The sequence below is a fragment of the Rutilus rutilus genome (genome assembly GCF_951802725.1).
Source record: "Rutilus rutilus genome assembly, chromosome: 14".
NCBI lineage: Eukaryota > Metazoa > Chordata > Actinopteri > Cypriniformes > Leuciscidae > Rutilus > Rutilus rutilus.
In genome coordinates, this window is record NC_140219.1 from 21,063,095 (window position 1) to 21,133,568 (window position 70,474).

General features: G+C 36.6%; 6 protein-coding genes across 9 annotated transcripts; 2 read left to right on the plus strand and 4 right to left on the minus strand.

Annotated features, from left to right (window-relative positions):
• Positions 1-16,788: 16,788 nt before the first annotated feature.
• On the minus strand, positions 16,789-19,073 carry LOC311304019 (zona pellucida sperm-binding protein 3-like). 2 transcript variants are annotated; one of them, XM_084430822.1, is made up of 8 exons: positions 18,404-19,073; positions 18,203-18,324; positions 18,013-18,116; positions 17,765-17,942; positions 17,575-17,692; positions 17,425-17,507; positions 17,269-17,357; positions 16,789-17,200 (listed from the first exon to the last, which is right to left on the minus strand). In XM_084430822.1, the coding sequence occupies exons 1-8, from the start codon at positions 18,965-18,967 to the stop codon at positions 17,133-17,135; spliced, it is 1,326 nt and encodes a 441-aa protein (XP_084286948.1). In that variant the 5' UTR covers positions 18,968-19,073; the 3' UTR covers positions 16,789-17,132. The 2 variants fall into 2 exon arrangements, with proteins under 2 accessions (XP_084286948.1, XP_084286949.1); XM_084430823.1 differs by having other exon boundaries at positions 17,083-17,200; positions 17,765-17,879.
• Positions 19,074-23,615: 4,542 nt separating this feature from the next.
• Positions 23,616-26,397, minus strand: psmd10 (proteasome 26S subunit, non-ATPase 10). Its single transcript, XM_084429923.1, has 5 exons — positions 26,177-26,397; positions 25,960-26,058; positions 25,593-25,739; positions 24,314-24,480; positions 23,616-24,205 (listed from the first exon to the last, which is right to left on the minus strand). The coding sequence occupies exons 1-5, from the start codon at positions 26,288-26,290 to the stop codon at positions 24,052-24,054; spliced, it is 681 nt and encodes a 226-aa protein (XP_084286049.1). The 5' UTR covers positions 26,291-26,397; the 3' UTR covers positions 23,616-24,051.
• A 579-nt stretch (positions 26,398-26,976) lies between these two features.
• Positions 26,977-28,612, plus strand: nxt2 (nuclear transport factor 2-like export factor 2). The gene is made up of 4 exons (XM_084429924.1): positions 26,977-27,405; positions 27,773-27,859; positions 27,957-28,101; positions 28,224-28,612. Exons 1-4 carry the CDS (start codon positions 27,385-27,387, stop codon positions 28,406-28,408), a joined length of 438 nt encoding a protein of 145 aa, XP_084286050.1. The 5' UTR covers positions 26,977-27,384; the 3' UTR covers positions 28,409-28,612.
• acsl4a (acyl-CoA synthetase long chain family member 4a) lies at positions 28,540-44,655 on the minus strand. Its single transcript, XM_084429921.1, has 15 exons — positions 44,532-44,655; positions 39,184-39,657; positions 37,865-38,042; positions 37,600-37,709; positions 36,784-36,922; positions 36,450-36,600; positions 35,872-35,995; positions 35,678-35,749; positions 35,453-35,592; positions 35,190-35,359; positions 32,957-33,031; positions 31,500-31,691; positions 31,293-31,407; positions 31,009-31,166; positions 28,540-30,249 (listed from the first exon to the last, which is right to left on the minus strand). The coding sequence occupies exons 2-15, from the start codon at positions 39,520-39,522 to the stop codon at positions 30,092-30,094; spliced, it is 2,121 nt and encodes a 706-aa protein (XP_084286047.1). The 5' UTR covers positions 39,523-39,657; positions 44,532-44,655; the 3' UTR covers positions 28,540-30,091.
• A 665-nt stretch (positions 44,656-45,320) lies between these two features.
• On the minus strand, positions 45,321-52,275 carry pin4 (protein (peptidylprolyl cis/trans isomerase) NIMA-interacting, 4 (parvulin)). Of its 3 annotated transcripts, none has more exons than XM_084430533.1 (4): positions 51,627-52,275; positions 51,168-51,238; positions 46,097-46,216; positions 45,321-45,645 (listed from the first exon to the last, which is right to left on the minus strand). In XM_084430533.1, the coding sequence occupies exons 1-4, from the start codon at positions 51,661-51,663 to the stop codon at positions 45,487-45,489; spliced, it is 387 nt and encodes a 128-aa protein (XP_084286659.1). In that variant the 5' UTR covers positions 51,664-52,275; the 3' UTR covers positions 45,321-45,486. The 3 variants fall into 3 exon arrangements, with proteins under 3 accessions (XP_084286659.1, XP_084286657.1, XP_084286658.1); XM_084430531.1 differs by having other exon boundaries at positions 51,902-52,153; XM_084430532.1 differs by having other exon boundaries at positions 51,182-51,267; positions 51,627-51,788.
• An 832-nt stretch (positions 52,276-53,107) lies between these two features.
• nek12 (NIMA-related kinase 12) lies at positions 53,108-57,029 on the plus strand. Its single transcript, XM_084430529.1, has 3 exons — positions 53,108-54,350; positions 54,511-54,711; positions 56,693-57,029. Exons 1-3 carry the CDS (start codon positions 53,234-53,236, stop codon positions 56,848-56,850), a joined length of 1,476 nt encoding a protein of 491 aa, XP_084286655.1. The 5' UTR covers positions 53,108-53,233; the 3' UTR covers positions 56,851-57,029.
• The last annotated feature ends 13,445 nt before the right edge of the window (positions 57,030-70,474 follow it).

Here is a 70,474-nt window from a genome sequence, read left to right on the forward strand (position 1 = left end):
CAAACTTAAAATAGTTCAAACTCAGTTACCCTGGCAACTTATGCTGGGAAACTAGCCTGGTCCAGGGCAGGCTAACTGTCAGGCTAAGCCTCAGCTGTTACACAGATCCTCTAACACTGACCGACAAGAACACAATGATATTACCACTGACACTCTCTCATACCATTATTGGACTTTATTAACCACTATTAGTCCAAAAATAAATACACAGTATACAGAAAATCAACTTAAATAAGGCTACAATTATAAATTAGACACATATATATAGATATAGATAGATAGATAGATAGATAGATAGATAGATAGATAGATAGATAGATAGATAGATAGATAGATAGATAGATAGATAGATAGATAGATAGATAGATAGATAAATACAATATACTGTATACTACAGGTTTTCTTTTTTTACTGGCTGAATGTTTTGTGCCCAAGATTTAATTAGATTGTTTTAAAGATTTATGAATACATTTCTCTCTGGTTTTGTTTGGCAGCTGTAGTACATGTTTATGATTATTAGAAGAACATTAGAACACAATCTAAAAATAAATAATTACAAAAGCACAGTATAAATTTTAACTGGTAAGATGAATCTGAGCTTAGTAATTGACAGTATATTAGCCTACATTTGATTTACCCCATTACAATAGTCCCTTTACAGTTATTGCTATCATAAAAATACACTTGTAGGTTTAAGATTCTAAATAAGGCACATATATGTCCAAATAACAAATATTTTAGCATATATATATATATATATATATTATGTACTTTATTGTGCATGGCTTTCAATTCAAACACATTTAACACAATTATACAAATGGACAGTTCCTTTAAAGACATCATATTTTCCCCCAATAAATATTCATTTATTATTTATTTTTCCTTCTACTTTTTTTTCTTTTGTGATAATACCCACCAACACATCGCCTAAAAAACACATGATTAGAACAATAACCAAAAAGTACATAGTTAGACTCTTTACATATGATTTAAGGGGGAAAAGACAAAAAACAATAAATAAATATTAATAAAAATTTAAAATAACTAGAAATAAAAGGGAGGGAGGGTTATATAAAAATGTAGTTAATGTAGGCTAATATATATTCCTTTATTTTATGGAATAATCTTTGATTTTAGAGTTGCACATATCTTTTCAAAATGTATACATTTGCTCTTAATTTCATGTTATCCTCTCCATAGTGTACTTTAGAAACTTATTTAAAACTGGGGATTCTTGCTTTCTCCAAAAAAGTATTGCATTAAAAGCTGTAATTCTCAGCATTCTAAATAAGTATACATCATCTTTATTAAGTAGCATAGGTCCTATACCCAAAACTATATCACAAACTACACATCACAAACGCATAAAACAGCACAAAATATACGCTGTTTGATGGTGGATCGATTTGATCCACGATCGACCTCTAGGGCTGCTTCAAAAACGCGTGCACACGCAATTATCTAGACTTGATAAACCTGGATCAAATAAGTGAGATTGCGTGAACTTCAATTAGGCTACCTTTTATGGAACCACTTTAGCCCCAATTTATTTGTTAGGCTCATTCAAGTCCGGTTTTGGAGTTTAATCCCCGCTTTTCTAAGCGTCTTTTATGGAACAACCCTCTGGTCGACAATGAGTGTGGTGTAGTAGCCTAAATAATGACCGTACATAGGCTATATATTATGTAGGCCTACTTTATGCATGGCACACGTAGGCTATTCATTAAAATCAGAAATGTACAGGCTATATGTACATAGACATGACAAAAATGTAAGTTGGTAGGCTATATGAGACCTTTTGAGAAATACATTTTTGTCATGTCTTTCACATTTTAGTTTTGTGGAATCCGTTCTGTTTTGTAACTGGAAATTTGCACTCAGAGACCTATACATTTCCACATTCAAAAACTTTATTATTATCTTGATTATTTGCATATCTTTACTAGTGCAACCTGAAAGGCTATTGTTAGAAAACCAAGAGATATGACTACTCTAATAATCTTCACTCTCTGCTGCCCCTGAACAGCTGCCCTTCATGTATAAGAGAAGAACTACACAAACAGAGACAGTGTATAAAGGGTCTTTAAAATTATATTCTATAAAGTAATAAAACCTATTTTGTACCTGTACTGATAACCATTTTACAGGTGGTAAAAGAGACACACGATGAATTAGAGTTAATCACAAGTAGCTTTTTCACAAGCTGATGTAAATTAATATAGGTGCCCAGACTCAACTACAATACATCACCATGGTAACACACGACACTAAAATAATGCAATAAACATGATTTAAACAACATAAGATATAACATAAAACCTTAATGTAGGCTACATAATTACAACAATTATTTAAACAAAATACCATCAAATGGAAAATGTCACGCAGGTGGGGATATCAGTTTACGTTTTTTCACATAAGAATATGTAGATTTAAAAGCATTTTACTGTATTATTGTGCAAAATGGCCCAACAGATCTATTTGGTCATAATGTTTTTCACAAATTATAGTAAGTGAACTTGCCATTAACCAATTAACACTTTTTTACCAATAAAATTATAATATATACAGCGGGGGAAATAAGTATTGAACACGTCACCATTTTTCTCATTAAATATATTTCCAAAGGTGCTATATTGACATGGAATTTTCACCAGGGGCTCGTTCTTCGTACGTCGCTAACTCAGTTAGCTGGATTTGATTGTTGACGATTTGGCATGATCTTGGATTGTTTGGTTCTTCGACGCTCATCCTGGACTTGCTGTCATAGCAACAGGTGCGCAATCTTAAACCTGCTCGGGAGCAGGCTTATTTCATGTAAACAGGATTAGACTGCGGCTCATAAACGGAGATGATACGGGAAGTCCAGCGCAGCGCGATAGTGCACTTTCTGATATTTTTTTTCCTCGTGACTCGTGAGATTGTCGTTTACATTATTAATTTGTTGGAAACGCACATTTATTTTCGACTTGTCGGAGTCACTACAGCACAAACTGTACCCTAAGATTAATTGCGAGTGGCTCTTTCCTTTACAGTATTGGAGATGCGGAGAACTTGATGGAAAGTGCTGTTTGTCGTGTCATTCGGAGTTTACCTGCCGCTTTTAGGTTTAAAAAACAGTTTTAGTTTTTTTTTTTTTTTTTGTGGCATTTCCAAGCCACTGAAGACCCAATGTAAATCAGTTTTTTTAAGCAGCTTTTTATTTTTTTTATTTATTAGACTATAGCCTACTATTTATTAGACTATTTAAATATTTTTTTATGAAGATCATGCGATCATGACCATGCTGATTACAGTATGTCACTCAGGCTTATAGGCTAGACTGCCATCAAGGCCTCAATGAAGGGGATTATGTGAACAGAAAGGGGGTTCACAATGTAAATGTGCAGCCCAGTTACTATTGTGATTCTTAATATTCCAGATATTATTCCTAATAATATTATATCAAATAAAAAAAAGGCAGTTGACTAAAATCTTCCATATCACAAATGTGAAAGCAAAATGGTCAGGATCTGTGTATGACTTAAGAATTTGCAGAGATTCACATTTATGCACATTATTTGAAAGTGGTAAGGAAAGTTCCACAATTAAATATCAAGCTCACTGTATTACATACACTTATGCTGATCCTAACAGAACTGCATTTCTTCATAGGTGATTATGACATGTTCCTGCCTGCAGACAGGTGTTTTAAGACCCCATTCCCTGACCCAAACCAGTTACAATGCAGCTCTAGCCAGGACAAGGGCACACAATGAAATGAACTTTGGCTAACTAAAGGGAAGATTTCAGTGTCTGAAAAGTCTGAGGGGTTGCACACCTGACAGGGCCTGTGACATTGTTGCATTTGCATGTGCCATATTACACAACACTGCCAAAAAAAAAAAAAAAATACACTTTTCATTAAATGTTTAATAAAAGACAAATATGCTTAGTTCCTTGAGTTTTATTTCAATTGTTCTTTGTAAAGAAAAGCCAGTGGTCAAGTGCCTGCAACAAGAGATATTAGACACATGCCTCATGCAACAAATAAAAGGAAAAGTTGGCTATCCACTGCCCACCTGTAGGCCTATGTCTCCTCTGTCTGTGCAGACTCTTCTGTAGGCCTTTCTATAGATGTGGAATCCTTAAACTTATATTGCAGCCATAAAGCATACAAGTATAAATGAAGTAAAGTTCTTTATGCACTTGCAGCAGTGCCGGCCCGAGCCTTTTGGGGGCCCTAAGCAGAATTTGATTTGGGGGCCCCCTCCCACCACGCGGAGTCACCTGTTTGACGATTTTTGACACAAATGTCACACTATAATGTTACATTATAAATGAATACAATGAGGTTATGTATTAATACAAAATAAATACTTAATACAAAATAGATAGGCCTACTTAAATAAAAAGTTAAGTTTTTCTTTACTCTTTTACTAACTCTTTGAAACTTCTGAAAACAAACACATTAAATAAATTATTAGCAAAATATCCTCCAACGTTTTGCAACACTTTGCAGTTTGAATGATGTCTTGTATGAACATGACGGAGTATGTTTTTATGTTTCCACTGTTCGATCGCGCCCGCGCCTCACACACACACACACACACACACACACACACACACACACAACATTCCAGCATTGTAATATTGACATCGCAGCCTGTTCATTGTAGCCGAAAAAAAATATAATAATAAAATAGTCAACCTATAAAAATTACGCTGCTCTGTTTAAATAGTCAGTGGTACAATGTGTACCATTCAGTGTAAGCTCCGCTCCACTGGGATGTTTCCAAGCACTTTTTTGCGCGTGTGAAGAGGATGAGGATTTTTTCCGTCGATATTGGAACGTGAGTTAAGTACAAAGGCTATAATAAAGAATAGTTTACAATCCAAATACATCGCTAATGTTGAAACATTTTGATTCTAATTAGAGAGATACGTGTCGTGAGCCCAACGCCGCTTACTTTCACTTTCGCTTTAAATTATTTAGTTTTGGCTTGTTTATAGTTATTTTTTTATTCTTGTTCTGTTCTGAATATTATTACATTTAAAGGATAAATCATTGATTTAAATGTCAATCATCAATCACTGATCAAATCCAATTTTTGTGACATGGCTTAACATTACCGTGACTTTGCGCACGAATATGCACGCGAGGTTATGCGCATGACTCAAACACTGGCAGACACCGCAGCAGTTGTAGGCAGGTATATTGATCATGAAATCAGAATTTTCTTGTCTTGAATTAGTCATTAATTCATTCATGTCACTTGTTTAAAATAATTAATATGTAAAAAAAAAAAAAATCTGAGTAAAAAAAAAAAAAAAAAAAACTTGATTGGGGGCCCCCTGGTGGCCAGGGGGCCCTAAGCAGCCGCTTAGTTCGCTTATGCCTCGGGCCGGCTCTGACTTGCAGGTAGGCTAGTTCCTCCATATGACAGTTATCTGAGAGGGTTTATTCACTGTCCAGTGCAATGGAAACAAATGGACATTACAAAGTCTTATACTTTCTTTCCTTTGGAAAGTTAGAAAATGTCCACTTAAGTTAACAAGTGTTGGTGTATTATGTAAAAGTGCACAAAAGAGGAAAACACAATGTCATTACAATGAACTACACTTGGGAAAAATGTGATCAATAACTCTTTTTGAACTCTTCTTCAATACATATTTTTACATTAACATAAGTTTATCAGTTTTTACTTCCACAAGTCAAAGCAATTCATCATTGCTCAAGATTTAACAGCTGAAATGACTATATGGCCTTAATTTAATGCAGCAAAAATACAGTGTAGGCTACTAAGATCTTTTTTTTTCTCAGCCTTTTTCTTGATTGCTTTTATAAACAGACAACCATTTATTTAACAGTGCCTTTCATAAAAGAGACTATAATATAACTAAAAATTACCATTAGAATATTTTTGTACTTGACTTTTATTTGTTCCCATATTCTAGTGTGGTGACTCTGACATTACAATGAACAAAGTAATTATGCAATTATTAAAATACAAAAATATAGGCTAATAAGTGATAAAAACATCTAACATGGCCACTTCTAACGGATTTAAATTGTCTGCTACTTTTTGCCAGCCCTCTCTCCTGGCTTTTGCAGACTTTGAGGTGTTCCCTGGCGTTTTGATTAAAACATTAAAATTCCGAATAAACTTCGACTATTAGTTCTTGCTCTGCTGAGGAGAAAAAACAGAGATATAATATGAGAAAAACTGTGCGCGCTCTTTGGCCACGCTGAGCAGCCAATGGCAGCGTTGCTGATCAATGTTTCCACTATCGATACATATCCCCTTTTAAGCCAGCGCGTGAACGCGCAGTTATCTCAGATAACTCAATCCAGCGATACTAATCCTATCCGGCAAGTGTGTTCGAAGAACTCAATTAGCCGGATTATGATTAGCACGATGAAATCATCTTGGATGTGTCATTTGATCTCGGATGTAATAAGCAACGTACGAAGAACGAGCCCCAGGGGTCCGTTCTTCGTACGTCGCTAACTCACTTAGCTGGATTTGATTGTTGGCGATTTGGCATGATCTTGGATTGTTTGGTTCTTCAACGCTCATCCTGGACTTGCTGTCATAGCAACATGCGCGCAAACTTAAACCTGCTCGGGAGCAGGCTTATTTCATGTTAACAGGATTAGATCCCGGCTTCATAAGCGGAGCTGATACGGGAAGTCAAGCGCAGCGCGATAGTGCACTTTCTTTCTGAGATATATATATATATTCTCGTGATTCGTGAGATTGTCGTTTTTTGTCGCTTTTATGTTTAAAAAACAGTTTTAGTTTTTTTTTTTTTTTTTTGGCATTTCCAAGCCACTTAAGACCCAATGTTGTAAAGCAGTTTTTTTTTTTTTTTTGGCTATCATAATTTTTTATGAAGATCATACAATCATGACCATGCCGATTACAGATATGTCACTCAGGCTTCACTAACGTGATTGGTACCATAGACTATAGGCTACCATAGACTGCCATCAAGGCCTCAATGAAGGGGATTATGTGAACAGAAAGGGGGTTCACAATGTAAATGTGCAGCCCAGTTACTATTGTGATTCTTAATATTCCAGATTAGTAATATTATATCAAATAAAAAAAAGGCAGTTGACTAAAATCTTCCATATCACAAATGTGAAAACAAAATGTCCAGGATCTGTGCATGACTGAAGAATTTTCAGAGATTCACATTTATGCACATTGTTTGAAAGTGGTAAGAAAAGTTCCACAATTAAATATCAAGCTCACTGTATTACATACACTTATGCTGATCCTAACAGAACTGCATTTTCTCATAGGTGATTATGACATGTTCCTGCCTGCAGACAGGTGTTTTATGACCCCATTCCCTGACCCAAACCAGTTACAATGCAGCTCCAGGACAAGGGCACACAATGAAATGAACTTTGGCTAACTAAAGGGAAGATGTCAGTGTCTGAAAAGTCTGAGGGTTGCACACCTGACAGGGCCTGTGACATTGTTGCATTGCATTGCCAAAAAAAGAAAGAAAAACTTTTCATTAAATGTTTAATAAAAGACAAATATGCTTAGTTCCTTGAGTTTTATTTCAATTGTTCTTTGTAAAGAAAAGCCAGTGGTCAAGAGATATTAGACACATGCCTCATGCAACAAATAAAAAGGAAAAGTTGGCTATACACTGCCCACCTGTAGGCCTATGTGTCCTCTGTCTGTGCAGACTCTTCTGTAGGCCTTTCTGTAGATGTGGAATCCTGCAACTTATATTGCAGCCATAAAGCATACAAGTATAAATTAAGTAATTTATGTAAAAGTTATTTATGCACTTGCAGGTAGGCTAGTTCCTCCATATGACAGTCATCTGAGAGGGTTTATTCACTGTCCAGTGCAATGGAAACAAATGGACATTACAAAGTCTTATACTTTCTTTCCTTTGGAAAGTTAGAAAATGTCCACTTACTGCATATATTTCAGCTCCACTTTCTTGGGAACAGATACAAGTGTTGGTGTATTGTGTAAAAGTGCACAAAAGAGGAAAACACAATGTCATTACAGTGAACTACACTCGGGAAAAATGTGATCAATAACTCATGGCAAAATATTTTTACATTAACATAAGTTTATCAGTTTTCACTTTCACAAGTCAAAGCAATTCTTCATTACTCAAGATTTAACAGCTGAAATGACTATACAGCCTTAATTTAATGCAGCAAAAAATGATTTTACAGTGTAGGCTATTAAGATCTTTTCAATTTTTTTCCTCAGCCTTTTTCTTGGTTGCTTTTATAATCAGACAACCATTTATTTAACAGTGCCTTTTATAAAAGAGACTATAATATAACTAATTATATATTTTATAATAATTACCATTATGTAGAATATTTTTGTACTTCACTTTTATTTGTTCCCATGTTCTAGTATGGTGACTGACATTACAATGAACAAAGTAATTATGCAATTATTAAAATACAAAAATATAGGCTAATAAGTGATAAAACCACCTAACATGGCCACTTCTAACGGATTTAAATTGTCTGCTACTTTTTGCCAGCCCTCTCTCCTGGCTTTTGCAGACTTTGAGGTGTTCCCTGGCGTTTTGATTAAACATTAAAATTCCGAATAAACTTCGACTATTAGTTCTTGCTCTGCTGAGGAGAAAAACTGAGCGCGCTCTTTGGTCACGCTGAGCAGCCAATAGCAGCGTTGCTGATCAATGTTTCTACTATCGATACATATCCCCTTTTAACCAGCGCATGAACGTGCAATTATCTCAGATAACTCAATCCAGCGATACTAATCATATCCGGCAAGTGTGTTCGAAGAACCGAGTTAGCCAGATCATGATTCGCACGATGATATCATCTTGGATGTGTCATTTGATCTCGGATGTAATAAGCAACGTACGAAGAACGGGCCCCAGATGTTGATAACAACCCAAGGAATCAGTACATACAAAGAAACCAAAACAAATAAGCTCAGAAATGAAGTTATGTGTAATAATGTGAAATGACACAGGGAAAAAGTATTGAACACATGAAGAAAGGGAGGTGCAAAAAGGCATGGAAAGCCAAGACAACAGCTTAAAACTATTAGTAATTAAAAAGCAATCTAGCCCCCTGTCCGTGCAAATTAATAACAGCTGGTTCAGTCCGGTGTTGGCTCTTGGACAACTCTTCTGATTATTCTTTTCACTCCTCTGTCAGAAATCTTGCGAGGAGCACTGGTCGAGGCAAATTTATGGTGAAATGATTGTCTTTCCACTTCCGTATTATGGCCCCAACAGTGCTCACTGGAACATTCAGAAGCTTAGAATGGTGCCTATAACCAATGCCATCATTATGTGTTGGAACAATTAGGTTGCGAAGGTCTTGAGACAGCTCTTTGCTTTTACCCCTCATGAGATGTGTCTTGTGTGACACCTTGGCAATGAGACCTTTTTGTAGGCCATCATTTGGGACTGAACCAGCTGTTAATTATTTGCACGGACAGGGGGCTGGATTGCTTTTTAATTACTAATAGTTTTAAGCTGTTGTCTTGGCTTTCCATGCCTTTTTGCACCTCCCTTTCTTCATGTGTTCAATACTTTTTCCCTGTGTCATTTCACATTATTACACATAACTTCATTTCTGAGCTTATTTGTTTTGGTTTCTTTGTATGTACTGATTCATTGGGTTGTTATCAACATCTGATGAAAATTTCATGTCAATAGCACCTTTGGAAATATATTTACTGAGAAAAATGGTGACGTGTTCAATACTTATTTCCCCCGCTGTATATATATAAAAAATAATAATAATGTTTACAGTGTATTATCTGCTATTTAACATAGGACCCTGGAACATATAGAAATGACCCCATAATAATGTATATAATCCAAATGGCCATCCCCTAAAATGTAAGAAGAGCAGTGGATTGATAGAGATCTTTTAATACTGATATATTGCAATGGGGAATTATGCCAAACAGAAGGTTCGTGTCTGTGGAAGTTATCTTTACCACTACCCTATTTACCCAGCTAAGCTTTCGCTGACAAGTTGGTGGTTGGAACTAGCACTACACGACATGCATTCATAAAAATCCATGTGTGGTCAGCAGTTCCTTTTAGTAACCTATAATGTTTAACAGCAGCTGACGTAAGAGGAAGTCTGTCTGAATACATATCTGTAACACTACATTGAAGTCCAATGAAGATGAAGACGAAAAGTCAATATTTATTAAATAAAACAAGCACTGAGTAACAGGCAAACAGCATGAAACAGTATGCTAGGCACAAACAATACCGGACGCTGAACTGAATGACTATAATAGGGGAGCGCGGGGCACAACCTAACGTGGGGTTAAATGTAACACAGACCTTTTACATAGTTCGTCAGGGTCAAGCAGGTTGTGTTTCCGCTCTTTTTCTCTCGCTGCCAGAAGACGGTCTCCCGTGGATTTGTGGAAAGTTTTGATACGATTTCGTGAAGATACTGGACAGAGAGTGTTTCACCATTTTGAAACATGTCAGCAACTCCTAGCAAATTGTTAGCTAGGCTTAAGGTATAACACTTTCAAAGCATTGTTCTTTATGGAACCTTATTAAAAGGGTTCTATTTATTACCAAAAACGATTCTGCTATTGTTACAAGCCAAAGAACCCTAATTTGGTACTGTGTAGAACCTTTTTTCTTAAAGGTGCAGTATGTAATATTGACAGCTAGTGGTTGAAATGGGTACTGCAGTCCAAATTCTAAATATTGGGAGAGTGTTGTTCCCCCGCCCCCTCCTCCTCAGACTCAATGCTCATGCGGGTTGCCAGATAGAGGACGCAATACGAATGAGTGCAATTCATAATACAAGACGTCGAGCCTTACACTGTGTTGATGAGCTATTTATCCGCGTTTTAATATGTGTCTGCTCATAGAGCTTATTATGGATGCCGAGGATCTTTAGGTCGGGTAGAATCTGCGATCTTTGACCGGGTTCGTTTGCTGGCTTCCATGGCTGCAATACTCTTGCTGTGTCTCAATTTGCCTACTTATACTACGCCCTAAAAGTATGTACTCTTTATGTGAAGAAAAAGTAGATAGCCTACTTTTGAGTGTGTAGCAAAAAAGTAGACAAGCTTTGGTACATACTAACACGTCATACAATTGCGTCTTTAATGGTTGCTCTCTGTTCCATCCTGTCACAGTAAACTGGCCTGTCAATCATCTTGTCACTGTTAAAATCCTCCACGTTTAATTTAATTTCATGTCTTACCATATCGGAGAGAAATGCAGTAGCACGTTGATCTGCAGTCGCGGAGAACTCTCCTCATATTAATGATATGCATGTAAAAGTTAATGGCCAAACGTATCTTTATAAAAGTCCACATTGTTATTGCAGATGAAATATAACACGGATAACATTAAATACATTTTTCATAAGGTTAAACTTTGATTAGTCACTCAAACCTTTTTCAAAACCTCTCACTGTCGGTCGCACATATACACCATGTTTTGTAGTTTTTTTACTTTTTTTACTCGTGTTTGTAGTTCTGAACTGGATCCTCCTCCAAAGCGCAATGGGTTGTGGGCAATATTAGCTGTTATAGTGAGCACGGAAATAGTAGACCATCCGGGGACTTCTGGCATACTCTTTTCAACATACTACAGCGGGGGAAATAAGTATTGAACACGTCACCATTTTTCTCAGTAAATATATTTTCAAAGGTGCTATTGACATGAAATTTTCACCAGATGTTGATAACAACCCAAGGAATCAGTACATACAAAGAAACCAAAACAAATAAGCTCAGAAATTAAGTTATGTGTAATGTGAAATGACACAGGGAAAGTATTGAACACATGAAGAAAGGGAGGTGCAAAAAGGCATGGAAAGCCAAGACAACAGCTTAAAACTATTAGTAATTAAAAAGCAATCCAGCCCCCTGTCCGTGCAAATTAATAACAGCTGGTTCAGTCCCAAATGATGGCCTACAAAAAGGTCTCATTGCCAAGGTGTCACACAAGACACATCTCATGATGGGTAAAAGCAAAGAGCTGTCTCAAGACATTTCGCAACCTAATTGTTCCAACACATAATGATGGCATTGGTTATAGGCACCATTCTAAGCTTCTGAATGTTCCAGTGAGCACTGTTGGGGCCATAATACGGAAGTGGACAGACAATCATTTCACCATAAATTTGCCTCGATCAGGTGCTCCTCGCAAGATTTCTGATAGAGGAGTGAAAAGAATAATCAGAAGAGTTGTCCAAGAGCCAAGGACCACTTGTGGAGAGCTTCAAAAAGACCTGCAGATAGCAGGTACTGTTGTCTCAAAGAAAACAGTAAGTAATGCACTCCACCGCCACGGCCTGTATGCACGCTCACGCATGCACGAGCTTCAACATGCTTTTTTTCTTCTTTCTTTTTTTTTGAGTCTTGCGTGGTGCAAGACTCAAAAAAAAAAAAAAAAGCATGTTGAAGCTCGTTTAAAGTTTGCTGCACAACATTTGGAAAACCCAGGGAAATACCGGGATAATTTAGTGTGGTCATGAGAGAAAAATTTAATTGTTTGGATGCCATAATACACACCATGTTTGGAGGAGAAATGGCACTGCACATTACCCTAAAAACGCCATACACCTTGGTGTTGGCTCTTGGACAACTCTTCTGATTATTTTTTCACTCCTCTGTCAGAAATCTTGTGAGGAGCACTGGTCGAGGCAAATTTATGGTGAAATTATTGTCTGTCCACTTCTGTATTATGGCCCCAACAGTGCTCACTGGAACATTCAGAAGCTTAGAATGGTGCCTATAACCAATGCCATCATTATGTTTTGCAACAATTAGGTTGCGAAGGTCTTGAGACAGCTCTTTGCTTTTACCCATCATGAGATGTGTCTTGTGTGACACCTTGGCAATGAGACCTTTTTGTAGGCCATCCGTTGGGACTGAACCAGCTGTTATTAATTTGCACGGACAGGGGGCTGGATTGCTTTTTAATTACTAATAGTTTTAAGCTGTTGTCTTGGCTTTCCATGCCTTTTTGCACCTCCCTTTCTTCATGTGTTCAATACTTTTTCCCTGTGTCATTTCACATTACACATAACTTAATTTCTGAGCTTATTTGTTTTGGTTTCTTTGTATGTACTGATTCCTTGGGTTGTTATCAACATCTGATGAAAATTTCATGTCAATAGCACCTTTGGAAATATATTTACTGAGAAAAATGGTGACGTGTTCAATACTTATTTCCCCCGCTGTATATATATAAAAAAAAAAAAAATGTTTACAGTGTATTATCTGCTATTTAACATAGGACCCTGGAACATATAGAAATGACCCCATAATAATGTATATAATCCAAATGGCCATCCCCTAAAATGTAAGAAGAGCAGTGGATTGATAGAGATCTTTTAATACTGATATATTGCAATGGGGAATTATGCCAAACAGAAGGTTCGTGTCTGTGGAAGTTATCTTTACCACTACCCTATTTACCCAGCTAAGCTTTCGCTGACAAGTTGGTGGTTGGAACTAGCACTACACGACATGCATTCATAAAAATCCATGTGTCGTCAGCAGTTCCTTTTAGTAACCTATAATGTTTAACAGCAGCTGACGTAAGAGGAAGTCTGTCTGAATACATATCTGTAACACTACATTGAAGTCCAATGAAGATGAAGACGAAAAGTCAATATTTATTAAATAAAACAAGCACTGAGTAACAGGCAAACAGCATGAAACAGTGTGCTAGGCACAAACAATACCGGACGCTGAACTGAATGACTATAATAGGGGAGCGCGGGGCACAACCTAACGTGGGGTTAAATGTAACACAGACCTTTTACATAGTTAGTCAGGGTCAATCAGGTTGTGTTTCCGCTCTTTTTCTCTCGCTGCCAGAAGACGGTCTCCCGTGGATTTGTGGAAAGTTTTGATACGATTTCATGAAGATACTGGACAAAGAGTGTTTCACCATTTTGAAACATGTCAGCAACTCCTAGCAAATTGTTAGCTAGGCTTAAGGTATAACACTTTCAAAGCATTGTTCTTTATGGAACCTTATTAAAAGGGTTCTATTTATTACCAAAAACGATTCTGCTATTGTTACAAGCCAAAGAACCCTAATTTGGTACTGTGTAGAACCTTTTTTCTTAAAGGTGCAGTATGTAATATTGACAGCTAGTGGTTGAAATGGGTACTGCAGTCCAAATTCAAAATATTGGGAGAGTGTTGTTCCCCTGCCCCCTCCTCCTCAGACTCAATGCTCATGCGGGTTGCCAGATAGAGGACGCAATACGAATGAGTGCAATTCATAATACAAGACGTCGAGCCTTACACTGTGTTGATGAGCTATTTATCCGCGTTTTAATATGTGTCTGCTCATAGAGCTTATTATGGATGCCGAGGATCTTTAGGTCGGGTAGAATCTGCGATCTTTGACCGGGTTCGTTTGCTGGCTTCCATGGCTGCAATACTCTTGCTGTGTCTCAATTTGCCTACTTATACTACGCCCTAAAAGTATGTACTCTTTATGTGAAGAAAAAGTAGATAGCCTACTTTTGAGTGTGTAGCAAAAAAGTAGACAAGCTTTGGTACATACTAACACGTCATACAATTGCGTCTTTAATGGTTGCTCTCTGTTCCATCCTGTCACAGTAAACTGGCCTGTCAATCATCTTGTCACTGTTAAAATCCTCCACGTTTAATTTAATTTCATGTCTTACCATATCGGAGAGAAATGCAGTAGCACGTTGATCTGCAGTCGCGGAGAACTCTCCTCATATTAATGATATGCATGTAAAAGTTAATGGCCAAACGTATCTTTATAAAAGTCCACATTGTTATTGCAGATGAAATATAACACGGATAACATTAAATACATTTTTCATAAGGTTAAACTTTGATTAGTCACTCAAACCTTTTTCAAAACCTCTCACTGTCGGTCGCACATATACACCATGTTTTGTAGTTTTTTAACTTTTTTTACTCGTGTTTGTAGTTCTGAACTGGATCCTCCTCCAAAGCGCAATGAGTTGTGGGCAATATTAGCTGTTATAGTGAGCACGGAAATAGTAGACCATCCGGGGACTTCTGGCATACTCTTTTCAACATACTACAGCGGGGGAAATAAGTATTGAACACGTCACCATTTTTCTCAGTAAATATATTTCCAAAGGTGCTATTGACATGAAATTTTCACCAGATGTTGATAACAACCCAAGGAATCAGTACATACAAAGAAACCAAAACAAATAAGCTCAGAAATTAAGTTATGTGTAATAATGTGAAATGACACAGGGAAAAAGTATTGAACACATGAAGAAAGGGAGGTGCAAAAAGGCATGGAAAGCCAAGACAACTGCTGAAAACTTACAGTAATTAAAAAGCAATCCAGCCCCCTGTCCGTGCAAATTAATAACAGCTGGTTCAGTCCCAAATGATGGCCTACAAAAAGGTCTCATTGCCAAGGTGTCACACAAGACACATCTCATGATGGGTAAAAGCAAAGAGCTGTCTCAAGACCTTCGCAACCTAATTGTTCCAACACATAATGATGGCATTGGTTATAGGCACCATTCTAAGCTTCTGAATGTTCCAGTGAGCACTGTTGGGGCCATAATACGGAAGTGGAAAGACAATCATTTCACCATAATTTTGCCTCGACCAGGTGCTCCTCGCAAGATTTCTGAAAGAGGAGTGAAAAGAATAATCAGAAGAGTTGTCCAAGAGCCAAGGATCACTTGTGGAGAGCTTCAAAAACAGATAGCAGGTACTGTTGTCTCAAAGAAAACAGTAAGTAATGCACTCCACCGCCACGGCCTGTATGCACGCTCACGCATGCACGAGCTTCAACATGCTTTTTTTCTTCTTTCTTTTTTTTTGTCTTGTAAGACTCAAAAAAAAAAAAAGAAAAAAAAAAAAAGCATGTTGAAGCTCGTTTAAAGTTTGCTGCACAACATTTGGAAAACCCAGGGAAATACCGGGAGAATTTAGTGTGGTCACATGAGAGCAAAATTGAATTGTTTGGATGCCATAATACATACCATGTTTGGAGGAGAAATGGCACTGCACATTACCCTAAAAACGCCATACACCTTGGTGTTGGCTCTTGGACAACTCTTCTGATTATTCTTTTCACTCCTCTGTCAGAAATCTTGCGAGGAGCACTGGTCGAGGCAAATTTATGGTGAAATGATTGTCTTTCCACTTCCGTATTATGGCCCCAACAGTGCTCACTGGAACATTCAGAAGCTTAGAATGGTGCCTATAACCAATGCCATCATTATGTTTTGGAACAATTAGGTTGCGAAGGTCTTGAGACAGCTCTTTGCTTTTACCCATCATGAGATGTGTCTTGTGTGACACCTTGGCAATGAGACCTTTTTGTAGGCCATCATTTGGGACTGAACCAGCTGTTATTAATTTGCACGGACAGGGGGCTGGATTGCTTTTTAATTACTAATAGTTTTAAGCTGTTGTCTTGGCTTTCCATGCCTTTTTGCACCTCCCTTTCTTCATGTGTTCAATACTTTTTCCCTGTGTCATTTCACATTATTACACAGAACTTAATTTCTGAGCTTATTTGTTTTGGTTTCTTTGTATGTACTGATTCCTTGGGTTGTTATCAACATCTGGTGAAAATTTCATGTCAATAGCACCTTTGGAAATATTTACTGAGAAAAATGGTGACTTGTTCAATACTTTTCCCCCCGCTGTATAAGACACTTGAGTCGGTGACAAATGGTTTGAGTTCTGAGCCATTACATACTTTTGATCACAGTGGCACCACCATCGGGTCAATTGGGGTGAGCCTTGTTGACAGAAGGGGTAGGTATACTACAATCGCTCAAAGTTTCAAGTTCTTGAAATTCTATCAATTACAATAGGGTTTCCACATACACACTTGAACCCCCAATAAAAAAGCAAAAGCATCCAGTAAGCACCAGAAAGGAAATGATGCTATTGAAATGCCCTTTAGTGTTGTAATAGGCCTAGCCCCATAAATGACTTGAGCAATATGCCCCCCCACATAGGCCAGTAGGAAATAGGCCTTTTGTGGTGCATATCTGAACAGAAACCATGTAAACTGAATAAATGTGTTTAAGTATAGCATTTGTGCTAGTAAAGACAACAAAAACATTGGCATTAACATTTATTAAATCACCAGAAGTTGCATGACATTTCCAGTTATTTTTGGCCATAGCCATATTCTTTAACATCAATGGGGCCGACAGATGCTCTTTCCCAGCGTAGATCTGAGGAACAAATGATTAGCGAGAACTAAAGCCATGTATGACAATAAGTTATCAGAGTTAATCCAAACCTGTAAGCAGTTGATCACTTCCACTTCTGATGCTACAAGTTGTGTCACAGCAGCCACACACCTGGTCAGAACCATCTGCAGACACCCACCTGACAAAACCCTCAATTAAGTTAAAGCAGCTAATTCACTTGTACACTTATCTAGCAGGCAACATACCCATTAGCAGAGAATGAACAAGCTTTCTGTTCAGAACTTGGAGAGGTTGCTGCAGCCACCTTCAAAATGCATGTGATGTAGACCTGCAGACACAATTGTTTGTACACCATGGCAGCATATCATACAAATAGTTACACAAGACATACATACCAGCCCACTGTCTGCTTGCTGGAACCTGAACGCCTCTAGCTGAAACCCTAGCTTATCACTTTGAGTCCGGGGCATAAAGTGAGACGTGGAGCCTGTGAGCTTGGCATCAACCAGGCACCTGTGAACAGAACCCAGTTAGAAGTCACACAACCCTTCTGGAAGCTGGGATTCATGAGGTAGCACCTCTTACCCATTATTCTCAATAAAGGAGTATCTGGGGACAGAAGCAACATCAGGGACTGCAGTAGCCACGCAGCTGTCCACAAACACATGGACGGGAACATGGCTGTACAAACTCACTGATGCTTCAAGATTTATCATGTCACCCAGGAAGTACTGGTTAGAAGGTCTCTCAAATCTCCAGTCATCTGCAAAGAAAAACAAGAAGTCTTAACACAGATGATTCACAAGCATACTACAAATCTGGGCTACACCAACCAGTCATGAGCTTGAGGGAGAAGACAAAGACTTCCTCTGCAACCTTAATTGAGGCATATGGGATCCAAGTTGGCATTAAGGTGTCGCTGCTCACATTATGTGTTCTGTAGGAATTAAACAAGCGGTCATCTCTTGCCCATGAACAGCAGGACTAGAACATCCGGTGAGCCTGAATTAATTGAATCCTCACCTTGGATAATGACACTCAATACCAACCACCGCACCACTGCTCCTGACAATAGGAACACCATATGAAGCCTCTTGTGGGGTGTAGATAATGTTGAACCTATAGACAAGCTCATCCTCACTCACCTAAACAGAAAGGTTAATAGAAGAACAGTCACATGGACGGTTCATAATACCTATGATTATGGTCACAACAGAACCTTACCATTGATGTGCCACTACATCCATGCAGTTCAGACTCAAAGATCAGCACTTGAGTAGAAGAATCCTCTCCAGTTGCAGTACAGCCTCCCAGTGTAAAACCAGAGGACAACATTGGGTGCCCAGTCCCAAAGAAGTCCTTCATCACTTCCACATATACTGAATTCTCTCCACACTGAGCAGCTACACTGTTGGCAGAAACAGGATAAGGCAACTCAAAAGGAACATCTGGCTGCTGTGGTTCCTCTGGTAGACTTGGAAAGCTCCACGTCAGTTTCGCCACTGGACCCTGCAACAGCTCTTTTAATTGAACACCCATAAGATCTTGAGAAGACTTTCCAAAGTCAGTCCTGACTGGCGTCTGGACAGGAAACCTTTGTGGTGCAAATACAGCGTTACTGGGAACCAAAGACATCCTGGAATCAGCCTGTCGAGAAGCTTGACCTAATGTTCTAGGCTTAAACTCGCTTGGACTCTGATTATGTGCTGCTCTTGCTCTCCATTGTGCTTCAGAAAATCCAAGTGCAAGAATAAACACCAATCCAAATCCAACCTGCCAAAACCCCATTATTGCCAAGCTTGTTTCAATAACACATTAGGGTGCTACCATCCAAATTTATGCAGATGTAAATCAGAATGGCTCCACCTCTCTCGTGACAGCATAATTTTTCTCTGCATCTGCCAATTTACTCGGTCAATATAACACAGGTGAAAGTCATTGATTCTAAATGAAGTACCATATAAGGGCATGTCATTAGTAGCTAAACCAAATAATTGCTTATTTTAAATATCAAAATGACAGCTCAATTCCCTGAAACACAAACAACCCCAAGTCTTTTTGTGTCTTCCTTTTTTTATTAATTCAGAAACATGGCCACAGACATAATTGTACACTATTCAAAATAACAAAGTTTAGTATGTTTCAGGTTTAGATTGTAACAAACGTTCTCCCCTCACATCAACAGCAATCTTCACAAGGGACTGAAATGGAGACATTTAGTTCAGAAACAAGGGTCAAATGCAGGATCAGAACATTATTTTATTATAGATTCAGTGATATGTTTTCTCCCTATTACAACTGTTATGTTTAGGTTGATCAGAGTGTTTGTGGATTCAATGTAGACTTCATTCTTTCTTGAACTATATGATGGTCAGCACCAAAAGACTATAATCTGAACAGTCTACTACAAAAATTTTATTTAAAATATTAAAAGGTATGAACAAAAGAAAAGCTCATTAATGAACATTAAGAACCTTAAAAAAAAAAAGTTGGTGTTTAAAGCATGTTTAACAAACTCCTTAGATTTTTATATCCAACTATTTCTATATTGAAAAACATGGCGAATGTAGTAAATCCAGATTACATTCATATACACACATTCATACATGGGGTGAGCGGGGCTAGTTATAACACACACGGTTTAAAACTTTCCACACAATGCTTGCATGACAAAACTTGGTGTATTTACTAGTTGCCATATCAACACTATTATATATATATTATTATTTTTCTTTTTTTCAAAATGAAAAAATCTTTGGAAGATATCACTGACCATTATTTAACCATAGCAAAAGAAAAGAAATTCCCTGAACCCCAATTAATAGGATTTACACAAACTGAGAAAGTAAAAAAAAAGATGGTTCTTTAAAGGTTCTTTACACATAGTAACAGTTCTATTTAGAACTGTATCATCCTGAAGAACCATATTCTGAAATGGTTCTTTGGTTCTTTATTCCCGCCTTTTGTTTTTCAAATCTGTAACTGTCAAAGCCACCTCATTTTCTGGAGCTCATGCAGCTATACAACTACACAAACTCTCAACAAATGATTTCTTTCTTAAAATGTCTATAAATTTTAACTTTAAAAATTGTAACTGGTTTCCTATCAGTCATGTCTTTTTCTCTTTTTAGTTTAACAGAACATGTAAGTGTGAGCAGCTCTTTTCAATTAGGGACACTCATCTTCTCTTCTCCGCAAAGTAAGTAACGGAGATAATGAATTTAAGATCCATATTTTTTAATTATTACTTAATGCCTAAACACCCAGAAAACATTAAAGCTTTCATGACTTTATATCACCTTTTCCTTTTAACACCATTTTTGCTAATTTTGGCCTTCATAAATATAATTGTTTTTACATAATCAATTGGAAGAGACAAACTTTAACTCTTAACTCTCAGATGCAGTCCCGTATCATAACCTCATCATCTGCAGAGAGAAATTGTCACTCAGAATACACACATAATGAAGGATGTAAAGACATCATATATATAGAGCATTGTAAAGATATTTCACTGGAACTTCATTACATCCGTATCACGTTTTTGCTACAAATTACCATGTCAATAAAAAGTAAAAGTACCTAATTGACACAACATCCTTTTTTAATATGTAAAACCCAAACAGAGGCAACAAAATATTATAAGACCAGGCAGATAGAGGCTAAAAAAACAATATTCATAAATAATATATAAAAATAATGTTAATAATACTAATATGAATAATATGAAGATACTAATATTAATGAAAATAAACTATTATTAAAAAGGTTATTTATAACACCATTACATTTTTTTTTACACAGCGTAGTTGTAGCACATTGTTACAAGCCGCCAAGTGTACAACGATAATGAAATAAAAACAGGGAGCCACACAACTTTTCAGGTTTGAGTATTTATTTTGCCACATTTGGGACTTTGTTGGACTTTCACAATGTTGGAATTTAAATGTCAAAGTATGATTTTTTTTTTTTTTTTTTTACATTTGTTAACTATGCATTGATCACTTGTTTTTTATTAAAAAGCCTGTTTTTCATGCAATAAACCCTTTAAAATGTGATTTTGAGCTCGTTTTTATTTTTATTACTGTTATTATTAATAATAATAATTTTGCATGCAGCTGCCACACACAAATATAATTCAATACCAATCACAATGTTTGCTGATTTTATTTATTTATTTATTTATTGCAAAACTGTGCAGCCCTTTCATATATCTCTATCTATCTATTTATCCAGAATAGAAGGATGTTTGGATGAGGGATGGAGTTATGGATATCTATCTATACAGATGTACAAACAATATCAAACTATACAGATAAAATAGTACTGAATTATGTGTGTTACAACTAACCCCTCTGTCTGTTGCAATTAACCCTGCATATGGGGTTAGTTGTAACATTTACACTTCTGTCACTTTCAGTGCAACTGTATGAAAATGGTAGGTCCAACAAAACAACTAAAGTGTTCATTTGTAGCAGAGATGTGTATGTTGCTTGTGAAAAATAGTTTGTTGTGATTTGTTGTGATAATTTGTTGTAAAAGGTTGTGCCCCGCGCACCCTACACTTGGCGAATGAACTCAATGACAACAGGTGACAACTAATAAATCAATAACCATGGTAACAAATGATGAGTGGGAAAATGGAACTGAACTGAAGAGAAACAAACAAAAAGTCCATTAAATTCAACTTAAGGTAAAGATCCATCAGTGGACAAGTGGGGGATTTTGTAGAGACAACTCTCCCCATCAAACAGGGCACTCAAGTATGTCATCCTCCAGGAGTTTAACAGAATGTATATAAGAATTTGTCATGAACTTGTACACTCAATGTCAAGAAGGGTCAGAGCAGTATACAGTTATGGAGTACATATGCACTACAATATTACGTTTAATTTAATCAAGGGTGTACGCATGTGATTCAAACTGACATTCTTGAATTCCTTACTACCAGAGAAATTGTTTATCAATGAAACCAGTGAGAGTCACATATGGGACATACAGTAATTCAGATGGAATATAAAGATTGAACGGTTGGATTGTTAAACAGTTCTTGTATTTGTTGGTATGGGAGGATATGTTCCCAGGGTCATCTGTGGTTTCAACACTTTAGAGTAAAAAAAAAAAAAAAAGCAACATTTTAGGTTTTATGGGACTGAGTTTAAATTTACAGGACAAAATAATGTATTCCATTAAATAAATATAATGTTAATATTCCATAAAGTAATAAAACCTATTTTGCACTAACAATCAATGAACCGCTGGATTTTTATTTAGCATTAACAAAGATTAATAAATACTGTCACAAATGTAGGCTTACTGCTCATTGTTAGTTCATGTAAGTTAATACATTAACAAATGTTAACAAATGAGACCTTATCGTAAGGTGTTACCGTTTTATCCCTGTTATTTTGAATGTTCAGCATAGCCCTAATGTTAGTGTAATTTTTCACAATTCCTACAAGCTGCAACAGAACGTTTGTGGGAGCGCGCGGTAATGGTCAGAAATCAGGATTACAGAAACAATTCCCATGCAGGGCTCAGGGCAGCCAGGAACCTGGAAGTTAGGATTGACGATCAATTAAACTTAACAGAGCACATTGCTAGAACTGTCTGGTCCCGCAGGTCTGCCTTATACAACATTATAGGAAGATCAAGCCATTACTAGCATGCTACACAACCCCTTGCCCAAGCGCTTATTCCATCCAGGCAAGACTGTAACGCTCTCTTGTCAGGCCTTCCATCATGTACTGTCAAACCTCTGCAACTGATCCAGAATGCAGCAGCGAGTGTTCTTGAACGAGCCTAGAGGGAACCTCACATAAACTTGCACTGGTTGCCACTCGCATCAAATATATAGCACTGATGTTTGCCTACAGAACAACCACTGGCTCTGCACCTCATACCTAAACTTACTACTTCATACTTGTGTGTCCTCCAGAAATATCCTTATTTATGCCGAGAGAAGTATATGACACTATTTGCATTCAGTAAAATCAGAAATGAATACATGTAGGTGGGTAACATTTTTGTCATGCCATTCATCCACATTTCAGTTGTCAGTTGTTTGAGTTATGCGACCGGAAAGCTCAGCAAGGAACCTCAGTAGGAAAAAATATATACTATGGAAGTCAATGAGACCAGAAACTGTCTGGTTACTGATATTCTTCTAAATATCTTCTTTCTGTTTAGCAGAAGAAAGAAATTCATAAAGGATTGAAACAACATGAGGGCGAGTATATGATGACAGAATTTTCATTTTAAAGTGGAGTATCCCTTTCATTTATCTTTGCTGAATAAAAGTATTCCTTTCACAAAAACAAAAATCTTACTGACCACAAACTTTTGAATGGTAGTGTACAAGTCAACATGAACATGTCTATGTAATCATTTGTGTGTCCTTTTAATACAACACTCAGATATGACTGCACCAATCACCTGTATTCAATTACAATTTATTTCCCATATAAAAAAAATAAGCATCAAGATGGAAGAATACACTAGTCTCATGACCTTCGCACACGGACACAAAACTAGAAATTATATTTTAAGTGACAAAGCAATGACAAAATCAACTTTAGGTTTAACAGAAATAAAGCATTCATGGCTGAACTAGATAAATAATAATCAGAATGTTATGTGTAAGCCTGAAACTCATGTACCCCATAAAAAGCATGAAAAATGACTGACATATCAAGTCATGAGCTTTTTAACTACCATAAAGAGAAAGCTGATCATAGTGTCGTTCTTCAGCAGACATCTTTAAAAGCATTTTTTCTACTGTTTCTTTTCAATACCCTTACAAACAAGTATTCATCATACTTGAACAGCAGCTTAATCAAAAGTTGCGTCGCTCCGTTTCCACTCAGGATCCTTCAGCCCTCTACTACCCGTTTCAACATAGATCCCAAGCCACCTTTAGCCACTTGTAGAGGCGTCATCTTTTCCTTGTTCTCAATGTAGATGCTGGCACCATGTTCTACAAGGAGTTTTGCAGCCTCTGCTCGGTCCTCATCACATGCAAGATGACTGGCAAAAACAATAAAAACAGTTCATGCAGAACAGGTCTGAGGAGGTATCTACACATAATCATAAGCAATAGAGGAAAAATAACACTAGTGGTTCTGCACTACTTACAGTGGCGTGTTTCCTTCTGAGTCTTGAATGTTGGTAGAAGCGCTCTCTTTCAAAAGAAGCTGAATGAGTCGGTAGTTGCCCTTAGCAGATGCTCTGTGCAGAGGTGTGGATTGCAGTTTATCTGTTGCATTAGGATCGGCACCGTTTTCCAGCAGAATCTGGGCTATCTGTTAAAAAGTACAAGATAATAGTATTATTAATATAAAACGTTTCACATTTTTCAGAAAGATTTTATGTAATAATCTAATATAACTTTATAAAAAATAAATAAATAAATAAATAAATAAATAAATAAAAGAGTTGGCAATATATTAATATGAAACTAACATAATATAATATTAATATAAAAAAAAGTTTCACAATTTTCAGAAAAATGTTATGTAGTCATTTAATATAACTCTTTCATTAAAAAAAGAGCTGGCAATATATTCATATAAAAATTAATTGAAGAAAATATGAATGTAAAACGTTTAACAATTTCCTGATTTTTTTTAATGTAATAATTAAATGCAAACTTTGATTTAAAAAAAAAGATGGCAATATATTAATTACAAATATATAAATTTAATAGAAAATGTCTAAAAAATTTCAGTAAAGTTTTATGTAATAATTTAATATAACTTTGATAAAGAGTTGGAAATACATTAATGAATACAAGATAATATTAAAATAAACCATTTAACAATTTTCAGAAAGACTTTATGTAATAATTTGATATAACTTTGATTAAAAAGAGCTAGCAAAATATATATACAAAATACAAGATAATATTAAAATGTAAAAAGTTTAACTAATTCCAGAAAGATTTAGGTAATAATTTTGATAAAAAAATAATAATAAAAAAAAGAGCTGGCAATATATTAATATAAAACGAATATAAGATAATGCAATTTAAATGTTTTTTTTATTTATTTTTTTTATACAATTTTCAGAAAAACAAATGTATGTAATAATTTAATATAACTGATTGATAAAAAAGCAACCAGGCAATATTAATATAAAACCTGAATAAGATAAAAGAAAAATGTTTCACAATTTCAAGAAAAAGTAATCGTTTTATATAACTTAATTTAATATAATGAATGTGGATGCATGGATCTATGCATATAGATATATGTATGATACCAGAGCCAAAGACAAATTTCTGCTCTGTGACAAAGTTAAACTAAGTTCAATTAAAGCTAAAACTTAAACTAAACTCTTTGCAATTTTAAGAAAGATCTTATGTAATAATTGAACCCTCTGATGAAGATAAAGAGCTGACAAACGTAAAATCTACCTCATATCGATCTTTGGATGCAGCGTAGTGTAGTGGCGTGCAACCATTCTGGTTCACAGAGTTCAACTGAGCTCCTCTGGATATTAAAGATCTGACAATTTCTTCTCTCCCAGCAGATGCTGCTATATGAAGAGGAGTCCAACATGCCTGGAATGACATATAACATGGTAAAGAACTCCACCAAGAGGATATGCAGTGAATGACAAAGTATCTACCATCAAGACATTTGACTACATAATATTGATGCCTTGCATTAACTGCACTTATGAATGCTTTGGAGAGCAGTAATAATAAGGTTTAAAAGCAATAACATTCACTGACGCAGTATAAGGCGTCTGGAATGTCCGATGAAACAATGCTGACTCACATCATCTTCGATATTCACTTCAACACCAAGATCCAACAGAAACTGCACGATATCCGCATGTCCAGCTGAACAAGCCCAGTGCAGAGCAGTCCTGCAGTCCTGTATGGAGCAGCAACATGGCATATCACTTAAACATCTTAGACTCAATGGAAAAACTTCAACATAGCATCATGCTAACGTAACCACTGTGCAACAGCACCAACACGTTCTCACTTACCTGGTCTGTTTTCGTCGCTAGTGAGCTGTCAGACAAGACGCAACTTTTAAGTTCATCAAACTTTCCAGTGTACGCTAAATTACAGACTTCTACATTTGATACGCTTCCCTCCATCTCAGACTTTAGGGAGCACAAATGTGACAAATTCAATTCAACTTACTGGCCCCGCCCACAACATACAAGCTGCAATGTCATTGGATAAAACAACTTACTTAGGTGCCGCAGAATGGTGCCTGATTTAAACAAATATACAATATCTAACAAAAGTTCCTAAAGTGAAATAAAGCCGAGTTACTCAGTTTGTAGTTTGTAGGTTACATAATAGCTGTATGATTTTCTTTTGCCAATATAGCCACATTCTTTATATTTAGGGACTTTGTAGAATTGCAGATTACTTCTTTTTTTTTTTTAAGGATATATGTTTTTTTTTTTTTTTTTAAGGATGTTGTTGATTATCCTGAAACTACTGTACATTTATTTAGGCTTTGTGTTTTGCATTTTGGTGTAAAATACAACGATTGATTATGAGAAATCTATGAAATCCTCCAGGCGTTACTGTTGTAGGAAAATGTACTATTTATGCTTATATTAAGAAGTAGGTAAACCTTTTTATTAATTAACAGAATTACAATTTACTAATTTGCATATGCATACATATAAATTTACTAATAGAGTCCAGCCCAATTGCCATGCTGAGGAAATATATAGTAGTGAAACGAATAGTAAAAAAAAAGAAACATATTCTTCCTTTATGCATTTTCATCCTTTATGTATAAATATTTTTATATTTTCACCCTTTTGTCGTCTTGTGTATTTTGTATTCCCCGTGGAGTTTCCTATTGATTGGAACTATGGTGGGAACTTAGAATGACGGTGTGGTTTTCCAGCGGAACAATTATTGTGAACACAAACACATTCGAGCACATTTTTTTCTCCGATGTTGGATTTGTTTTTCGAAAAAAAGTAAGATAATATAATTCTGATATTTTGCACGCAACATACCTTTCGACGTGGGCATAAACTACGATTTAACTTTTTTTTTCTTACATACCATAATTTTACACTGTGTTGCTTTGTTTTCATCTGGCTCGTACATGGATTTTAAGTCGCATTAGCCATTTTATGTTTTATCAGTAACTTAGTTTGAATTTCAAACACTTAAAACGACTGAACATCGCAAAGATCGGCTGAGTGTACGTTCAGTAACCATGGCTGCTGCGGCAACGGTGGTAAGTTCATTGATATCAACATTCATTAGTTTAAGGGATAGTTCACCCCAAACTTAAAATTCTGTCATTATTTACTCACCATCAAGTTGTTCCAAACATGTATGAATGTCTTTCTTCTGCTGAACATAAATAAATATATTTTGAAGAATGTTGTGGGGCCCCATTGACTTACAGTATGGGAATAAAATGTTATTCCACATAACAAAGAAATTCATATTTCATACAGGTTTGTAACAACTTGAGGTTGAGTAAATTACCACATATGTATATATTTTTAATGAACCATCCCTTCAATCAGAAATCTTAAGTGACAATACGTTTATAACTTATAACTTTATAATCATCAATTCTGTTCGAAATTGATCAGGATTTCAGGGCTCAAGTTGATCAGTCATGCAGATACTCGGAGGAATTCGTCAACATCTATTATGACTGTATGGATAAGAAAAGAAGGGTATGCTCAAGTTTAACTTCACTTCATGTATATGCTGATTTATATGTTTATTAGCTGTGCACTTGAAGCATTCATCATAATGAATGATTGCTTTCAGACTCTGATGAGGCTGTATCTGGACAAAGCAACGCTGGTGTGGAATGGCAATGCTGTCACTGGACAAGATGCTCTCGGCGAGTTCTTCGAGTCTCTTCCCTCCAGCGAGTTTACAGTGCACACTCTCGACTGCCAGCCTGTGCATGGTATGCAAACTAAGACTACATTTGTTATGCTTTTTCATATTTAGAATTTCATTTTGTATTATAAAATCTACACGTGTGAATTAAATGTTTATAATGATTCATTTTTTTTTTTTTTTTAACAGAACAAGCAACTCAGGGCCAAACTACTTTGTTGGTGGTTACAGCTGGTTCAGTGAAGTTTGAAGGAAACAAACAGAGATACTTCAACCAGAATTTCCTATTAACTGCTCAAGCCTCTCCAAACAGTGACCAGCCAGTATGGAAGATTGCAAGCGATTGTTTTCGCTTTCAAGACTGGGCAAACTGAATTGTAGTGTCAAATTATTAATCTTTTTTGTATAGCTTTTGTTTTCTTTTTTTTGTAAACACGTTGCAATTGAAGTATGTACTGTAAATATAAAGACAGTTGAAGTGTTTGTAAAATGGAATACCACACAGTGAGTAGAAAACGATTTTACTTGTCCTCAGTGTGTATTACATACAGAGACTCACAATAAAAAGAATAAATAAGCATCATAGAACATTCTACAAGCAAATTTACAATTTCTCAATGCAAACACTTGACTGCTATATAGTTTTGCTTATGGTGGTGATATTAGGAACCCTGAGGGCCGTGGAGGAAAGATCATTCCAGAAGGGTAGTAGTAACTGCTGAACTTCTTGGATTAATGGCTATTAATTTAAAAATGGCTAAAAATCCCTGACAAAAAGAATAGTGCAAATGACAAAATTATTATAAATAAAATACACTTCCTAGAATAAAACAAGCCAAGATGTGACAATACCTGTACAGATCATCCTTTCTCAAAATAAAACAAAAATAAATTAACAAGGGTAAAAATGAAATGTATAGATTTCACCAAATAAATTAATATAAAGAATACAATGTTAATGGCAAAATTCATTTTCTGGGGCTAAATTACAAAAATATTTGTTGAACTTTATGCAGTAAGTATTTTGAACTGGTTTAATGTCATATTACCAAATAGATTAAAAGCCTGCAGAAGTGGAACTTGAAAGAGACAAGAGTTTGTGGCAGACAGACACTGTTAGCACAAAAATGAGTGGTTTAAAAAAAGATGACAAAGATGTAATACAAACTTAACCGCTGTGGCATAAGGGGAATATTCAAAAAATAAAATAAAAATCCCTTCATTTATATTCAGTTTAACAGCACAAATAAGCACAAAACCACTTGCCGGTCATGTCAACCTGCCCTGAGTCATTCCATAAGCAAATATGTACTAGCAAATGTGTGAATCGTAACAGCAGCAACAACAAAAAGTCTCATTAGTAAATAACAGAACATGGTTTGTAACCATTGTGAAGACACTATTGCCTAATGCATTGCGTGGATGAAGCACACAGAATCGGATTATAATTTACAGCCAATAAAGAGTCAACGTTTAAAATAGTGACCAATCAGAAGGCACAAAAACATCACCATATATTACTTGCCTCTAAAAGGAGGCCGAATTCTGCAGTGCAATGACTTCACTTCAGCTAGCGGTGTCAGTTTTCAGACTGTCAAACCAAGCAAATGAACATTTTTTTTTAAGAAAGAAAATGAAATTTCACACATATTGAAAAAAAGCACAAGGTGATGGCAGTATATCGCTGTTGTATGGTTGAAATCCTCTTTACAAGAGACTCCTTTTGTATATTAAAAGGAGAAATGAGTGGATACTTCATGCTGGATAAGATGAATATCGTCCCTTGTCCATCAGTTCTCAAGCTACTCAGCTACAACTCTTAATTGTAAACTAGTTCACAGCAGAGAGACAACAGAGCTTTGAACGAAAAGCTCAGGAATAAACATACAGAAAATACAGGCTTATTAACATTGTTCATCTTCGAAAATCTGTGCTGATCACTAAACAATGGGCAGTGGTGAAAGTTGTGGCAAAATGTGTTTTCTAACATTTATTGATATACAGCAATGTTGCACAGTGAGGAACTGATGAAGATGTCTTTGGCTGTGATAAAGGTCCTACTTGTGGCCATACATTCTTTCGATATCATTGAGATAGTGGTTCTTCAGTTCCTTCCTCTTCAGTTTGAATGCGTCCGTCACCAGGCCCGTTTCAGGGGTCCAAGGCTCTGGACTCAGATGGACCATGACTGGGATCTCAAAGCGCTGGAGTTTAACTAGAATTATGGAAAGATTATTAGAAGACAAGCTCTGAGATGAAAACATTTCGTACAATTCCAATATGAACACATTAACGTTAATAAGTTTGGGGTCTGTTTTGTCTTTTAAAGTCTTTTATGCTCAGCTGCAAAGCTTTTATATTGTGAAATAACTATAAAATAACTTTTAAAATAATAGATTTTTATATATTTTTTAAATGTAATTCATTCCCGTGATGGCAGAGCTGAATTTTCAGCATCATTCAGAAATCAATCTAATATGCTGATTTACTGCTCAAGAAACATTTCTTATTATATGTTGAAAACAGTTGTGCTTCTTAATATTTTCTGGGAAACTGATACATTTTCACAGGACATTTATTTGAAATAGAAATAATTTGTAACATTATTTTATTAATGTCTGATACTTTTGATCAATTTAATGCATCCTTGCTGAATAAAAGTATTCATTTCTTTTTAAAAACGTTACTGAACCAAAACTTTTGTACGTTAGTGCATTTTAAGTAGAGTCAAGTTAAGGTCAAGTGTGCACGAAGTCTGATGAACTAAACAACCATATAAATTACATACATTACAATAAAATATTAAAATAAAATACTCACTGAATTAAAAAAACTGTGCTAAAAATTCAGACTGGGTGTTCAACAGGCCTTCAGGGGCCTCATTTTAATTAGCTTCAGTAAATGCCTTGATACAGTGACTCCATTTTGAACTACCATGTACCTTGCTGCTACAAAACCTGGAAGTAACACTCACTTGAAGTTGCGACTTCTTTAATTTCTCTCAGAACTTCCCTTTCCATAAGCGGGTGGTTGCAAATCTCTTCCCATGTGCCTTCAATGCCCTTCTGATTGGCGAAAGCTGTCAGCTTCTTCTGATTAGGAACAATGAAGCTGATAACGTAGTTCTGGTCACTGGTGGGCAGAGAGAGAGAAAAAAAAAAGAGGTCTGTATACAGTACGCCTGCTGTTCTAAAGAGAGGACCTTTTGTTAGGGTCAGTAACATCCCATACGCGTCAGACAAAGCCGAGTGTACAAACCTGTTTGCGTAAGCGCAGATGTTGTCGATGAGAGAGCAGTTCTTCAGAGCTGACTCAACTTTGCCTAAAGAGACGTACTCCCCAGCTTGAAGTTTCACAAGGTCCTTCTTGCGATCTAGGCGTTACAAAATAATACGATAGATAAAATAAACGTCTGAGTTTGAGTCAACCAGGAAACAAGACTTGTGATGCTGAATCTAGACTTACCAACAATCTGAAGACAGCCGTCAGGGTGCATCTCTCCTACATCGCCAGTGCAGAACCACCGCTGTCCGTTCTGATCCACAAAGAAGTCGTCATTATTGCAGCTCTCACTCCTGTAGTAGCCCATGGTTACGTTAGGACCTCCGACGAGGATCTCACCACGTGGATGAGGCTTGTCATGCTTTGTATAGCCACCTGAAAGAAAGGATATGATGAAAATTACAACCGCTGTAACAAGAATTAAAAGATAAAGGAACAGTTCACCTGATAAAGACTGAATTCTTACCCTCGTGTCATTTCAAATCTGTATGCCGATATTTAGTTTCTTCCATAGATCACAAAAGCAGACCATTTTTGCCCAGCTCATGCAACAACACTTCATAGAGAAACGGATTGTAATTCAAGCCATTATTCACTGATACTCTAACCAGTAGTGTTATTTTAGCATTTATTACTATTGTTATATTTATTTACTATTATAGTATTTATCAATACTTTTAATCATCTTTTATTTTTATATTTTCAGTTTTCATTTTAATTTCAGTCATTTTGTTATTTGCTTTTGTCTTTTTGTTTGTATATTTCTGTTTCAATTTAATTTATTTTTATTACAGTTTTAGTAATTCTATTTCTTCAACTTGAACATTTTCATGTTTTACATGTAAATTATGACACCGAAATACAATACCTTTGGCATTTTTTAGTCTAGATGCCATCAGATTACTTATTATTAGATGATGCATATTATATTGGCCACCATATCGGTATAGGCCGATATATGTCCATTTTTAATGTTATCGTTATCGGCCCGATAAAAAAAAAAAAAGTCCGACACATTAAGGCGATTAATAATAGATTATTATTTCCTTCAGCTGAGACACTTCAGATGTGCACTGTTCACCATGAAGGTTTTGTAGTGCTTGAAATATGATTGAGATACAGCGCAAGTTTGTCAAATAGGCTACATAAAATTATAATGAGAACATCATTATAATTGCGTGCTTGGGACATGGCTTTTAATGGTGAGACACTTATTTTTCTCTCAAAAAATATATAAAAACTTGAATTTAGATTTATCAGCCAACATATTGGTTATCGGCTATCAAACATAAATAATTATCTGTTATCGGTACTGGCCAAATTTTTCATATCGGTGCATCCCTACTTATTATGCAATATTACATTTATGCATTTGGTAGATGCTTTTATCCTAGTGACTTGCATTGCATTAGTGTATACATTTTATCATTATCAGTTCATGCATTTCCAGGGAATTGAACCCATGACCTTGCGATTGATTTCACCATGTTCTACTTTTTTTTTTGTTTAATTTGTGCTCTGCAAAAAAGATAACAGCATACAGGTTTGGAGCAACATGAAGGTGAGTATACATACTTTTTAGTGGACTATTTCTTAAGATATTAACAAGTAGCTAAATGGAATAGGGTACATTGACCAACCTTCAGCCCAGTCTTTGAGTTTGACCTCACAGCAGATCAGAGGAGAACCTACTCGTCCTGTGCTATAGTCTGCAACTGCACAACAAAGAAAACAGATGTCATCATTACTTCCACGGTCACAGCTTGAAACATTAGGACAAATATCTCTGAAGATATTCCAAAACCAGAGTGTCTATTTACACTAAGTGCAAATAGCCCGTCTTGTTGGCAGAGGCTATTGACATTAACTCCGCACACTAATGTCTGATTGGACCAGACGAAATTACGGAAGAAGCCGGATTGTCAACAGTAGCGATAGTGTAGTAGGGTAAGGAGCGTGGCAGAGAATTTTTATGCAAATCGACCAGAGTTCATATCCGCCTTTTGCCGAACTTGCTCAACTCCCTTTTCCCCATCTCATATCAGATCGGAAAGGCATTTATTTTCAATAAAAATGAAGAAAATATTAGAAAAGTGGAAATAACGTGTATTTAATAATAGTGTTTATCGGTTAGGGTTAGGAGTAGGTGTAGGGAGGGCTTTATTGTCCCAATAAGGCAGCATCCATGTAATAATTTTAATAAATATAATAATTTACATTCTATGTTATTATTGTAGACCGTTTAATGTACAACAACACTGTGGTGCAAATAGTACCCTATCTGCCATTATTTATAACCATAAATAGCATCTATCTACTAACACTTATTGCAAATACTGCTATTTTCACATCCGGGCTATTCAATTGACGGCCCGCCAATCATCTCCATCTGGCCCAAAGGCACCCCAACCTCCCTCCGCCTCTTTTCCTGGCGGTGTGGCTACATTTGGCTAGATATGCGAGTGGCCGCAGTGGCACGTGCAGCTGTACGTCTATATGCACTGTGCGTACCATGAGCGCTCCGACTAACCTGAGAAACGTTTTCAGTCCGAATATTTCAGCAGTTATTACGCGTGTCCCGTATTTCTGTCGACTGAACCTGCGATATCAATCATTTGTGAATGGTGCGACACTTTTGTTCGATCTTTGGTTCAATTATTTCCTTTCCATTAATTGGCCAAATGCACTTGCATAATGGTCTGAAACGATTCAGATTCGCTCGGACCGCTCTGTCACTGAATCATCTGAAGCTGTTTCTCGGTCAGTAACAACAAATATAGAACAAATAGCACTGTTTTCAGTTTAGTTTCAGTTCAACTCGCAGTTTAGTTTACTTTATCCAGTGGATAACGGAACGCAAGCTTAAAGGAGTTGCGTTTACTCCCGGTTCTGGACACTATTATTAAACAGCATTGCGACATCCAGTGAGAAGTGGTTCAATTGGACACACCTCTGTTACAAACCACAAATAACTCGATGATTTAACTAGTTTTAAATCAGATGAAACAGCCTCAACATTCCCAACAGGACTGATGAGGTAAACAGCAGAAACATTGTGCCATGAACGAAGTTAGAAGACTTTAAATCCCCTAATCACCACCTTTACAAACATTCACCATGAATGTACTGTAGTAATTTACTATCGTTTGGGCAGAAATGTGGAATATTTATACTGAATACTATCTTATTATCATTTATATTGCAGTAGATTAATTAGGTGGGTAGAGGAATATACAATTCATTTTGTGTATAGTTTTTTACCTGGGTTTAGGCATTTTGTTATACAGTGGTAGTGAGTGAGTAGCCATGCATGGTTTTACCTGTGGTTATCAAGTCTCACTGGCAGAATATTTTAATTTAAGCCTATAATAATTATAAATAAAAGAATTCTTGCCAATAGCTATGATCTTGTGTAATTCATATTTTTGTACATAGCTGTAAATAAGTTATTTATTAAAGACTCATAAATCTGCTGTTGGGTACCACATTTCCAAGTACAATACTTTTTTAGGTTTACTTAAGCTTATTTATTGATACTGTTATGTTTCAATAAGTAATAAATAATGTTTCAATAAATAAGCTAAACCCACCGGCTCTCCTCAACATTTCGATTTAATAATCCGGCCCTCGACTGAAGCTAATTGAATAGCCCTGGTGTAAATAGAATATATCGCTATTTTCACTTGGTGTAAAAAGAATCTATTTGCTACTTGCACTTTGTTTAAATAGCAATAAATTATATTTACAGTGTAAATAGCAGCTATCGCTATTTGCACATAGCGTGCCTTTCTAAATATGATTCTACAAGTAATGATAAAACGAACAGTGATAGGTTGGAAAAGATGTTCAGATGCATCAGACAGGACTACTTGCCTTCGGTTATAGTGCCTGCTCCACAGGTCTCAGTAAGACCGTATCCTTGACCAACAGGACAGCAGAAACAGATGTTCATGAAGCGCTGAGTGGCGGTAGACAGAGGAGCTCCCCCGGAAAGCATCATACGCACATTCCCACCCAGCAAAGATCTGACTTTCTTAAACAAACTGAACACATCGAGGAACAAAGACGATTAAAACTCCAGACTCATTAACAAGAGCAATGTGATTAAATGAAGGCCTATTTTCATCTCATCTTACATATTGCACAGGGGAGCATCGTAACCCTTCTTGATCTGCTCGAGCTTGTAGTCATAAGCCAGTCTGAACAGGGTTCTCTGAACGCAGCTCATCTCCTGCACCTTACTCATGACGTTCTTATTGATCCGGTCCATTATTTCCTGACAGAAGAAACGAAAGTGTCAGATTTTAACATGATTTAAGTGAACAAAGCAAGATGATCATTTTTAGAAGAGTCCGACTTACAGGTACGGCTGCCATTAGAGTAGGTTTCAGCACGCTGCAGTCACCTTTACTTCCCTTCTTAATTTTGGTTGACTACAAAGCAGAAACAAGCAATTCAATCATCTGAGATTAACGTATTTTGTAAAAAACCTCACAAATCTGTGTAAATGTGTGACTATATTTATCTGATCCAGTAACAAATTGAAGTGCTGTACCTGATCAGACAGCGTTTGTGGTGTGGAATAGCCGATCCTGCAGCCGTATGTCACACATGAGATCTCAGCCGTCATTTCCAGGACATGAGCAAGAGGAAGATATGCAATATACGTATCCTTTGGTCTGTGGAAGCATACAGACATTTTAATGTCAGGCACTTTTGCACTGCCACAGTTGTGTTCCGGAAGTAAAAAATTCCATATTGAGGAATTGATTTTTAACTATAACTTACGAAGCGTTAAAGAGAAACCTGCTGTAAGCTATGAGGTTGTTAATCGATGCATTTTTTGAAGTCATCAGCCTGCATTATTTCAATCTATTTTTTTAAATCCTGTTTAACAGCAGAATTATTGTTTAAAAACTACATTACCCACGAGTCTGCAAATAAATTTTAGATTTGCAATTTTTTTTTTGCTTCAAATAAATTGTGGTTTAATTGGTTAATGGCTTATAAGTCTATACCAATTTTTCTTTTTTTAATCCCTATGGGGAAAATGAATGGGAAAAATAATTCCAGAACCAAGACCACTGAAAAAGTAAGCAGCCACTGTTGCATTCTATTGATCATTATACACACCCCAATCCAGGTATCCTTTCGCACTGGCCTGCCATTCCAGCAATCAGGTTACTGTGGATGATCATCACCCCTTTAGGTCTCCCGGTGGAGCCGCTGGTGTACATAATAACAGCGAGGTCTGACGGGACGGGCTTCACTATTGGTATGTTCACTGCAACACAAAGCACACACTATTTTCTTCTCTGGTGATGGAGATCGCAAATCGCTCTATCGATATTGTGTGGGTGAACGGAGGGTAAACTACAGGCAATCTGTGAAAAGGTTAATTAGCATATAAATAAAATGTCAACTGTAAAGTCTGCGCTATTTATAAGATGTATCAAAGCGTTCTTACGGTTTTCTGGCTTGGCTCCCAGCTCTTGCACAGAGTGCATGCTGTGGATCTGGATGCCCTGTGGAAATCCTGCTGTGCTGATGCCCTTCTTGTCCACATAGATGATGTGCTTCAGATTGGGCATTTGAGGAAGAACACTCTGTATGGGAACAAGGTGAAGAAAACATTTTTCATTCAATGTTTCCATAATTTTAATATTTCAAATGGCAGGGTAAGTAAAGCCAGCTGGCACCGGATGTCAACTCCAACTTGGGACAGATGATGAATTTTGATTACTTAATACCAACAAAATGTCAACATGAGCTGCCGTCAGCGTAATGTCAAATTGTCCTGACATTGAATGTCGTGTTGGTGAATGATGTTGGTGGCCCGTTGGGAAATTTTAAACTACAATAGGGCCTGATGAGGCATTACTGTTAAACCCTGTGGTGTTTCTTACATAACTTTTTTATTGGGTCAAACATGAAGAGCTGAGATTCAGTCAGTGAGTCAGATCTTTCTGACAGATTCAGTGTGTTCATTCAGTGAGCTCATTTCATCGCTGATTCAAACTGACAACTCATGAGTTCATGAGTACATTTTTGCAACGGTTTATAAGCACAAGCTAACAAGAGTCACTTGTTTGATTGTAGTTTATACTGCACTGGTTTTGAGTGGAGCTAGCAAAGACGATGCAATTGAAAACAAGCGTTGGCTGTGTTCAGGCATTGATTCATTCACTGCAAGTTCATAACTCATCTAATAATTATTCTTTTGCCTTGGATCTGTAATATAGTAAATACACTGGATTGTTGGCAACACGTTTAACAAGCTTACCTTCAGTTTGGTTTCCAGCAGTTCTACACTGGTGACCAGGTGCGTAACTCCACACTCATTCAATCCGAAAGTCACTGCCTCTTCTCCTAGAGTCGCATAGAAGGTGACCACTACAAAAACCACATGAAACACAGGTTAACAAAAGAAGATGAAGATTAAACAACACATTCATTCAATTTTGGGATGTCACAGGACATCTGAGTCATCACAAGAAATTAAGGAATAAAACCTATGACTCATATGAAATATTTTTCTGTTTCCTCACATGGGAAATTGCGTCTGAAGCAGGCCTGAGCTGTGATCATCCACTCTGCCCGCGTCTCACAGAAAATCGCGATGGTGCATTTTGGCTGTTGGCCTAGTGCTGTCAGTCCGCTCCCAAAGTGACTGACCACAGTGTCCATCTCCTCATAGGACAGCCATTTATAATCACCCTGAATTAACTGCCAAGACAAAACCATCAAACACCTTCATACTAACAAATATATTATTCAACATGGAGTTTATTTTTCTCCAACAAATTATGATTTTTGCAATGTTCACACTGCATTTGAATGTGGACCAAATGTTTTTTTATTAGGATGACAGTGTGAACAGCAAAAAGCACACTAATACACAGACATTTTCTATATCTTTTTCTACATGTTTAATTCACAATTATATGCATGGAAATAAACTAGATGTGGCAGATGTTTTTCCAATGTGAATTCACAATGAACTATCGGGTAGGAATTTATGTAAGTTCTATGTCAATTTAACCCAATTTCATTGTTGTGAAAAAGACGTTTTTTGAAGTTGAAAAAAAGTTTGAATAAGTTGAAAATTTCACTATAATCAAGTGTTACACAGCAAGATGGAAAAAGTTATGACAGTATACTACAACACTAGAAAATGCCAATACAAGCTGTTAAAATGTTATTCTATTTTCATATAATAATAAAATATTAATAAATTAACATCTATAAATGTATGCATATCCATAAATATAACATTAATATTCAAAGGAATATATACACTACCTCTTAATTTGAATTATTACAAAAAAACATCCATATCAAATATATATATATATATATATATATATATTTTTTTTTTTACTTTCTATTAATCAAATAATACTGAAAAAAGTATTTTGGTTTCCACAATATTATTAAACAGCAGCAAATCAGCATATTAGATTGATTTCTGAAGGATCATGTGACACTGAAGACTGGAGTAATGATGCTGAAAATTCAGCTTTGCATTAGGCCTACATTACATTTTAAAATGTATTCCAATACAATAGATAAAGTCACGCAATACTATTCCACAGTGTTATGGTTTTGACTGTATTTTTGATCAAATAAATGTAGCCTGGGTAAGCATAAGAGACTTCTTTCAAAAACATAAAAAAAGCTTTTGAACGGTAATGTACAATTATAAATAATATGTATTTATGATGGTATGATGAACAAACGTTATGTAACAGGCCTGGTTAGACCAGCGTCTGACGTGAGCCAAATTCGAAAAGGTTGTGAGAACATTTAGGTCAGCAGAAAATTTTAAATAGGCAATTTTCTTGCAGTGTGATCACAGAATATGTACCTTTTTGAAAACTTTCCCATTCGGTTGAGGCTCATTTTCTTCACTCAGAACTTCTCGGGTTCCCAGGCAGTCCTCTTTACCGAAACGCTGCACCGCAAAGTCAAACAGCTTATCAAGAGTGTCTTTTCCAGGTAAGTCCACCGTGACCAGGGAGTCGAAGTGATCCACCGAACGATACGGTCCATCCGCCTGACCGGTGGTCGACTTGGATTTGAGCCTCTTTGCCAGGACTTTCTTTTCCTGGGCTCCAGTCAGGAAGTACCATGGCAGAAAGCTTAAGAGGGAGTAGAGCCACACCACTGTGTGTACTGGGAACAAGAGAACGGTACTCAGGTCCATGCTGAGAAGCTGAAGGGGACTGAAAGACGAAGGAATCAGGCCAAGCCTGATGTAGAGTCAGTTTGTTGTTCTGTGTCCAACTGAGGATCAGGATCAAAGTTCAGAAAGACTGGGGAAGTGTCCAATATGTGCAACCTGGTGAGAATGACAGTCAGAAATAGAGGAAACGTATTATATTTGAGTGTACTCAACCAAAGCACAGTACCCTACTTTGGCTTGCTTAGTTTAGGTTTAAAAGATACTTCATATTCAGTAAAATAATCGAATTGACTGCACTGACACTATTGGATGAAAACAAAACTTGAACTGAAGTGAGCTGAATGATGACACCACTGGACTTCATGACCTGGTTTCATAATTGATGAATTTTGCAACATCTACACTGTTTTTGAACTGAACTGAATTGACATTAAAGCTGAATAACGACACTGTCGTCTTCTGTGGAGCTGCTCATTATGGAATCTTGTTTGAAAAAAATGAATCACTGAATGAAAAAATAAAAAAAGGTAACTGTGACTTTTTATCTAACAATTCTGAATCTTTTTTTTTCGCAGATTGGACTTCATAATTTGCAATTGCAAGTTTATATCTCATAATTCAGAGAAAAAGAATTTAGAAGTCAGAATTGCAAAACGTTTTTGCCTCATAATTGCAAATTTATATCCTGTAAATTTTTCTTTTTTTTCCTCAGAATTGTGAGATTCGGAATTCTGAGGGGAAAGAAGTCAGAACTCGCAATTAAAATAGGTAACTAACTTTTTAGCATAATTCTGAATTCTGAAATGTAAACTCGCAATTGCGAATTATAAAGTCCGAATTGTGAGATTAAAAAGCTGCAATTTTGTTACTTTTTATTCTGTGGCAGAAACAAGCTTCCATAGCTTATAGCTGATTTGAACGCATTTCATAATTGATGAACATTACAGTTATTGAACTGAACTGAATCAACACTGAACTGAATAATGACACTCGTATCTTCTATAGAGATTAGGGATGCACCGATCCACATTTTTTCACTTCCGATCCGATCCCGATACCTGAATTTGGATATCGGTCGATACCGATACTATTCCGATACCAGAGTTGTGTTTGCTTTAATATTATTATTATTGTTTATTTTATATGATGCTGAAATAAACTTCTCTCAACAGGCAAGTATGATATGTAACGTTACGTATGTATGCATGTCCCAAAAGGCAACTTGAGGTAAGTATATGGTCAGAAAAACAGGAAATCTTGTTAACAGTAAAAACATTCTGAAAACAAATATGCAACTGTAAAGGTTTCAAATTGATTGTCTGTGTTTCCAGTGTGAAGTATTTCCACACAGCGGACGTTGTTGGCTAGCCGCAAACTGTGGAATGGACTTCCTGAGCGGGGGCGTGTCTCATAACTCTGTCTCTCATTGAGCTGCGCCTCCGTTCAGGAAATCCATTCCGCAGTTTGCAGTCAGCCAGCAGACTAGCCGGCGGGAATCACTTTTGGAGTCATTTCAGCAGACAACGTTAAAGCGCAGACATGACTCGTGGATATCGGATATCTCTGCAGGTTGGATCGGGAAAATCCGATACGTGAATTACGCTGGTATCGGTCCCGATACCGATACTGGATCGGATCGGCCCCATCCCTAATAGAGATGCTTTACAGCAGAATGAATTTCTCTCATTTATTGAAGTTTAATGGTCATTACTTCCTGTTCATCATTGTGAAGCTGCTTTTAAACATTCTGTATTATATAAAGTACTATATAAATAAAGGTGACAACATTTTTCTATGAGAAAGAGCAAGTTTGAGGCTTCAAGCGGAACAGTTTGCATTCAGTCGGACACTTTAATGAGAAAAGTAAGGCTTGTTAAAGGACAGTCACATGTGCTGCGGATAAGACACATTCCAGGCAAGTGAACAGTGTCTCTCTGGTTCTCATTTAACTGCACTAGTATGATGTCAGAAACACCCTGCGAGGGCGGCTCTAGCCTAAAGACAGGGCGGAAGAACAAATGAACAAACAACAGTGTGATATTAAGGCACACGTTTACTACACATCTAGCTTTTGGAGATTAATGTTTGTTTAATACTTGATACACTCATATCTAGTGTTCCTGTTGCTGGTACAGTCATGGATTAGTCTAGATTTCGAGGAAGAAAACCGTAAACAAATCAGTTTCCTTGAGTTATCTCCGTCATTAGCCACGTAGGTGAACTCTGGCTTAGGGCTTCAACACAGGCAGATAAGGTCATCTCTTGATCAAATGACTGGTGTCAGATTAAGGAAGTAAAAATGAGTTACTCATAGACGGATACAAGATACGACTTCAACCTAACACTAATGCAACAACCTGTACACAAAGACCTAAGTAAATTTGCATAGTTTTGCATAGTCCTGTTGCTGTGCTAACAAACTGTGCATTGTCTATGAAATTAGATCCTTCAAGTCCCAGCTGACAGTGAAGACAAGTGTGACCATCTGCAGGGGGTGTTAAAAAGTATCAACAAATGGCACAAGGTTAATGTAGGACATAGTCCACTGACTCAGATAACCAAAGCCCTCTTATTATGGCAGTTAGTAATCTCTCTCTGTTTGTTTAGGCTGACAACATTTTGGGGTACAGACACCAAGTCATGATCAATCCTGGTGAAATGGCACATGACGTTGACACAACCCACAGCCTGATTTACAGTTCAGAGCAAGGATTAAACACATTTCTGCTATTCCAATGCAAGAAAGACAACAAACTAGTGGTCAGATAATGTTTTTAGTGGCTGATTTCTAGAGATTATTTATATTTGAATTATTTTTATGTTACAACCTTAAACTGATAAATGGTCAATATTTAACTTTTTGGAATCTTTTGTGTAAATAAAGTTCTACCAAAGTGAATTTAGACATCACAATGTAAGCACAATGTAAAATGGATATTCATTTGCTAAAAAAAAAATCATTTTTTTTAAAAGGTTAGTAAGTGTTCAATGAGAGAAAAGGTAATCTAAATGTAAAATAGGAAAAATTAGCATCTACAATTAAATATACATTATTAAAACATTCACATAACTTAACACTAGGGCTGCACTATATCGAAACATCGTTTAATGTACATATCGCATCGGCTTGAGATATCTGCATGATTTTAAAAGGCTATACTTCAAAAAGTTACGTTTTAGGTCGAAAAGTCAGTTTTAGGTTGACGCATATAGCAGCAATAGACTGGTAACGCGACTGTTACTTGCTTGGCGTTAAAAAGAGTTATTAAGCGCAATAAGCTGCGGAAAACAACTCATTGTGATCTGTCAGACACACACACCTGAAGCCCGCACGCAGAAAGGTGACTCAGACAGCGTACGATCCCAAATTCAGTTCTATTTCGCGGCTTATTGCACTCAAACGGTCATATACACACACACAGTTATGTCAAAATGCATGTCATGTTGAGGATTCACGTAAACATGTGTTAACTTAAGTGAACGTCAACAAATTAGAAATGAAATCGGATGTGTGTCAAAAGGATCCATAAGTTAGGTCTTAAAGTGACAGCAGCCTAATACAGTAAATCTGCTACTGTATGTCAAACAACTAAAGAAAAAGAGAAAATCACTCACTGCTCTTGACTGAATAACTTTTGTAGATTTATTATGGATCAATGTATATTAGAATTTGTATTGATGCTTTCTTTTTATATTGGTTATTTAATTTTCAGTTTTTAAGAATGTTTAAATATAATTTACATTTATTTTTTAACACTTAAAGCAATATCGCATTACATATCGAATTCTCCTTCAAAAGCGTGCAGCTCCACATCTTACCTGGGACATATTAATTAGAGCTCTACCCTTGCTCAGGCAAAGTTAATTGCATTAACCAGTAATTGACTTAAAGAAAGAAACATTGATGCTGACTGGATCATTTTTTGTATCTACCCTGATGAGTTGAAACCTGTACAAAGGTTATACTCAATCTGAAGCCTTAAATCCTGGTGAGAGTGGTCAGTGAGCTGGACAGCCAATAATATGCATCCCAACAGCTCACCCCACTCACGGACCAGATCTTCAGCAGGTGGACAGACACACAGCAGACGGGAATAGAATGATTGGATCCTGGATCTGATCCCATTATCTTTGTATCTTTTACAAACTGACCTCTATGATTTGAATGCACAGTGTCAACATTTACATCAATACTAGCCTACTACAGACTGAGTGGTTGTGACTACGATTCCTTTACAAATATAAGCATAATCCATTGATGAGGTTGTCATGTCATCAACACCTTTGAAAGTCCAACTTTCTGTTCACATAACGAGCTGACGTGTACTTTTAAACGATTTAAAGGTCAGATAAAGTAAGAACTACCATAAAACATTAGACTGATTAGACTGTAACAACAGACTGATTTCGATAATAAAAGCTATATAAAACATACCACCACTAATATATTTGCACTTTGCACTAATTTTGGGCGCAATCACATCATGCTCAAAATGCCGCCTCTAGGCACGACGCAGCTCTTAGATTTGAGACACAACCACACGTGTTCCGTCCGTCACCGTGGAAACGGCTCAGTTTAATGAATGAAACACATTTCGCCCAGATCGCTTTGATTACTGGAATCCGGCAAAGCTCTAGTCTGACCATTTGAATGTGATGACGATGATGGTGGCGCTCTTTGTCAGATGCGAATTGCGAACGTCACATCATCATCATCATCATCATCACGAGAGGATGCCAAGACATGCTTTTCCATCACCTAGCCTCATATAAATTAATTCTGTACTAAAAGTCAATTTACACACTTTAATTGTCATTAATATATGACAGTAATGACGTATAATATTCAGATTTGATGAAGTGCCCTGATGTTAGCCAGCTAGCGCACCCTTTATCTTTCATTCATCTATAAAGTCGCAGTAAACAAGAAAAAAATGTACTAACAATCCCCCCGTAAAGAAGCTCTGAGGTATTAAGATTATAGTAGTGTACGAGTAGCTGATTAGAAAATGACGGCTGTTAACTCTTACCGGCGTTTAGTCTCTTGCCTCCAGAGCCGATCGACCGCTTGAGTTTCTGCCTGCCAAGCGCAATGACCGACAGTTACCTCCAGCGCGTGCTGTTACACCCGGAAATATTGCGTCATCTGACTCCATATTTTTCAGCCAATAGTCGTCCAGATAATGAGCAAAAGCGCATCATTCACTTCCCGTTGCTGTTGGTGCACTTCAGGTCACGGCTACAATGGTTCTAGTGATAATATTAGTTATAATAAATTTAAATGGCAAGTTCTGTGGCTTCATAAGTAATGTAGTCTATCTTTTCTCTGTGAAAAATTGTAAAATCCATATCATATTCTAGACAGTAAAAGTAAGAGTTGGTGGTGTTTTGGGATAATTTAACTCAGGAAGTAATATTAAAATAATATTCTTGATTTGTAGTAAAAAAAATTAGTGAATGTATCAACTAACATGAACTAACAATGAGCAATACATTTGTTACAGTATTAATCTTTGTTAACGTTAGTTAATATAAATAGTTGTTCATTGTTTGTTCATGTTAGTTCACCGTGCATTAACTAATGTTAAAAATTCTTTTTTAGATTTTAGTAATGTATTAGTAAATGTTGAAATTAACATTATCTAAGATTAATAAATGTTGAAGTATAGTTCATTCTTAGTTCATGTTAACTAATGAACCCTTATTGTAAAGTGTTACCAAATAAACTATTGTAGTATATGCAAAGCATCAGAATTCTAAGCAACAGAAGACTCACTGGAAAACAAAATTTCTGGGGAAAAGAGACAAATGAACCAAAACCAGTTTGCTCATTGAGATGAGTTTTTATTAGCTCCTATATACATGGTGATATATAAAAAAAAAAATCCAATGTTCCACGACTGCACAATGCATTGTTGCTATGTTGTAAATGCAGTGTTGTAAATTGTACCACAACATCAAGTCGTTCAGTCCTTTTAAGAGGGATCACTTTTTGCCTTCAACCATGATGATGTGGTAACCAAACTTTGTTTTCACGGGAGGATCTGTGTATACGGGTTTGTCCATAGTGCTGACAGCTAGAGCAAACGCTGCATCCTGAAACGGTCCCACCATTGATCCTCTTGTCATCCAGCCAAGGTCACCCTGTCATATGCAAACCAAAACTTTAAGCTATGCAAGCCGTCTTTAAGACATTTAGGCTGTCTTGATAAAAAACAGAATTCGAATAACAAATTACTAAGTACATACTTTGATCAAAACTGTAAAACAAAAGGTAGCCTATATAAAGATCTGAACGTACTAGGCAACAGATTCTTCCAGGTATGTTTTTTTAGTTTTAGGAAAGGTTGGAAAGAATAAGTAATATGAAATATTATGAGAAATTCTATAGAATAATATGGGTTCAGTGTTCAATGCAAATTAGACTGAGGAATTTTCCTGCATGGATAGTGAATGACATCTTCTGATAAAACAAACAAACAAACAAACAAACAAACAGTACCCATAGGAACTACAGGAATGACTATTTCTCATAGCATGTAAGTGTCACATTACTGCTACTAATATACTGTTATCTACATGAAAAATGTCTTACTCCTTGTCTGGCTTTGTCCTCACTGTATTGTGCTGCCACTTCACTGAAGCGCATACCAGATTTGAGTTTCTCCATTGCTTCCATACACTTGCCATGCTTTTCACATAGAATATGCCGAACCTAGCAGAAAAAAAAAAAAAAAAGGGTGTCAATATGACAAACAAAAATTTATTTAAATAGCAGTTTGACAGTGACAATGAGACTTCACATCATTCATTAAAAGGGCTTCTGAGACACCTTAGCTAATTTGCAAATATGTTTGCATATTGTACTATATTAAAACAGCACAGCGGAAAAAAATTTAAACAATAGATAATACCGAAACAAACAGTTAAAATAATTCTAATTTCATATAATAATAAAATAAGAATTTTAACATTTAATAAACAATTAACACGTAATAAACATTTATGAACTACATTTTATAAATGTATTCATATCTATAATATTCATATCATATAAATGTATATTCATAGGAACTTAGAATCAGTGTAATTTCTGTTATATATAAAAAATAAACTTTAAATGCTAAGATTGGTGTTTGTAAAAACTTCTAAAAAGGACCATATACCAGTGCTATTTTACTATCACTTCAGGGACACAATACGCCACTATGTTTTCTAAAAGTAAATGTATAGGGAGAAACACTAGTTGAGTTGTATTAGCAAAGCACTTCAGAGTTTGAAAATACAACTTCCAACAGATCTCCCTCACTTTTTCATTCAATTGACAAAAAAAGTAGCTTGAAAACCTCTGCTCTCAACCACTAGAATATGGACATAACATTTACTTTTCCTTCTGATCCCACTGCAAAAAGTGATGAACTTCCTCAGTATTTTTTGTCTTGTTTTCCAGTGCAATAGTCTAAAGATTCTTTAATCAAGATGCATTTACTGGAGAAACAAAATGAAATAAAATATGAAGTCTTGTTATCAAAACAAAGTGAGTTTATGCATAAAACAAGAACAAATATCTGCCAATGGGCTTAGAAAAATCAACTTAATTTTTGAAGTTTTCATACCTCACTGACATATATTTGTTCTTGTTTAAAGCATAAACTCAATTCATTCTGTTAAAGGGGTCATATAATGGTACATGCACTTTTACAAGGTGGTTGTACTGAAATGTGTGTTGGCAGTGCCTGTACACAACCATCATAAAATGATAAAAATCCATCCAGTCTTTTTTTTTTTAATCTTCTTATATGTTTTCCCCTGTCTCAAATCAAGCCCCACGATTGTTCATTGACAGCAGCGTTTCAACACAGACCCGCCCTGAGCGAGCTGTCATCATAGTCCGCCATTGTTGATACGCTGGAGTAGAATGGCGTCTAAGCGATTGTGGTGTTCTGTTCTTGGGTGTAATAAGGAACACAGCAGTCATTTTGATGTTCCTAAATCCGAACCGCTGAAGACGCAGTGGCTGAGTTTGTTTTCGAAGGGAATATTCCCCACGATCAACAGCAATGCTTTCATGTTTGCACGAATCATTTCACACACCATTCAATCCACCTGCTTTACAAACGAGGGTCAGTATAAAGCTGGTTTTGCTAAGAAGCTGCTCCTGAAAAAAGGATCGGTACCAACTATTCGTGTTCCTGCTGCACCTCCAGAAGAAGTAAGTGTAACGTTTTATTAACCTTTATATTAATATTTATATTAATCTTTGCAAATCGCTAGCACGCTTCACGATGAATGCGTCTAAGGTTTACACTCAGGGTACATTACGGCATGTTTTCTATGTACAACGTTCTCAATATAATTCATAATCCCAAGTTTATAATGAACAATGCGTTATGGTTATTGTGTTATTATTTCAACATGAGCAAAGCTCATTATCATTTAAAGACACATGCACTGAAACGGCGTGCTGAAAACAGAGCTGTTTTTGACCAGGTAAAATGAGTGTTTTCTTACAATACTAATGAGAATTTTTAATTAAAGTATATTACAAACTTTTAATTTAGACCCTAAAGAATCATATTAGCTTGTACAAAAATGGCATTATATGACCCCTTTAAATCTTTCAAGACTTTGTATTTTGTATTGGAACACAGGACAAAAATACCGATGAAGATATCAATTTTATTGCAATACATGCATAATTTAATGCCATAACTTTGATTTAAGGCCTTAATTTGTTTAATAGAGACTTAAAGGAATAATTCACTTAAAAATTTAAATTCTGTCATCATTTAGCTACTCACCCTCAAGTTGTTTCAAACCTGTATAAATTTATTTCCTCTGCTGAACACAAAAGAAGATATTTTGAAGAATGTCGGTAACCAAACAGTTGATGGACCTCATTGACTTCCATAGTATTTTTTTTCCTACTATGGAAGTCAATGGGGTCCATCAACTGTCTAGTTACAGACATTCTTCAAAATAGCTTACTTTGTGTTCAGCAGAAGAAAGAAATTCATACAGGTTTGAAACAACTTGAGGTTGAGTAAATGATGACCGAATTTTCATTTTTACGTTAACTATTCCTTTAAGATCCGCAGAAACCGTGATTATAGTTTTTATTAATATTCTGAAATCATTTTTAACCTTTATATCTTCTGCTTTCATTTTAATATTAGTTAAAGTTGTTATTTTAGGTAGTTTTTGTGTTATCTAAATATGTCTATATAGTTTTTATTTGTATTTCAGCTTTTTAATTTTAGTACCTCAAGTTAAACTAAAAAAAGAGAAATGTTGCCTTGCCAACTAGCTGAAATATCTATTTTATTTCAGTTAACATTAAAAATATATATATTTTCATGATGTATGAAATTTTTTTTTCTTTTGTCAAATCAATGTGGTTCAGATAACATAATATTTTGAGTGTCTGTTAATTAAGCCATCGCCATTGTATTAACTCAAATTTTCCATTATTAATGATCTTACTTTTTAAAGTGAAACCAACAATAATTTTTACAGTGCGACGATTATTTATGGTTTTAGTTAACTCAGGGTTCTTGCAGGTTTCAGCAAGTCAAATTTAAGACCCTTTTTAAGACATTTTAAGACCATAAAGATTGAAATTCCTGTTGACTGAGCATTGCCAAAAAAATATTCAAATCAAAGAATTCATTTTATTTCAATGAATTCAGTAATTGAAAAAGCGTTAATTTAATTTACAGATAAAGCAATCACATTAGTAACCTTCCACACCCAACAACGTGTGTCAGAGAAAAGAACAGAATCAGATATAAAAAAAATATAGAAAATTGTACTTTGCATATTATATTGTAAAAAACACATAATAAGTTGATTTTAGTTGATCTTAACTAGAGATGAAATGGCATGAACATTTCATTTCAATGATTATAGTGACAAAAATGATCAGTTATCACAGAATCCTGTTCAAAAAGTACTAATACTACAAAATGTCGAAAACCAGCAAATAACAAATAAGATTAGCATCAATATGCACTTTTTGTTTACATAAACATTAAAATAATACCATTAAAAACGATAGCCAGATTTTAAAAGTGTCTTGCAATGTACAAGTTCAAATAAAGTTTTGACAAAAAAGTTTTTTTTGCCTCACATTTTTCAGACTTTAAATAATTTTTTATAAAAAGAATGAGTCAAAAAAATAAATTACTGACATTTACAATGCACTTTAGCTTATCTTTTATTATTAATAGTAAAATTCGGTCCGATTTTCCCGTGGCGTCTGTCGTTGCTATGCAACCATGCACCGCGCTCTCCACAATGTCAAAGAAGTTTTAGTGGCTAATGGATTTCCACCACCGAGAAACGCTTGCTGTAAGTTAGCTCTGCTACAAGATTTATGTGCGGAGAAGAGAATAACACCCATAGTGTTTGGGTGCACCCGCATCCTTCCTGTTGACTGAGCTTTCAATGTTGTTACGGAAAGGGCGAAGCTGATTGGTTGGTTCTTGTCACATGACCTGCCGTGCGTTTGCTGCATTCTTTCTGAAGAGTTGAGATTTTTTGAGTTGAGACAGAGAATGTCTAATAAGGGGAGAACTTCCACTCTCAGTAAACTTCCGGCTTCTGAACTGGTTGCAGTTCCACTCTGATTCCATATGAGGGCGCTCACAGGACGAGTGCAGAATGAATGGAGGTCCATGGCAGTATACCCATCAAAATACACTTTTCTCAGGATATAATTTTTTGTCTAGTAATTTGAATGCTGTATTCGAAAAGAGATGCAAAGAAATTACACATCGCTGGGTGTTAGATTTTTTAGAGTCACTTATTTGCTTTAAAAAGTATTTTAAAGTGTCAATGACGTCATACACATCGTACGACCAGAGATACTTTACGGCAATCCTTCAGTCACTTTGGTGCTTTCGCGCTCTGCACTTTCTTTTCTCTCGAGGCATCGACAACACAGCTGACACAGGTAAATACACGTGCTAGAAGAGTTTTTGTTTTGTTTGTTTCTGGTCCCGCTTCGGATGCCGCGATGCCATCAAGCGGTATCTCTAGTCGTAATCAGTCCTTCACTGACCAATCAGCGTTCATAAGCAGAATGCTAGCGTGTTATGGGCAACAACAACTCAACCTGTAAGAAATCGAAAGGACATAAGTACTCGTTCATTCAACTTTCGACCTATAACCCATGTTGAACTTGCAAAACCTACAATCAAATCTGAGATTTATCAATGGCAATCGGGTGAAAGAGACGAATTTAGCTGTCTAGCCCCATAGACTTCCATTCATTTTGCACTCATGGGCGATCGCCCCCAGTGGAACTCTGGTGGAACTACAACCAAAATTCGGTACAATACTAGGACTTAATAAGGAGTGGGCAGGCTCTCCGTAGACGGGCTCTGGTTGAGATCTCGCTGCGGCTGTAAAAAAAAAAAAAAAAACGAGAGCCTACATTTAAACGAACTTGAGCAAGCAAAATATGCGATATGTGAACGGCCTGTTGGCGAGACCTTTTTTAGACCTGACTAAATGAAATTTAAGACCACGGATGAAAATCTGCCCGTTTTTAAGACGTTTTAAGGCCTTAAATTTAAAGTTCAGAATTTTAGACTTTTTAAGACCCCGCGGGAACCCTGTGACGTTAACTATAATAACCCTGCAGTATACAGACAGATGTATACCTTTACTGCAGTACCTCCTTTCTGAGCCTTCTCCTTCTTGTCACTGTCTCCACTGCTTGAAGCAGCAGCTCCTGCACAGATACAACATCTATCTTAGCATCTGAAAAGTACAAGGCAATACTTATTCATTTGTATGTATATTTTGAAATTGTCACATTAAGCGAATCGGACATCTAGACACATTCTTCACGCATTTCACACATTTATACTTGCACGGCACATTTAATACAATGGCCAATATAATAGAGAATGGCCTGAAATGTTTCATTAACACCAGTTGGTCTTGTATAAAACAAGACAACATCAGCTAAAATAGTATAACAATGTTTACAATCTGTTAGCCAAACACTAAGCTAGCTAGCATGTCAGCAAATAGTGCAGCACTCAAAAATGTGCTATAAAATTGCATATGGTGTTTGTTCAATTTTGTTCGTTCGGCACTATATATTTGTTGTTTACCTTTAGCACCTTTGCCCCCCTTTCCTTTTGGTGGCATTTTCTATCTCCTCGTGTTGGACGTGTTTCCAGTCTATGGTTTCCACTGAACCCTTTGCTAGCACACAGGAGCTAGTAACTCACTGACTCCCATGCGGTTAGCATGAAAATTGCGCGGAAGCTTTTTTCAGCGTACAGTTTTACAGTATACTTTGTGTCCGCGTCTATATTGTGCAGCAAACAACATATGCAAATGCAACAACTGAAGCCGATTATTATAAGAAAGTGTAATTGCAAACCTTTGTGCAGACATGAGGGATGATGCGCTTGAATACATTTAAAGACCTTAACAGTTTTCTGTTTTCTCTTCATCGATGATCGATTTTATTTTATTTTTATTCATGGTGATGGTATGGTATATTGATGACCAGTTAATGTGTTTTAATTGCAACTGTATTTTTGCATTTTATGTTTAAAACAGATTAGAATAGTAAGGTTTAGAGTAGACAGTCACATTGATGTGCAAATGTGTCCAAGCCATAGAAATGTATACGTAGATGTCAAATTCGACGGTCAAAACCTGTCCGCTCCAGACACGTCGGCGCGCCAGCCATCTTGGAACGGTCAGCGTGTTGTCACTCACGGTAATAATCAATGATACCACATTGCACAGGTTCTGGTAATGAAATCGCCGAGATTTAAATTATCGAAGAAATTAGATAACTTTTCACAGGTGTGATTGCGTTGGTTGTTTTAATATGTTTTTATGTGTATTAACTCAATATGGGGGAAAAGTTTTTACTTTTACTGTAGTGACTTTTTAATGTTGCACAGCTGACGCTTTCGTCTTGTTGTATTGTGTTAGTTTAGCAAAATCATCTGCTGCGGTCATATTCGTCTAACTGCGATTGCAGACGCTCAGTTAACCTAACCTGCTCTCCTTGTTCACGGACCGGCTTTGACCGGTCCAATATGGCGGACGGCGGCCCACATGAACAGCCACGAATGCGATTCTATGTATATATACATCTATGTGTCCAGTCCAAACGAACAACCCGAACACGACAGCGCCTCATGATGACGTTCTTACTCGAAAGGTATGGATTTTTATTGCAAAAAAAATAAAAAAAATAAAAACATTAAAATGTTCGATGTGATCAGTTTTGGGCAGTTATATTTTACATTACGCCTTCGTCATTTTAATTAAGCAATGTATTCGCCTTTAGGACGGCAGCTAAAGTTCGGAACGAATCGGATTCCCTTTTGTTGAGAAGGAGCTGTCATGGTAACATGAAGACAACACAGGCGTCTTTCTTCTTCTCCTGACACGACGCATTATTTAAAAAAAAACTAAAACAAAATAAATTAGGTTTTTTATGAGGACCCAAAGGTAATAAAGATTTTAAGGATATTTGGTTTCGAAAAAGTTTGTTTCACCTGTTACTTTGGCTAGTTGGCAGAACGAACCTGTTTATTAATTGGATGATCACATAATGACGGTTTGCCAACCTATCTGGTGATTAATTTTCTAGTGTCAATACTCAGATCCATCTCTCAACGAGACAAAAGAAATGTTTCTGCAACCAGTAAGGGTATAAAGAAGATGTTTGGTGAATGAATAGGTTCAAGACATGGAGAAATATGAAAATGTACTGAATCTTGGCAGAGGAGGAGCAGGCGTTGTAATGTTGATGAAACATGTTGATACAAAGAAATTATGTGCAGTCAAGAGAATTCATGTGGACAGTTCCCGAAAAACAAAGTCCAAAGATGTTGTGATGCAAGAGGCAGACATTCTCAGGAGCTTGAAGCATCCTCATATTATAACATGGATTGACACTTTTTTTGACGCAACTAATGAGTATATTTACATTGTTATGGATTATTGTGACGGTGGAACGTTGGATGACCACATTAAAGAACAGAAGAGTGGGGAATACTTTGAAGAAAGCAAAATTATGAACTGGTTTGTGCAAGTTGTCATGGCCGTCAGTTATATCCACTATGAAAAGATCCTTCACAGAGATATCAAGCCGTCCAATGTGCTTTTAACCAAGAGAGGTGTGATTAAGCTTGGGGATTTTGGAATATCAAAGATTATGAACCACACGCTGGATATGGCCTCCACCTGTGTGGGAACCCCCAGTTATCTGAGTCCTGAACTCTGTCAGGATGTCCCATACAGCATCAAATCTGACATATGGGCTGTTGGCTGCCTACTATATGAGCTTTGTGCCCTCAGACCAGCTTTTGAAGCTAAAAATCTCCTAAGTCTGTTTTACAAGATCATAAAAGGGGAGTACATCAAGGTCCCCGAGAGGTATTCAGAGGACATCCATACATTGATCGGGAAAATGCTGTCTGTGGTTCCTGAAAACAGACCGAGTGCAAGCAGCATACTTAGTATGACCTACGTGCAGGAACATCTGGGAAACTTCATCGAGCACCAGGAGAAAGAACTTACAAAGGTGAATGCTGAATCCAGACCTCAAACAAAAGAAGACTTTAACGTTGAAAACGCATCTATGGAAAGCAGAACAGATAGTGCCTCAGCTGTCTCTGACAAGACACTGCAAATAGAGACGTCGTTCAGTGCTGAGGACGAAGTGGCCCATGAGGGAACAGAGTTTGATTATTCAGAGGACTTTGATGAACATGATAGCTATGTGTCCTCCGAGGATGTTTCGAGGGAAGATGTCTCCTCCAGCCTTGCCAATGTGGTTGAAGAGGCATTTGAGGAATCTAACGGTAAGGGTGTAATGTAATCATATTAATAATGTTTTCCATTGTTTTATTATTATTATGAGGCAACATGCAAGGCAACAGGCGTAGGCTGATGGTGATCTAAGAATTTTTGCTGGCTTTCCTAACACCTCCGAGTATTCTCTGCATGTATCATTTATGACAGTTGTGCCTGATGATGAGGACATCTCTGACTATCCAGATGACTTTGAAGAAGCTGAGGATGATGACCTGGCTGAGGTAGTCAGCTACGCCAGAGATGCCCTGAACTGTGTTCCAGAGAATGATGCGTTTGATGTGGAACTGGAGCTCAAAGATGCAGGCGGTTTCTCTGTCACAATGAAACTGTTAAAAGAGAAATACATAGGTAATCATGCACATATCAAATTGGCAGCACTTTATTTCGATGGTCCACTTTTGTCATTCTACTAACTATAAGTAACTTTACAACTACATGTCAGCTAACTCTCATTAGAGTATTAAAGGGGTCATATAATGCCATTTTTGTACAAGCTAATATGATTCTTTAGGGTCTAAATTAAAAGTTTGTAATATACATTAATTAAAAATTCTCATTAGTATTGTAAGAAAACACTAATTTTACCTGGTCAAAACAGCTCTGTTTTCAGCACGCCGTTTAAGTGCATGTGTCTTTAAATGATAATGAGCTTTGCTCACCCCACCCCTCTGTTCTGTGTGTACACCGTTTGTAACACAATAACCATAACGCGTTGTTCATTATAAACGTGGGATTATGAATTGAGAACGTCGTACATAGAAAACATGCCGTAATGTACCCTGAGAGTAAAACTAAGCCGCATTCATTGTGAAGCGTGCTAGCGATTTGCAAAGATTAATATAAAGGTTAATAAAACGTTACACTCACTTCAGTTCTTCTGGAGGTGCAGCAGGAACACGAATAGTTGGTACCGATCCTTTTTTTAGGAGCAGCTTCTTAGCAAAACCAGCTTTATACTGACCCTCGTTTATAAAGCAGTCTGGTGTGTGAAATGATTCGTGCAAACATGAAAGCATTGCTGTTGATCGTGGGGAATATTCCCTTCGAAAACAAACTCAGCCACTGCGTCTTCAGCGGTTCGGATTTAGGAACATCAAAATGACTGCTGTGTTCCTTATTGCACCCAAGAACAGAACACCACAATCGCTTAGATGCCATTCTGCTCATAGACAGTGCTTCAGGCAGTGTATCACTGACCGCGCGGACTATGATTGACAGCTCGCTCACGAGTGAGGGCGGGTCTGTGTTGAAGCGCTGCTGTCAATCAACAATCGTGGGAGGGGCGTCGATTTTGTGACGTCACAAAATCGAACGGCTTGATTTGAGATGGGGGAAAACATATAAGAAGATTTAAAAAAAAAACACTGGATGGATTTTTATCATTTTATGATGGTTGTGTACAGGCACTGCCAACACACATTTCAGTACAATCAACTTGTAAAAGTGCATGTACCATTATATGACCCCTTTAATAGACTGTCTGCTTAATATCTGCTAACTCTTTATTTTGATGCTCCCCAACAGACTATAAGTCCCTTTTTTCTGTATATAAAATCTTTGCTATAAGTAACTTTGCAACTGCATGTCAACTTATTATACTTACCCTAACACCTAACCATAACCTAACAGTCTACTACATTCTACTAATAGTCTAACGAGAGTTGCAAATGACATGCAAAGTTACTTATAGTTAGTATAATGTCTAAATCGAAATAAAGTGTAGCCATGACATTTATTACAAGTTGGTTATTTTTTCTTTATTCACTTGATTTTTCTTGTTTTTTTTTCCTGGGTCTGTCTTAATTATATTTTACTTAAGTGATTCATTTTTTGTTTTAACAGTTAAAAGAATAGTTCACCCCAAAAATATTTTTTTTTGTTATCATTTAGTCACCCTTAAGTTGTTCCAACCCTGTATGAGTTTCTTTCTTCGGTTGAACACAAAATAACATATTTTGAAGAATGTTGGTAACCAGACAATTGACAGTAGTCATTGACTTCCATAGTATTATTATTTTTTCCTACTATGGAAGTCAATGGGTGCCATCAACTGTCTGGAGACCAACATTCTTCAAAATATCTTTTTGTGTTCAACAGAAATAAGAAACTCATACAGGTTTGGAACAACATGAGGGTGAGTACATGATGACAAAAATATTTTTGGGGTGAAATACCCCTTTAATGATTACTGCTATTATTGTTTCAGAGCATTTGAATGAATATGTATATATCAGTATAGTTCTGAATACTGTTTGCCAACATATTTGGTTCTCAGAGTGTCTCTGCATATACAAGTAAGTAAATGCTGTTCTGCTTTCTGGCGTTATAGAGGATGTTGGAGCCTCAGTCTATGAGGAAATCAGTGAGCACTTTCTGAATGGCCTCACGCCAGGAGACCTGCAGCCACAGTTCCAGCACATGATCGGGACAGACCATCTGGAGACCTGCTACCTCATTTTCAACCTTGACCAAGAAACAACATGCTGAATCATGCCTGTCCTATTTAGAGAAATTAATTTTCCTTGTTTTAACAGTCAGTGCTGACTGCTCACATAATGATGAACTTCAGCAATGCTGGAATTGTATGAAAAATTCAGTATATTAAACACAGAATTTTGTAATATATTTAATGAATTATAACTAATATTATAAAATAGTGTGATTTTATAGATATTTGTCATCAAGAATTTTTTACCAAGTATTCAGTGCTCCTTTGAAAGTGTTACCTAGTATAACCAGTAGGTGGCACTCTATAGTAAGAAAATGTGTGGTGTTACACACCAATCCAGAAAATGAACGCATCATAGTTTCTCATCTTGGCATTATCAGTCACATCACAGGATTGAAGTATAAAACTGCTGCCTTTTAAATACCCTTTATAGTGGATACAGAAATTCATTATATCAATGGCACCCAGCCGACTACTTTTTTAAATGATTTAACACATTTCATACATTATTTACCAAAATGATCTCTCAATATGTCCATTAAACAATGCTTGTAAATGTGAAAGCAGTGGAGACTATCGTGTGAACATTTCCTCCTGTGCTGCCTTTCACTCCACTATTGGAATGTAAAAGAGATTCCGATTCTGTAAATTTATGGGTGACAGCTGCAGTTGTTTTCCATTTAAGGCGTTTTCCCTTAAACTTGTCCAGATTCTTCCAGCAGGGAATTAGTCAGTGCGATAGAGAAACTGCCATGTGTAACTGTATAAATGGCCCTGTGTTATTTTTTATTTAAGAATGTTCACAATCTGCCCCCAGAGGAAAGTGTGTAATCAATATATGAGATAGGTCTCCTCACAGAATGTTTTGTATTATTATATTGTCTGTTTTAACATCTTTAAACATGAAAGGAGAAGAAAAATGATTTTACTCAAAATAGTATCAGTCCTAGCCAGGAAGGACTGGTTGGTTGTTTGTGTGTGTGTGTGTGTGTGTGTGTGTGTGTGTGTGTGTGTGTGTGTGTGTGTGAGAGTGAGTGAGTGAGTGAGTGAGTGAGTGAGTGAGTGTGTATCATGAGACATGAGAATCCTTGTCTTCAAAAACCAAGGTCATGTTGATGTTAAAGCTAGTGTGCACTTTTAAAGATGGAGTGGAGAAAACAGAACTCCTCTAGCAACAAATGTAAAACCCTGTTTTTTACTTATAGACTTAAGTTATCCACTGTAAAGAAAACAACTGAACATTAAAAATGTAAAGTCATTCCCACAAAATACATTTATTTTTTATAATGCAATGTTCTGAAAGAAGTAAAACATGGACTGAGGAGTCATTCAGGATAGAGCTGTTTCTTTATTTATCCACCTATGCATTTAGAAGAGAGTACCAGAGAAGAGTGAGAGACCAGAATAAATGCAAACAGGTCAAGACCACTTTAAGTAGCAATCACCTCTGTGCCTTGTCACTTTAAAACCTGTCAATATTTCATCCATAGTAAAACTAGCTACCGGGAGAGCTTGTCACTCGTGTCTTTAGGGCTTTGTACAAAGTTTGATGCATTATTGATTGATTTCTTCATGAGTGCTCCGCCCTTTAGCTCAACTTGATTTTTTTGTTTGCATATTTTACGATCCTAATTAAGTGTATTTGTTTGTTTTTGTGTCTGAGTTTTGACTTGCATTTCTAAAAGTTTCTTAAATTATAATTCGATTTTTCCTTTATTCTCTCGTGTTGTTTTCCTTGGTGTGTCCTAATTACTTCATGAATTGGTGAATTGAACAACCTGCTTTCAATTATGACAACTTTTGGTGTAGTTTTTGCATGTTATTGAATATGGCAATATTTGGTATTGGTGGACTAGATCTGCTAGGCTGCTGCTGTTGATTATTGCTGCAAATGTGGACTTGCTTCTGCTTAAACACAGACATGACGCTGTGAGCATGTAAGCTATGCTGCTGCAAAAATAGACATACATAAATACTATAGCAGATCTAGGCAGGTGGAACTGGGGGAGGTGGAGAGTTTCAGAGGAAGCAGACTATTTAAATAAAACAACAGAATGGGTGTCTTTACTGGTACTCGTTGGCTTTTTAGTGCCTTGGAGTATTTCATCTTCAGATTATTTAAATGTTGAGCAAGCAATCTCATTGGCTGCAGAATCAGCAGAGGCCAATCAGCTTGTTCCATGCAATAATGTTGTGATTGCTGGCAGATTTCATGTAAAGGCCATATCAGCCTGCGCCCTCCAGTTTTAACATGCAAAATGATTAAAAACATTTGTTATAGCAATGAGCTTTGTTTGCTGATTATTGCAGATCTTCAAAAAAACTTTCTTGTAGGCCTTTTTCTGGCGAACAGCCTCATGCTTATTGGCTTGCCAGACTTTTTCAAACAGTCATGATATTCAAGAGAAAGGAAGTGCTGCAGAGAGAATGGGAGGAAACTCAGGCAAACATGTTTCCCTTGACCTTTAATAGACAGCACATGTCTGGCCTACATTGGTGTGAGATTTCTCTGCTAGATAGCTTAGATTACCATACTGCTCCTCACACATGTGTTCCATTGAAAGCTGGATGTTTAAATTTGCTTATCAGAACATATTTTATGGAAAATTCATTGGTTCCAGCAGTACTCTAAATCTCTAACCCACTTGGCTAGATTCATTCAAGACCACAGGAAGGAAGTAAAGAAAAACATCAAAAACTATGCATGAGAGTCAAGCTCACAGCATAAGTTTTGTCCCTCTTCCAAGCAGAGGAATACCACAAATCTCCAGGCTGACTGTTGTATGTCACAGCTCTAAAATATTGATGTGCCATTGTTTCCGGTGAAACAGCCTCACTGGAGACCAGTGAGTATTAGAGAAGTGAGGTGGAAGATGGTGACAGTAGCCTGCACTCTGCTCCTGCTGCGTCTCCAGAGACGGCACATATCACAAACCACATCGCCCATGTGAAAATCTGCCCTATTCTAACCCAAGAACAGAGGGACTAAAAGCAGCACTGAAAATTACATCTAACTCATCAGTTACGACTGTAGAAGGCAAATTGCTTCATCCAGTGGAAGAGTAAAAGCCCCATAGAAAGGTTGATGGCACTTTACCTGATCTCACCATCTTGTGCTGACGCTATGTTAAAAATACCTACAACAACAGCTGTCTGAACGGCTTATATCAGGACTGTAACATGAATCTAACCATGAAACTGTACAGCACAGATTTATACTACAGTTCAGCTGTTAGATATATTGGCTTATAGGTGTTACTACTTTCGAATGACCATTATGCTCCAATTTAATGTTACTCAGTCATTTAGAAAATATGAGCTGAAGTCTATATGGAAGCCTGTTTACGCCTCATATAGTACAAGAAATGAAAAAGTCATTTGCGATGATGTGACTTTATATCTTGCAATTGCCATATTGTTTCTCATAATTGTTTTATAACGTTCAATGTGATTTTGTTGAAATATGACCATTTTATTCTCCACAATGTGACTTTAGAGCTTGCAAATGTGACTTTGTTTCGCATAATTGATTTATAACTTACAATATGACTTTATATCTCTCAATATTGATTTTATCTCACAATGTGACTGTACATCTTGCAGTTACAATGTTTTTTCTCACAATTGCAATTTATATTGCGATGTATAGGCCTGTCTCACAATTACTTTATATCTTGCAATACAACTTGAAATATCGCAATTGCAACTTTAAATCTCACAAAATCCAAATTGTGATTTTATATCCTACAATAACTTTATATTGCAGTGTTTCTCATAATTGCATATTTACTCACAATGACTTGTATCTGCAATGTGATTTAAAAATCAATTGTGACATTGTTTCTCATAAACAGGCTTCACCAATCACCACATAATGTGACTCTTTAAATAATGCTCCTGTTTCACATTAAAGGAGAACTTGGTAACTTTTTAATAAAACTGTCTAGAAATCATTTGGATGGTTAAACAACCTGTTCTGGTGATATTGGTGACTTTTCCCGCTCCCCCAGCGTTCCCAGGCGGAAAACCAACCTTGCAACTTGGGGACTACCGTCCTGGCAAGATAGAAATTGGAAGTCTCGTGAGAAGCGAGAACGAGCGCGAAACACGAATTGCTTTACGGCAATTCGACATAAACACACACGCATGTATGATGTATTACCCATAGTTACCCACCTCGGTAGACATAGCTCCACACGATACAGTTGGCATTCTCCGATCAAAACAAACGCACATGAGCAGCGGTAGAGAGGGGGAGGAGGCCGCCGCAAGTGAGTTTTTTACGACAGTGTTGTGAAAAATACCCCCCCCCCCCCCCCCCCCGAGTTGCCGAGTTCTGCTTTAACAGAGAAAATGTAAAGTGGTAAGTTTACAAAGTAGGCCTACTGTAAAGAGTGACTAGAGAACAGTGTTCGCATTTCCCCTCACCATGCATGACACGTTAATCACAAATGATGAGAGCAGGTCAAAGCAATTACATGTTAGAAAGCGGTGTCATTGCACATAATTTCACTTTATTACCTGACATGAAGGAGACCTTGAGGTGTGAGTCACGGTTCGATCTCCGCCCAGTCTTCGGGGTTTGCGGTGGGGTAGTTTAATAAGAGCTATTGTAAATGTCCTAGTAATTGATCGGTGTCAACAGAGTGCACTTTATGGAGTTTGTAGTGTACTCCTGAGAGGATTATCCCATGACGAGAGGTGAAAGGGTCTTTACGCCTTTCAGATGTAAGCTGAAATTGGCAGAATGTAATTTCCAACTTCATATAATTGATTTCAGAGTGCAAAACTCTGACACCCCAAATCGTGGAGATTATCATTGAAAGGGGTATTTTAAGTAATGTATGGACAGACTGTTCATGGTTCAATTTTAGTATTTTTTCCTTCGGTGACAGTTGTCTCATGGAGAAAGTGTTTAAAGACCCCCGATATGTACAGGGAGCAAGATCGATTTTTCTCCTCAGATCCTTTAATCCCAGTTTATTGGAAGTCCAGTAACACTCAGCACAATATTGTGATTTTACAGGCTATTGGTCCCATTCTGCTATTGTGGTTGCTGCTCCATAATCTTCCTGTGAAGAAATCTCACAGGAGTTGGATCCATATCGCACAATAAATGGTGCAGGAGAATTTTTACCCCTCAAAAGTGGAGTGTTTGATGTATTGAAACAGTAATAAGCCTAATGCAGTTTTGCGATCCCTCAGGCATCTCTTCAACATTAGGACTTCCTCGGTGTTTGTTTTTGATTCACTCATAATTCACAGTGAAGCTCTCATTTGAAAGTCCACTGCAGATGGCAGTGTGTGAGGGATTCGACTTATCAATGACTGTGTAAAAAAAAAGAAGAAAGTGTAACACCAATACTTACAAGTTACTTCAAAGTTCATTGAATTGATTTGTTCAAAGATGCTGAATTATTCAGGAACAAAACAAGTGACAGATATACTGTATGCCTACTTCCCTTCTATATAGCAAGCGAAAAGTATTATGTGAAATGCCTTCCGCCTTTTATAATTCTTTCTAATGAAAATGGGAGAAGAGTTGTGAATGGCAGTGAACTGACGCGACTGATGCTGTAGGTCACATGACAACATGACGGATGTAGAACATCTGGATTTCATTCATTCTGAAATCTAAAATGACAAATGGGACACCCTACAGTGTTGTGGACTTCACGATCACATGCACACGCCAGCCATTGTAACATCGATTATGCGTTGACTTTGGTTGTAACTTCACTGCCTTCACTATCGCCAAAGGCACTTTCAATATTTGGTCTAAAATGTATGTTTTCAGCACTAACTTCGTGTTTATTGAACTGTTTTATAAAAGCAACATCACAGTTGCAATCGTTAACTGTTCCTGACTGGATTTAGATCAAGCATACATAAGGCCAGTAGAGCTTACAATGATAACAGTCACTATGAATCAATAAGATTAAACGTTGTGAGAATACAAGAGCTTTGTTTCAACTGAAGCCTAAACAGAAGTGCTTTTTATAATTAATATTGGACAAAGACAAGTAGAACTGACCTCCGCAAGCTTTCACCCTTGGTCATTCCTAAAGTCTTAAACCATATTTCTCCACGGACCACTTCACATCTCATTTTACATTGGTATGAAAACCCACGTTTTTCTCAGTGGGTGGTAGCGGTTTTGTAAGGGCTTTGGAAGCGCTCTCACTGGCGGAATCCCATGTTGTGTGGAAAACGGCAGAGATTTTGAAGATAAGTCTTGTCTAAATGAAAGATCTGTAGAAGGAAACTGTGCTTTCCTTTCCAAGATTGCTATCTAAGAATGTGCTGTGCTTTCACCTACCACTGTAAGATGTGAGCAGAAACCATAACTACTTTTTGCATGTGTGAACCTTCACATGAATGCCATTTCAGTTCAGTTAAAAGCCAAATAAATGTCTAGAAGGCAAATAAAGTTCATTACTTCAAATTTAATTTGCCATTATCGAAAAACAGAGGGTGATGATGGCAGGCATCTTCAGTGTGCCAGAGAGTGAATGCTCATAACCTTTTCAGACCTCTCTTGATTAGAGGGGAAGGCAGACAGACACTTTTAACAAATAACCTTTTACACGGTCATCCAATCATCTTTATGCTTTTTAATCTCAACATCCCCCTTTAAAAGCCATTTCAGCTGACTTCAGATGCTCTCTCAGTATGGCTGTGAGATTTACAGTGTGATGCGATCTGTGGTGCAAATGATCTAATTAGTCAAATATCTTGATTACTTAGATCCGAGGTGGAAGCTTGTCGATTAGAGAGTTGTTTGCTTTAGCTAATTGTAAATGTGTGAATAATTATTGTCCTTTTAGGGAGTGCAGAGACTGCTAAAAGGAGGCTTGGATATAAACCGCCTTCATTTGGTAGAAAGAACAGGTCACCTCCTGGGCATGAGGTCAGGTCATCCTCTTTTCACCACTCTTTCTCCTTCAAACGCTCTTTTATCTTTCCATTGCCACAGGAAGGAGATGAATCACAATGGGTGAAGAGATTTCAAATGCTGGTTTGGCATAACCACCTGCCACTAATGGAGGTGCAATATACATTCTTTTTGTGTGAATATAAAGTAGTATGCATTATGGAAACACTAATTGGGGTGATGGAGCATAACATATTTAGTGTGGTTCTTTTGAGGCTACGGGGAAATGGATTAAACTGATACAATCAAATTGCAATGAGTCAGAGATTAGAGACTAAAGATTTAAGTGCTGATAATTTCACAAACTACAGATAATCCACAGTGAAAAAACAGAGGCAACTGAGACCATGAAACAAACAGCATGGTTTACCTGTAAGTGCTTTTCAAAGGAATATTGAGCATTTATATATAAATACACAGTTACATAGTTTTTAAATTAATAAAAATGTGTTTTATTAAATATTATTACAATTTAGAATAATTATTTTCTATGTTAATATATTTTAAATTGTAATTTATTCTTGTGCTTTTTTCAGCATCATTACTCCAGTCTGCAGCGTCACACAATCATTCAGAAATCATTCTAATATGCTGATTTGCTGCTCAAGAAACAGTTCTGATTATTATCAATGTTGAAAACAGCTGTACTGCTTAATATTTTTGAGCAAACAGAGATACATTTTCATTCAGGATTCTTTGAGGAATAGAAAGTTTAAAAGAACAGCATTTATTTGAAACAGATGTGAAGTCTTTACAATCACTTTTGATCAATTTAATGTATTCATGCTGAATAAAAGTATTAATTTCTTAATTTTTAGTTTAGTCTTACTGACCCCAAATTTGTGAACGTTAGTGTAGGCTATACTCTACAATAAATAAATAAAACCATGTTTAATATTCATAACATTTTCTAACCTAGGGGCTCATACGATGCATGAACCTAAGATGCATTGAGAAGAATAAAATCAGTTTAGACAGTCATTGTATCACATGTGGATTATTCCCAGGTCACTAGGCATATCTAAACTTAGCCCTATTTCTTTTTATTTCATACAGACACAAATAATGGTACATTCAACATGACACATTTCCTCAGGAGCAGTTGTAGGGAGCTAAAGAAAGATTTCATAAGCTATTTGCCTCAAAAAAAAAAAAAAAACCTCTTTATATCAGTGAAAAATAAAATAAAATAATGTAAATAGTAATAGTTTCAAGAGTAATTCAAGATTGGTATCTATCTCTCCGAGTTATCTCTGTGTCGTGATCTCCTTTACAAGTAGTGGTATATCTTCACAACACAAATTTGATACATTTCAGACCACAGTGATGAAAGATCCGCTTGATTCAAAGACAAAGACACCACGCAAAAGCCTAAAACAATTTATATCTTTGTTTCGGAATTGCTTTCTTTGTATGTGGTTGCCTACATTGTTCTCAGTATTTTTCCAAAATCGAATGCTCTGAAAATGTAGCAATACAGCAGGGGTCTTCAACAGGAGGTCTACGGCTGGAATGCAGGGGGGCCTGGCAATTATAACTGTTCTCATTTTTGTGAAAAACTTGAAAAGCTGTATAAAATATATATATATATATATACTGTATATATATTAAGTAAACTTCAACTAAAGCTAAAGTTAAGAAGCTAAAATTGTGTCCCACATTAAAATACATCAGATAATATTAAAATGGTATAAGTTCTGTACATCAGTGATCATTATTTTAATGGCTTTGCAATGCAATCATAACATCATAAGAATCATAACAAGGTGTGTAAACATTAATATGGTACAATATGGAGAGAAAAAGCCTAACACACACCCACACAAATATATTATAGAAGTCAATACCTTTTTGTGTTTTATCCGTTTCATCTAGCTCAGGAAAAATGGCCCATCACTCAATGTTAGGTGTCATTCTAAGAGCTGTCAGTCAGAAAAAAACTGCACAGAAATAAACCCAATGTAATACTTATCCACAGGACAAGAGTTAGTTATTATGAAGGGTTGTTAGGTGCAAAATGTTGAGGCATTATTTGACACAATACACTTGCAATGCTAACTGTGTCGGAGGACGTTGTGATGCAAGTGTGAGATGACAAGCAGTAATGAATAGGAAACAGAGGCATATTAAAGCCCTATTCGGGTAGATAATGTAATGTAATTTTACCGCAGGAGAGGACGTCTGTAATATTAATGATCAATTCGAACAGGATAAGAGATCTTGGAAGGGGTAACTCCTTCACCTCCCTGTCGTCATGTACGTATTACGTTGCTTCCTGATATCACGTGCGCAAACACATAAAATCTATATAAAACAATTTATTAAATTAATTAAATTCTGATAGGCTTATGTTGGTAACAGGCACTTACCTAAAGCTAAAATAAGTTTTGTGCTTCTAACAAGTGCTTTCAACCTTCTTTTTGATCTGATCGATATGCGGAAAACCCTTGAGTTTTGCCACAGACTTGACGTCCCACCGCTTATAACGCTATTGAATGCTTTTTCAAGCACCTCCTTACTTGAAAAACTGCGAAAAACTACTTTTAAGCAGGAGATGACGGAATATTTACGTAGATATTTACAGTGGGTCTATTGCATGGGATTAGTATTACCTGAGGTAATTTTTCCAGACCATTTTCCAGAAGGTAAAATTCGCTGTAATCTTTACTGACATTGTCCGTAATGATTACTGAGATGGCACATTCGGACGGGACTAACATCACAGAGAAACTCTGGTAATAATAACTTTACACCACCTCTCCATTGTCAGCAAGGTGGAGGCAGACAATGAAGATAATAATAATAATAATAAGCTACTTGTTCTGGTAAAATTTTTAATTATCTCCTCATAAAAGAGTTAAATACTTAGAACCCACCGAGGTGTGGCATTTCATGTGCAGTAATCACTGAAGGGCATCAAAATACCACAAACGTTCCCCCTGTTGAATCTGCTGTAAATTCTTACCCAGAATGACGTGAAGCTCTTCTGAGACAATGGTCACGGTTGACTCCAGAGAGAACGACAGACTGGTGCAGAGCCACTGAAGCCTGAGGAAGACAACAACATCCTTCTTATCTGTCCTCTGAGGAGAAGACACGTGCACTGGAGTCTCACAGGAAGGACAGCAGCAGCCTCCAGCTGTGTGTGGGCATTAGCACACCCACAAGTACCAACGCTTGATCAATGACTCAATGTTTTAACTCATCTCTTCTATAGAACTCAGGGATAATGTGGCTAGACAAGCACAGAGGGTTGACATAGAGGACAAACACACCTGGCATGAACTCAACACTGCTGATTGCTACAGCAGTAAGTTGTGTTTACAGAGCGTTTAGCAGGGGCAGATTTACACATTTAGTATAAGGCTGTCTACGTTTTTAGCACACAATCAATATTTTGTGCTCTTAATTAGCAAGCACTGCTAATTGGCTTGGGAATCGATTAGATCAGGAAATTTGGGCGTTACATAGCCAACCAGAGATGTTACACGTTATCAGTGTTCTTTGTGTGATTTTTCACATGTATACATTTTTACATGCATTGATTGATTATTATGTGCAGCTGTGTCTTGTTTCTTTGATTAGTTCACTGTGTATTTAAGGCGAGACACTACAGGTGAATAGGGTAAAATTTTTAAGTAATAGATATCACCATGAAACTTCTAAGTTGATTCCTTCCACAAGTATATAAAAAAAATGTATTACAAGTTTTAGAAATGTGTATGTTTAATTATGCAAATTAGGCATTATCTCATTAAATATGCACGATTTTGCATATATTTTCGGTAGATAGATCTGAACATATGATAAAGCCAGGTGCAAAATTCTTTTTTCATTTTGTTTACACACAAGATGAAAATAAAAACTCAGAGGGATTTCAGGATATATGCTTTCATTACCTATAGGGAATCAAAATATACTGTCCATAGCCATAACAATTTTATTTTCGACATATTTTTTTGATTAAAATGTCACATAAATCAGGCCAGGAATGATTTATTAACAAATCCCGCTACTGGAAACAAACTGGAAAGTTTGGTGTACACAGGTGCTACATAGGCTGAGATGTTTGTACTGGAGAATGACAAAAAAACTCATTTTGAGAAAACGGCAGGTAAAGATTTAAATAGCTCTAAATGAGAAATCGGCGTTAGCTTTAAATCCCCCTTTGGACATTCACGATTGGTAAATTCGGGAGAAACTTACAGCCGCAAGTAAACAAAATGTAATAAAATAAACATCTTAATGTATATTTTCAACGTTTTCTTTATAGCAGCTTGAAACAACACATATTGAAGGAGTAAACTAGCCCAAAATCTCAAAACTGACCACTGCATGAAAATCAATGTTTTTGCCTGCCGTGTCTCGCCCTAAGCCCTGTTTGGTTCAGTTCAGTTGTCCGTTAATATTGTTTTTGGGAGTAAGTAGTGACATATCAACAGGGGTGTAGCACAAGATCCCGGGCCCTATGCATAGGCAGTCCTGATGGGCCCCCATGTTCCTCAAATCCAAAGAGGAGGATGAAGGGTCTGTTGCTACACTCCCTGATGTGACAGTTTCTGAAACTGAGGGCCATGTGTTTCACAATGTTAAGATCTGCTTCTACTAAATCTGACAAATATAGTGTTGACATGATATGTAGCTACCGATGAGCTACCTATGACACTGATTAGGGGTGCAAGGGGTGGGACCGTGAGACCTTAGATAGTCTTTACTTTTTTGTTTACAAAATGTACTCAGTCAATCAACTATTCAGCCAATACACTAACTTTACATTTCATCTGACATTCATTATGAAGTTTAATTAGGAAATGAAAATATCCAGGTAAAATAAAATATATTCCAGACTGTTCAAGGGCCCTCTCTCCCCTTGGGGCCCTGGTAATCAGTACTGGTTTTACCCCCAGTCCGACGCCCGTGCATATCAAATACTTTTTTTCCGGGTCCAAGCCTCCACTCTGTTTCAATTGAGATTGCTATCAAACCAGATCTACAATGTAAACACAATGTAAATGCAAATGTAAATGTTGTATGATGTAAATCGTACGAAAATGTAAAAAAAAAAAAAAAAAAAGTAAGCATGATAAAATATAACCATCACTGGGGCATAAGGAACGCATAAGATCATACAAATTCATAAAAATTCAACGGCAGTTTATGAGCACTATTAATTTATAACACACCTTTAAGCTAAGTTTAAAAAAAACTCAAGTTGTCTCAGACGCCAGTATTTCAACGATTCAGAAAAGATGAATCACTGTCTGGCCAACTAAGATTCTGTAATGGAGATAATGGTTGTCATTATTTTAGAAATACGGAACACACTGTGAGTCTACAATATAATAGCACTGTTTTTATTTGCTTTTGGGATCTTGAAGAGTGTTTGGATCCGGAAACAGTGAAGCGTGACATCAGACTTGAAGTCGGCATGAAACATTGGTTGCGAATCTTGCGATAGTCTTTTCTTCCCTATTGCGTATGGCTTCTGGAATGAGAAAAATGTACGGCGGGACTTGATTTCATCCTTCAGGAATTGATTGGTTTGTAGGAAGTTGGGCGTTGCTAACTATATGGTTTCGAGGGGGAGGAGAGGTTAATGTTTTTGATTAAAGATTATGAGGCCATATGAATAAAAAAAATGATGATGTGCACAGATAAATCATTTATAATAAGCATGTTATTATAAATAAGAATTTTAAATTTAGATTTCATGGTGACTTTAACAACTAGATTAAACTTCAGAACGTTAATGCAAAGTTTGTGCTAAGTAGGGACAGTGAATATAATGGTCGAAAAATACGACACGTTTTTTATTTCCTCTAATATGGCAACAGTTCGGAAAACTTTGTGAATCCATCTGCAGTTTCATCACATATATCGTGCATTAATTAGCCTACATCTTTAGAGAGTACAGAAGTGTTTCTTGCACTCAACAATAAACACAATGTGCACCTTGATGTTTTATTCACAAACAAATAGCTTTTATGAACCAGTTCTTTTTTAGTGAGTCAACCATAAAGATTCACAAACTTGATTGTGAGTTAGCAGTTTGAATCGTTCAAAGAGGTTACTGAGTTGAGTTCCCAGTTGACTCCCTCACTAAACCTCAAATCATTTTTGGTTATGTCTGATTCAGAATGAACCATTACTCTGACGTATACTTTCAGTAGCAACTACATCAGTTATTTTACAGACCAGTGGCTCCAATGATGCTGTGTAATTTAAGGTAAATTACCCCTCAAAATTCTGTAACTAAAATAACCATTTAAATTGCATGACAATGACTTTTGCCTGGACAAGCACACCAATAATATACATTTCATTGCCTTTTTCCTGCAGAAGTCCATCATGTGTTGGGCACATTCAGGATTGTCGTACCCAACCAAAGCTCTTGAAACAGGCACTAATCAGAGATGAACAACTGTAAACACTCATGTCTAAATGGCCTGGAAAATGGGGCATGGCAGTAATAAGCTTCAAGCCACTCAAGTTGCTTTTTCCAGAATCCTGTAACGGCTTTCGAAGCAGAAATCTAGAAGCATACGAGTCAAGGTTGTTCATCCAGTTTATTATGAGCGCCTGAACTAATTAGGCAAACACTGTTGCCCTGAATAAATCTGTAGTTAATCTTTCTTTATCCACATGAAAGACTGATTCGATTAAATATCAAAGGGTTATACAAAACTAGCGAGGACACAGGAAAATCATTCCCAGAAAGACGAAGTGGT

Excerpts from the sequence above, each read along its gene's own strand:
- LOC311304019 (XM_084430822.1), bottom strand. The coding sequence starts at position 18,967 with ATGGGGTTTTGGCAGGTTGGATTTGGATTGGTGTTTATTCTTGCACTT. Across the intron at positions 17,693-17,764 it reads TCCTTTATTGAGAATAATGG|GTGCCTGGTTGATGCCAAGC; the intron begins GTAAGAGGTGCT and ends TTCTGTTCACAG. Across the intron at positions 17,358-17,424 it reads TGTTCATTCTCTGCTAATGG|GTGGGTGTCTGCAGATGGTT; the intron begins GTATGTTGCCTG and ends GGGTTTTGTCAG.
- psmd10 (XM_084429923.1), bottom strand. The coding sequence starts at position 26,290 with ATGGAGGGAAGCGTATCAAATGTAGAAGTCTGTAATTTAGCGTACACT. Across the intron at positions 26,059-26,176 it reads TAGCGACGAAAACAGACCAG|GACTGCAGGACTGCTCTGCA; the intron begins GTAAGTGAGAAC and ends TGCTCCATACAG. Across the intron at positions 24,206-24,313 it reads TCAGAAGGAAACACGCCACT|TCATCTTGCATGTGATGAGG; the intron begins GTAAGTAGTGCA and ends TGTTTTTGCCAG.
- nxt2 (XM_084429924.1), top strand. The coding sequence starts at position 27,385 with ATGGCTGCTGCGGCAACGGTG. Across the intron at positions 27,406-27,772 it reads TGGCTGCTGCGGCAACGGTG|GATTTCAGGGCTCAAGTTGA; the intron begins GTAAGTTCATTG and ends GAAATTGATCAG. Across the intron at positions 28,102-28,223 it reads CGACTGCCAGCCTGTGCATG|AACAAGCAACTCAGGGCCAA; the intron begins GTATGCAAACTA and ends TTTTTTTAACAG.
- acsl4a (XM_084429921.1), bottom strand. The coding sequence starts at position 39,522 with ATGGACCTGAGTACCGTTCTCTTGTTCCCAGTACACACAGTGGTGTGG. Across the intron at positions 33,032-35,189 it reads AGCAGGCACTATAACCGAAG|TTGCAGACTATAGCACAGGA; the intron begins GCAAGTAGTCCT and ends TTTGTTGTGCAG. Across the intron at positions 31,408-31,499 it reads CGGCTGTCTTCAGATTGTTG|ATCGCAAGAAGGACCTTGTG; the intron begins GTAAGTCTAGAT and ends TGTAACGCCTAG.
- pin4 (XM_084430531.1), bottom strand. The coding sequence starts at position 51,974 with ATGAAGAGAAAACAGAAAACTGTTAAGGTCTTTAAATGTATTCAAGCG. Across the intron at positions 51,239-51,901 it reads TCCCTCATGTCTGCACAAAG|GAGCTGCTGCTTCAAGCAGT; the intron begins GTTTGCAATTAC and ends GTATCTGTGCAG. Across the intron at positions 45,646-46,096 it reads AGGACAAAGCCAGACAAGGA|GGTGACCTTGGCTGGATGAC; the intron begins GTAAGACATTTT and ends TGCATATGACAG.
- nek12 (XM_084430529.1), top strand. The coding sequence starts at position 53,234 with ATGGAGAAATATGAAAATGTACTGAATCTTGGCAGAGGAGGAGCAGGC. Across the intron at positions 54,351-54,510 it reads GGCATTTGAGGAATCTAACG|TTGTGCCTGATGATGAGGAC; the intron begins GTAAGGGTGTAA and ends CATTTATGACAG. Across the intron at positions 54,712-56,692 it reads GTTAAAAGAGAAATACATAG|AGGATGTTGGAGCCTCAGTC; the intron begins GTAATCATGCAC and ends CTGGCGTTATAG.